The sequence below is a fragment of the Nerophis lumbriciformis genome, linkage group LG20 (genome assembly GCF_033978685.3).
Source record: "Nerophis lumbriciformis linkage group LG20, RoL_Nlum_v2.1, whole genome shotgun sequence".
In the NCBI taxonomy this organism is placed as follows: Eukaryota; Metazoa; Chordata; class Actinopteri; order Syngnathiformes; family Syngnathidae; genus Nerophis; species Nerophis lumbriciformis.
Window position 1 is genome coordinate 9237095 of NC_084567.2, and position 60948 is coordinate 9298042.

The 60948-nt window shown below is 40.4% G+C and overlaps 2 protein-coding genes across 3 annotated transcripts in view; one reads left to right on the top strand and one right to left on the bottom strand.

Moving 5' to 3' along the window:
* The window catches only part of prlrb (prolactin receptor b), a 33732-nt gene extending 16305 nt beyond the window's left edge, over positions 1-17427 (top strand). Inside the window, exons 3-8 of the mRNA XM_061981139.2 lie at positions 2049-2218; positions 9729-9895; positions 15309-15450; positions 15528-15624; positions 15706-15775; positions 15862-17427. Coding sequence (XP_061837123.1) covers positions 2049-2218; positions 9729-9895; positions 15309-15450; positions 15528-15624; positions 15706-15775; positions 15862-16503 — 1288 coding nt within the window. The 3' untranslated portion in view covers positions 16504-17427. The remainder of the gene's footprint in view (positions 1-2048; positions 2219-9728; positions 9896-15308; positions 15451-15527; positions 15625-15705; positions 15776-15861) is intronic.
* Positions 17428-28580: 11153 nt separating this feature from the next.
* secisbp2 (SECIS binding protein 2) lies at positions 28581-59976 on the bottom strand. Of its 2 annotated transcripts, XM_061980392.1 has the most exons (19): positions 59789-59976; positions 57717-57835; positions 57501-57591; positions 57369-57426; positions 52056-52273; positions 51919-51976; positions 50676-50776; positions 47453-47599; positions 42940-43011; positions 41308-41376; positions 39925-40045; positions 39694-39860; positions 39481-39610; positions 39215-39392; positions 38910-39130; positions 34626-34780; positions 34375-34552; positions 29507-29638; positions 28581-29440 (listed from the first exon to the last, which is right to left on the bottom strand). In XM_061980392.1, the coding sequence occupies exons 1-18, from the start codon at positions 59795-59797 to the stop codon at positions 29523-29525; spliced, it is 2208 nt and encodes a 735-aa protein (XP_061836376.1). In that variant the 5' UTR covers positions 59798-59976; the 3' UTR covers positions 28581-29440; positions 29507-29522. The 2 variants fall into 2 exon arrangements, with proteins under 2 accessions (XP_061836376.1, XP_061836375.1); XM_061980391.1 differs by having other exon boundaries at positions 28581-29638.
* Between the last annotated feature and the right edge of the window lie 972 nt (positions 59977-60948).

A 60948-nucleotide genomic window follows, 5' to 3' on the forward strand; every position in this document is an offset into this window, starting at 1 on the left:
TGATGAAAACCGTACTAATTACGGGAAAACCGGAGTAGTTGGCAGGTATGCATTACAAATCAGTTCCCAGTGGCTTATTATATTTTTCGAAGTTTTTTTCAAAATTTTACCCATCACGCAATATCCCTAAAAAAAGCTTCAAAGTGCCTGATTTTAACCATCGTTATATACACCCGTCCATTTTCCTGTGACGTCACATAGTGAAGCCAACACAAACAAACATGGCGGAAAGAACAGCAAGCTATAGCGACATTAGCTCGGATTCAGACTCGGATTTCAGCGGCTTAAGCGATTAAACAGATTACGCATGTATTGAAACGGATGGTTGTAGTGTGGAGGCAGGTAGCGAAAACGAAATTGAAGAAGAAACTGAAGCTATTGAGCCATATCGGTTTGAACCGTATGCAAGCGAAACCGACGAAAACGACACGACAGCCAGCGACACGGGAGAAAGCGAGGACGAATTCGGCGATCGCCTTCTAACCAACGATTGGTATGTGTTTGTTTGGCATTAAAGGAAACTAACAACTATGAACTAGGTTTACAGCATATGAAATACATTTGGCAACAACATGCACTTTGAGAGTGCAGACAGCCCAATTTTCATCAATTAATATATTCTGTAGACATACCCTCATCCGCTATCTTTTCCTGAAAGCTGATCTGTCCAGTTTTGGAGTTGATGTCAGCAGGCCAGGGAAGCTAGGGTCGATAGGGGGTTTAGCTCGCTCGTCTGCGGGAACAAACTGCCGCCATTGCTTGCCGTGCTAGCGAGGTCCTTTGTCCCTGAATTGCTCACACACTCCGGCAGATTCAATGGGGGTCTGGCGGCAGATTTCTTTGACTTTATCGTTGGAAATGCATCTGCTTTGAGTGTCGCAGGATATCCACACATTCTTGCCATCTCTGTCGTAGCATAGCTTTCGTCGGTAAAGTGTGCGGAACAAACGTCCAATTTCTTGCCACTTTCGCATCTTTGGGCCACTGGTGCAACTTGAATCCGTCCCTGTTCGTGTTGTTACACCCTCCGACAACACACCGACGAGGCATGATGTCTCCAAGGTACGGAAAACAGTCGAAAAAACGGAAAATAACAGAGCTAATTTGACTCGGTATTTGAGAAAATGGCGGATTGCTTCCCGATGCGACGTCACGTTGTGACGTCATTGCTCCGAGAGCGAATATTAGAAAGGCGTTTGATTCGCCAAAATTCACCCATTTAGAGTTCGGAAATCGGTTAAAAAAATATATGGTCTTTTTTCTGCAACATCAAGGTATATATTGACGCTTACATAGGTCTGGTGATAATGTTCCCCTTTAAGACAGAGCTCGCTCAAAGCTCGAGAATCTAGTCCTGATGCCGCCTGGACACACTTCCTGTTGAGGCATTTGGGCCATGCCTTGTCAGGGTACGATACGCTGGAGGGATTAAGTCTTGTAGCTGGCCTGGGAACACCTCCGTGTTTCTCCGGTGGAACTGGAAGAGGTGGCCACAGACTGGGAAATCTGGTTTTCTCTACCGAGACTGTTGCCCCTGCCACCCATACCCCATAAGTGACAAGACCACAAGACCCTGGTCAGTGCCCTTGTGGTTAGAGTGTCCGCCCTGAGACTGGAAGGTCGTGAGTTCAAACCCCGGCCGAGTCATCACCAAAGACTATAAAAATGGGACCCATTGCCTTAAACAAGTTGAAAAACTTATTGGGGTGTTACCATTTAGTGGTCAATTGTACGGAATATGTACTGCACTGTGCAATCTACTAATACAAGTTTCAATCAATCAATCAATCAATCAATGCCTTCCTGCTTGGCACTCAGCATCAAGGGTTGGAATTGGGGGTTAAATCACCAAATGATTGCCGAGCGCGGCCACCGCTGCTGCTCACTGCTCCTCTCAGCTCCCAGAGGGTGAACATGGGGATGGGTCAAATGCAGAGGATAATTTCACTACACTTAGTGTGTGTGTGACTATCGTTGGGACTTTAACTTCAACTTTAAGCAGAAAAAAATGGATGGATTTACCCACGGACTGTTTTTTGTCTGTTTAGATTGGAGGGAACGCACGAGTGTCCGGACTACCACTCGGCCGGGAGGAACTCCTGTTTCTTTGACAAGAACCATACGTCCATTTGGGTGGACTACTACCTGACCGTAGTGGCCTTCAACGCCCTCAGGAACGCCACGTCGGACGTTTTAAAGATAGACGTGATGGAAATTGGTGAGTTTAGCACCAGAACTATTGAGAATTGTATATTCTTTTGTTTATCAGTACAAACCATTGTGTGAGTTTCTGGCAGAAGCATAGTGCATAAATTCACCCGATTATCAAATGAGCTGGGATTTACGAGCGGACGCCACGCCCTTAAAGGGTGTCCGCCACATTATTTGAGAAGCATTGATATAGAGCGTGGGTCAGCAACCCGCGGCTCTTTAGCGCCGCTCTAGTGGCTCCCCGGACCTCTTTCAGAAATGTGTGAAAAGGGAAAAAGATGAAGGAAAACATTTATTTTTTGTTTCAATATATTCAATAAACCTTCCTAATTGTTAGAAATCCCACTGTTTACATTAAACATGCTTCACTATTTGGCAAGCGCCGTTTTGCCCTACTAATTTCAGCAATCCTTGAACTCATCGTAGTTTGTTTACATGTACACCTTTCTCCGACGCTGCCACAGAAAGACGTGTTTTATGCCACTCCTTCTTTGTCTCATTTTGTCCAACAAACGTTTTATACTGTGCGTGAATGCACAAAGGTGAGCTTTGTTGATGCTATTGATGTCATGTCTGTGTGATCATGTTTTGTTTTGGTTATGTTCGGTTTGGTTTTTGGACTCTTTGTGCACTCTTGTTTGTTTTGTTTCGATGACAACCCATTAGTTTTCACCTGTCCTCATGTCACGCACCTGATTCATTTGGACTCACACACCTGTCATTAATCACGTTCAAGACTATTTAAGCCGATAGTTGCCTGGAAGTCAGGCTGGCGACATTAACTCTGTTTGACTTCTGCTACCTCCTTGACACCTTTGCTTCCTGTTGATACCATAGTTCATGCTCCATGCTTTCCAAGTAAGTTATTGTTTATGACAACAGTTCAGTTTATGTGTTGACGTTCTTTTCTTTCATAGCCAAGTTTGTTCTCCGCCTTGTGCGCGCCTTTTGTTTGCACCCTTTTTTGTAGTTTATAGTGTTAAAATAAGTATGTACTCACCTTCACGCCTTGTCCACTCCAACTTACTTGCATCTCGGGAAAACAAACACCCCAAAGTCCTCGTCATGACAATTGATTTGCTGGAATGCGTATCAGGCATATTTGGTCAATCCATGACTGCAAGCTAATCGATGCTAACATGATATTGAGGCTAGTTGTATGTACATATTGCATCATTAGTGGCCTAGTGGTTAGAGTGTCCGCCCTGATATCGGTAGGTTGTGAGTTCAAACCCCGGCCGAGTCATACCAAAGACTACAAAAAATGGGACCCATTACCTCCCTGTTTGGCACTCAGCATCAAGGGTTGGAATTGGGGGTTAAATCACCAAAAATGATTCCTGAGTGCGGCCACTGCTGCAGCTCACTGCTCCCCTCACCTCTCAGGGGGTGATCAAGGGTGATGGGTCAAATGCAGAGAATAATTTCGCCACACCTAGTGTGTGTGTTACAATCATTGCTACTTGAACTTTAACTTCATGCCTCATTTGTAGGTATATTTGAGCTCATTTAATTTCCTTAAAGTCCTTTGTGTATTTAATTTATATTTGCATTTGCATTTCTGATAGTTGTTTGTGTGCCATGTTGTTCCAGACCACAGCAAACGTTACAGAGTTTGCAAAGATTGTAATAAATCCATTAGAAGAAGACAGCCTGCCGTTTCCTTAAACTTGGACACGCACATCTATGCCTTTGGCCATTCTGAGCCAGTCATTTCCAGAAGTTATCTCATCCTGTGAGAAGCCTCCATTTTACTAATGTTTCCGATGTTGCAAAAATGTGAAGAATAAATATTAAAATACAACATTTCTATCAACGAAGATTTGCGTCAGCCTTTGATAGTAGGCTAATATAGCTAATTAGCTATTTACGTCATGTGTTGCCATCATTATAACTAGGGATGTCCGATAATGGCTTTTTGCCGATATTCCGATATTGTCCAACTCTTTGATTACCGATACCGATATCAACCGATATATACAGTCGTGGAATTAACACATTATTATGCCTAATTTGGACAACCAGGTATGGTGAAGATAAGGTACTTTTTAAAAAGATTAATGAAATACGATAAATAAATTAAAAACATTTTCTTGAATAAAAAAGAAAGTAAAACAATATAAAAACAGTTACATAGAAACTAGTAATTAATGAAAATTAGTAAAATTAACTGTTAAAGGTTAGTACTATTAGTGGACCAGCAGCACGCACAATCATGTGTGCTTACGGCATACTTGCCAACCTTAAGACCTCCGATTTCGGGAGGTGGGGGGGGCGTGGCTAAGAGGGGAGGAGTATATTTACAGCTAGAATTCACCAAGTCAAGTATTTTATATATATATATATATATATATAAGAAATACTTGACTTTCAGTGAATTCTAGCTATATATATATATATATATATATATATATATATATATATATATATATATATATATATATATATATATATACTTCAATTTCAGTGTTCATTTATTTACACATATACACACACATAACACTCATCTACTCATTGTTGAGTTAAGGGTTGAATTGTCCATCCTTGTTCTATTCTCTGTCACTATTTTTCTAACCATGCTGAACACCCTTTCGCAGGTACCCAGAAAGGTTTCGAGTACCACCAAAAAAACTGAATCTCTGAAGACAGTATACAAATCTGTGTTAAAGGTGTACAAATACTGTTTGTATAATAAGCATGTTATTGTTTACAAATGAGGGTTAAGAGTTCAGTACTAAAAAAAAAAAAAAAAGAATGTGGCTTAAGTACCGTTTTTTAATTGAGCTGCTGCATTTTTTGGTTGGGTTGTTTATTTATTTTGAGTAACTTCTACATTTCTAAAAGGGGAGGAATGTAATAGAGTGATCTGTTTGTCTGTTGCCATCTCCTGGTGAATGTTGGCTATAGCGTACTGGGGTTACTTTTTGGTTGGCCAACGATTTACGTGGTGTTGCACACCTGACGTCAAGTGTGTGAGTCTGTTCTGAAGTCTACAGTAAAGAGACGTACTTCATCACCTCGCCTGGTTATTGCCTCCAACTCAATATATTACAACAACATTGCTGTTTACGGCAGACGAACTGCTTTACGGTAGAATAAAACATGACTGCTGTTGTTGTGTGTTGTTACCGCGCTGGGAGGACGTTAATGAAACTGCCTAACAATAAACCCAAATAAGAAACCAAGAACTCGCCCTCGATCATTCTACAGTTATAACGTGTTTGGGCAGGCACGCTGTTTATATTGTGGGAAAGCGGACGTGAATACAGGCTGTTGGTTGACACGTCACTCAGGTCCGCATGGAGCTGGAGGGGACGTGGCTTCCAGCTCCGCCTGAATTTCGGGAGATTTTCGGGAGAAAATTTGTCCCGGAAGGTTTTCGGGAGAGGCACTGAATTTTGGGAGTCTCCCGGAAAATCCGGGAGGGTTGGCAAGTATGGCTTACGGACTGTATCCCTTGCAGACTGTATTGATATATATTGATATATAATGTAGGAACCAGAATATTAATAACAGAAAGAAACAACCCTTTTGTGTGAATGAGTGTAAATGGGGGAGGGAGATTTTTTGGGTTGGTGCACTAATTGTAAGTGTATCTTGTGTTTTTTATGTTGATTTAATATAAAAAAATAAATAAAAAAATAAAAAATCGATACCGATAATTTCCAATATTACATTTTAACGCATTTATCGGCCGATATTATCGGACATCCCTAATTATAACACTTATATAAGGCTTTTATGTGTTTGCGGCTCCAGACAGATTTTTTTGGGGTATTTTTGGTCCAATATGGCTCTTTCAACATTTTGGGTTGCCGACCCCTGGTATAGAGAGTGATTTGATGGTGCCAGATCTCAGTGTCGCGATGTCAGCTGACGGTTCGCATGGTTCTAACGGCCACGGATCCGGGTAGCCAATGGAAAAGTACAGAAAGGCGCCAAGTCGCGCAGAATGAGGCGGAACTGGTTTGTTGAGGGCGTGAAACCCGCGCTCATTCTCGAGTGCGCCGTGTGGTGTGTGTGCGGACGTTCCTCCCCCTTGTCAAAGCAGACATAACTTGGACGAGCCAAACAAAGTTCATATTTGTTGATGGATGTTATGGGTGGCAGGTGGAAGCAGCAGGATGAAGAGTGCTCAAAATCGGCTTTCATTTTCAGTTAGTGTTAATCATAGTCTTGACAAAAATGTATTTTAGTCATCTAAATTGATTTAGTTTCAGTCTACTTTTAGTCGACTAAATTCCTCAATATTTCAGTCGACTAAAATATAGGTTATAAATGATAAAGCATTTTTGAAGTTGTGTTGAAACCACAATTGCAGCGCATCTCAAAAACTAAATTTACAACAAGACCTGTGCCATATTTTTGCTGAAAGGATTTAGTAGAGAACATCGATGATAAAGTTTGCAACTTTTGGTCGCTGATAAAAAAAGCCTTGCCTGTACCGGAAGTAGCAGACGAGTAGCGCGACGTCACAGGTTGTGGAGCTCCTCACATCTGCACATTGTTTACAATCATGGCCACCAGCACCGAGAGCGATTTGGACCGAGAAAGCGACGATTTCCCCATTAATTTGAGCGAGGATGAAAGATTTGTGGATGAGGAAAGTGAGAGTGAAGGACTAGAGGGCAGTGGGAGCGATTCAGATAGGGAAGATGCTGTGAGAGGCGGGTGGGACCTGATATTCAGCTGGGAATGACTAAAACAGTAAATAAACACAAGACATATATATACTCTATTAGCCACAACACAACCAGGCTTATATTTAATATGCCACAAATTAATCCCGCATAACAAACACCTCCCCCCTCCCGTCCATATAACCCGCCAATACAACTCAAACACCTGCACAACACACTCAATCCCACAGCCCAAAGTACCGTTCACCTCCCCAAAGATTATACAGTACATATATTTCCCCAAAGTCCCCAAAGTTACGTATGTGACATGCACATAGCGGCACGCATGTACGGGCAAACGATCAAATGTTTGGAAGCCGCAGCTGCATGCGTACTCACGGTACCGCGTCTGCACATCCAACTCAAAGTCCTCCTGGTAAGAGTCTCTGTTGTCCCAGTTCTCCACAGGCCAATGGTAAAGCTTGACTGTCATCTTCCGGGAATGTAAACAATGAAACACCGGCTGTGTTTGTGTTGCTGCAGTCGGCCGCAATACACCGCTTCCCACCTACAGCTTTCTTCTTTGCTGTCTCCATTGTTCATGGAACAAATTGCAAAAGATTCACCAACACAGATGTCCAGAATACTGTGGAATTTTGCGATGAAAACAGACGACTTAATAGCTGGCCACCATGCTGTCCCAAAATGTCCTCCACAATCCGTGACGTCACGCGCTGACGTCATCATACCGAGACGTTTTCAGCAGGATATTTCGCGCAAAATTTAAAATTGCACTTTAGTAAGCTAACCCGGCCGTATTGGCATGTGTTGCAATGTTAAGATTTCATCATTGATATAAACTATCAGACTGCGCGGTCGGTAGTAGTGGCTTTCAGTAGGCCTTTAAGCATTGTTTTCCAAATGTATGACTAAAATGGTCGTGGATTATTACGATGCATTTTAATACGTGGATTGCTTTCCCGAGACGCAAACGGACTTGACCGGACAAGGCTTGTAGGTAAAAACATGATTTAATCTTTCTATACAAAACAAACTACAAAAGGGTACAAACAAAAGGCGCTCACAGCGGAGGAACAAAACTTGACTAAGGAACAAAAACGTAAACACATAGCCTGAACTATGGTCAAAAACAAAAACACTTACGGTGACGAGAACTATGGCATGGACAGAGCAAAATCAAGAGATCCAACATGGGCAGAGCAAGAGATGAATAATGTCAATGTCGCCAGGACGACTAACTCAAAATGACAGGCTTAAATAGTCTCTTTGACTAAAAACAGGTGCGTGAGTCCAACACATGAGACAGGTGAAACTAATAAGTTGACATGGTGACCAAACAAGGGAGCGTAAACAGGAACTAAAAGAGTCTCAAACAACCAAAAACTAACAAAATAAAACATGACCACAGAACATGACAACTCAGAGCTTTGTATAGGGAGTATGGTCAACTCAGTTTCAAAGTTGGTAGCAAACATGGCGTCCTGTAGTCACATGAGCAATCATTTAGTGCAGGGGTGTCAAACTCATTTTAGCTCAGGGGCCGCATGGAGGAAAATCTGTGCATAAGCGGGCCGGACTATTAAAATCATGGCATTAAAACAAAAAAAAATACAGACAACTTCAGATTGTTTTCTTTGTCTTACTTTGGCCAAAAATAGAACAAACGCATTCTGAAAATATTACAATAAAAATATAGGAAACAAAATACCGGCAGTGATAAAGTTTAGATCCATGAAGGAAAGAAGAAAGTGAATGAATGTTTATAACTGAATACATTTACATATGCATAAAAATGTGTTTTCTTTTTTTTTAAAATGAATTAAGTAACATTTATGACAAACTTTTTCCAAAACACAATATAGAATGTGAGATATAACAGGATAATGCATACATTGACGAAAGTTTTAGACAACAATATTAACACTGCTCTAAATCACCAAAACTTAGAAATGGAAGTCTTCAGGTCAGTCACTTTACCCTCAGAAGGTTGATTGGAGTAAGTGAATGTTTGGCAAAATGCAGGAACAGAGGGCGGCAAAAACTCCAAAATGTTGATTTTCGCACTTCAATAGTTTTACCTACAATAAGCCATAATGCAAGTGTCAGGTTCAAACACTGATGACATCTATTAAATAAGACAAGAAGCAAAGAATCAAACAGAGACAGAATTCAATTTGGCTCAGTGAGGAAAAAAACGTGTACATCTGTGCCCTTGTAAAGTGTCATTACGCTCTGCCGAAAGATTGTACGTCTCCTCTTTTATTTGGACTTTCCCTGATTACATGGCAACAGCTGTTTCTAAGGGACGGGGGTCGTAAACAGCCATCGCCTTTGGTTACAGAACAGTTCAAAGAAAAGGTCGTAAAAGAGTTAAAAAAAAGAGGTGCCTGGAACTTGGGCAGATCCTGCTTTCTCTCCGCTTTGTAGTTCTCGGATCAAGACAATATATTTCTGTTGATTACAATACATTAAAGAAACAGAACACCTTCATGTTTCTTCCCATCCTACACAGTGGAGTTTTACAAGCCTTTTGTTTGGTAGGATTAAAGACAGCTTTTGTCTGCTCGCCGAGAACTCATTGAAACACAAAGTTTTGTGATAACTTAGATACAATTATTCTGACAGCAAGTCAGTGCTTCGGGTCTACAGTAAAACCTGTAAGGTCAAAACTATTTGTTTCAGGATGCTGCTCAGTATCAGGTTGTTTTGGATCGCCAAACATTTGACTGTCTTCTTCTGGACCTTGGTGCTCAAATTCTTGTACTACTCCTAGTGGCACTAGAGCTGAAGATGTTCTACTGTACATTCTTTGTACCACCGAAGTAAGGATTTAGGACTGTACTTTACCAAGTGCGTGTGTGTGTGTGTGTTTCACAGTCAAGCCCGACTCGCCTGAGAATGTGGCACTGGAGGTGGAAAACCGTGCGGAAAGTCTTAGTCTACACGTGAGCTGGGAGCATCCGCGGAATGTTGACACCAAATCAGGCTGGGTCACACTGGAATATCAGCTGAGAGCTAGACAACAACAACAAGGCAACTGGAAGGTGTGTTTAATGTAGTAACACGACAAAAGTGAGTACAACACTTCAGAAAGCATTTTATTACCTCTCCCTGGAGGTAATGTCGCCGTTGGTTTGTCAGTGAGATCGTTAGCAAAATAACTCCAAAAGTTACGGGTGGATTTTCATGAAAATATCAGGAAATAACAGGATAAGGAACAACCGATTAGAGTTTGGGCCTGATCTGGATCATTTCTACCACGTTACACTTCTGGGTGTGTGTGTATGGTTGTGGACCCTCAGAGAAAAAGATAGTAAAGACAGACAAGAGCGTTCACTCAGTTTCCTTCATTTTGCTAGTTAACTAAGATTTATGGGTGGATTTTCCTCTACCTTTCCGGAATTGTCAGAAATGGGTCAGGTGATCACATACTGGGGCTGATTTAGATCCTTTCTACTGCGTAGCTCTACGTTCATGTTTTGAGCTATAACTTCTGTGTGAGTGTTAAAGGGGAACATTATCACCAGACCTATGTAAGCGTCAATATATACCTTGATGTTGCAGAAAAAAGACCATATATTTTTTTAACCGATTTCCGAAATCTAAATGGGTGAATTTTGGCGAATTAAACGCCAACGTGACGTCACATCGGGAAGCAATCCGCCATTTTCTCAAACACGAGTCAAATCAGCTCTGTTATTTTCCGTTTTTTCGACGGTTTTCCGTACCTTGGAGACATCATGCCTCGTCGGTGTGTTGTCGGAGGGTGTAACAACACGAACAGGGACGGATTCAAGTTGCACCAGTGGCCCAAAGATGCGAAAGCGGCAAGAAATTGGACGTTTGTTCCGCACACTTTACCGACGAAAGCTATGCTACGACAGAGATGGCAAGAATGTGTGGATATCCTGCGACACTCAAAGCAGATGCATTTTTAACGATAAAGTCAAAGAAATCTGCCGCCAGACCCCCATTGAATCTGCTGGAGTGTGTGAGCAATTCAGGGACAAAGGACCTCGGTAGCACGGCAAGCAATGGTGGCAGTTTGTTCCCGCAGACAAGTGAGCTAAACCCCCTGGATATCTTGGCTCACACCATCCCTTATGCCACCGAAGATGATCAAGAGAAGAATATCGACCCTAGCTTCCCTGGCCTGCTGACATCAACTCCAAAACTGGACAGATCAGCTTTCAGGAAAAGAGCGCGGATGAGGGTATGTCTACAGAATATATTAATTGATGATAATTGGGCTGTCTGCACTCTCAAAGTGCATGTTGTTGCCAAATGTATTTCATATGCTGTAAACCTAGTTCATAGTTGTTAGTTTCCTTTAATGCCAAACAAACACATACCAATCGTTGGTTAGAAGGCGATCGCCGAATTCGTCCTCGCTTTCTCCCGTGTCGCTGGCTGTCGTGTCGTTTCCGTCGGTTTCGTTTGCATACGGTTCAAACCGATATGGCTCAATAGCTTCAGTTTCTTCTTCAATTTCGTTTTCGCTACCTGCCTCCACACTGCAACCATCCGTTTCAATACATGCGTAATCTGTTGATTCGCTTAAACCCCTGAAATCCGAGTTTGAATCCGAGCTAATGTCGCTATAGCTTGCTGTTCTATGCGCCATGTTTGTTTGTGTTGGCATCACTATGTGACGTCACAGGAAAATGGACGGGTGTATATAACGATGGTTAAAATCAGGTACTTTGAAGCTTTTTTTTAGGGATATTGCGTGATGGGTAAAATTTTGAAAAAAACTTCGAAAAATAAAATAAGCCACTGGGAACTGATTTTTAATGGTTTTAACCATTCTGAAATTGTGATAATGTTCCCCTTTAACAGAAATAAAGAAACTGGATGACTGACAAGAGGCGTCACTCTTGTTTTTCTTATTCTGCTATGGATAGCTCAAAGATTTACCATATACCTTTCAGGAAATGTGATGGGATAAAGAACAAGTGATTCCATTTTGGGGCTGATACAGATCACGGTCAGGACTTTTTTTTAAATCACTAGTAGACATGACATGGCGGAAGTCTGCGCCCTCTAAGTGCTTTTCTAGTTGAATCGTGTTGAAAGACAATATTACAGAAATCAAACTTGGAGTTGATTTAGAGCAGCGTTTAACCATAGGTTCATGTGGGCCGCAGCGATACTCAGTTGTAATACACGTTTCCACCACTTGTGGCAGTAAAGACTACATCAAACACACAGAAGAACTCTGGAGCTTAAAGGGGAACATTATCACAATTTCAGAAGGGTTAAAACCATTAAAAATCAGTTCCCAATGGCTTATTTTATTTTTCGAAGTTTTTTTTCAAAAATTTACTCATCACGCAATATCCCTAAAGAAAGCTTCAAAGTGCCTGATTTTAACCATCGTTATATACACCCGTCCATTTTCCTGTGACGTCACATAGTGAAGCCAACACAAACAAACATGGCGGAAAGAACAGCAAGCTATAGCGACATTAGCTCGGATTCAGACTCGGATTTCAGCGGCTTAAGCGATTCAACAGATTACGCATGTATTGAAACGGATGGTTGTAGTGTGGAGGCAGGTAGCGAAAACGAAATTGAAGAAGAAACTGAAGCTATTGAGCCATATCGGTTTGAACCGTATGCAAGCAAAACCGACGAAAACGACACGACAGCCAGCGACACGGGAGAAAGCGAGGACGAATTCGGCGATCGCCTTCTAACCAACGATTGGTATGTGTTTGTTTGGCATTAAAGGAAACTAACAACTATGAACTAGGTTTACAGCATATGAAATACATTTGGAAACAACATGCACTTTGAGAGTGCAGACAGCCCAATTTTCATCAATAAATATATTCTGTAGACATACCCTCATCCGCTCTTTTTTCCTGAAAGCTGATCTGTCCAGTCCAGTTGGAAATGCATCTGCTTTGAGTGTCGCAGGATATCCACACATTCTTGCCATCTCTGTCGTAGCATAGCTTTCGTCGGTAAAGTGTGCGGAACAAACGTCCAATTTCTTGCCGCTTTCGCATCTTTGGGCCACTGGTGCAACTTGAATCCGTCCCTGTTCGTGTTGTTACACCCTCCGACAACACACCGACGAGGCATGATGTCTCCAAGGTACGGAAAACAGTCGAAAAAACGGAAAATAACAGAGCTGATTTGACTCGGTGTTTGTAATGTGTTTGAGAAAATGGCGGATTGCTTCCGAGAGCGAATAATAGAAAGGCATTTAATTTGCCAAAATTCACCCATTTAGAGTTCGGAAATCGGTTAAAAAAATATAGTCTTTTTTCTGCAACATCAAGGTATATATTGACGCTTACATAGGTCTGGTGATAATGTTCCACTTTAAAGACATAAAGAAGTTTCTTAAGCGCAAAAATTATGACTTAAGTTGTAAGTTGCACTTAAATTCTATTGCGTTTATTTAAGAAACAAATATAATTTATTAAATAATCTAGATAAAAAAAATTTAGCACTGTAACTGTATGTAAAAAAAAATCTTCAGTTTTGATGATTTTGTAGTACATTTGATTAGTATTTATTTTTGTAATTATCCTGACCTAAGCCTTGATAATAATCCTTGTAATTAACACATGGTTTCAAATCATTTGACAAGGTTTATTCGGGTAAATTTGAAGTAGATTAGATATAATCATTAAGTACAATTAAAATCAAGAGTATGATTACTAATTCTGTGTTAATAGTTGAGTGGGCCCCGTGGTCAAAAAGCCTTAGAGCAGTAAAGATTTGCTATTCACTGAAAATGAGTTAACAGAGACATTGTATTAATAGCTACAGACACGACGAAGCAGCAAGATAATTGTCTTGCCCAAAGCCAAGCCAAGTCTGGGGCTGCATGAGTGCAGCTGGCTTTGAAGTAGGTGCGATTCACTAATGAGAAATGTGAATTCCGACATGTACTGTGACATTTGTGAAGTGGACCATGATCCCCTTCTTTCACCGAAGTTTCCGAACATGATAAGGAAGGCGCCTACACACACCTCCAAGATGGCAAGTGCTGAGGAAGACCTACAGTATTTTTCGGACTTTAAGTCGCAGTTTTTTTAATAGTTTGGCCGGGGGTGCGACTTATACTCAGGAGCGACTTATGTGTGAACCGTTAAATATCAAATAATATTATTTAGCTCATTCATGTAGGAGACTAGACCAGTGGTTCTCAAATGGGGGTACGCGTACCCCTGGGGGTACTTGAAGGTATGCCAAGGGGTACGTGAGATTTTTTTTTTAAATATTCTAAAAATAGCAACAATTCAAAAATCCTTTATAAATATATTTATTGAATAATACTTCAACAAAAAATGAATGTAAGTTCATAAACTGAACATCAATTCAAGTAGGCTATTCCATTCATTACTATAAACCCAGAGTTTCCCCCATGCCATGATGGTTTGACCCTCACTAAATTGTCTGTCAAAAAAACGGTGAAAAGAAATGCAACAATGCAATATTCAGTGTTGACAGCTAGCTTTTTTGTGGACATGTTCCATAAATATTGATGTAAAGATTTTTTTTTTGTGAAGAAATGCTTAGAATTAAGTTCATGAAACCAGATGGATCTCTATTACAATCCCCAAAGAGGGCACTTTAAGTTGATGATTACTTCTATTTGTAGAAATCTTTATTTATAATTAAATCACTTGTTTATTCTTCAACAAGTTTTTAGTTATTTTTATCTTTTTTTCCAAATAGTTCAAGAAAGACCACTATAAATGAGCAATATTTTGGACTGTTATACAATTTAATAAATCAGAAACTGATGATATAGTGCTGTATTTTACTTCTGTATCTCTTTTTTTCAACCAAAAATGCTTTGCTCTGATTAGGGGGTACTTGAATTAAAAAAGGGGGTACATCACTGAAAAAAGGTTGAGAACCATTGGACTAGACGTATAAGATTTCATGGGATTTAGCGATTAGGAGTGACAGATTGTTTGGTAAACGTATAGCATGTTCTATATGTTATAGTTATTTGAATGACTCTTACCATAATATGTTACGTTAACATACCAGGCACGTTCTCAGTTGGTTATTTATGCCTCATATAACGTACACTTATTCAGCCTGCTGTTCACTATTCTTTATTTATTTTAAATTGCCTTTCAAATGTCTATTCTTGGTGTTGGCTTTTATCAAATAAATTTCCCCCAAAAATGCGACATATATGTTTTTTTCCTTCTTTATTATGCATTTTTGGCCGGTGCCACTTATACTCCAGAGCGACTTATACTCCGAAAAATACGGTAAACTTAATTGTGCGCCTGTGGGACACCTTCAACGCAAGGTGTCCACCAGTGATGTCATCCTGGAGGAATGGACTGTGACTGTGTGTTGACTGATTTTCAGTGAATAGTAAATATATACTGCCAAATCCCAGATTACTTTTTATGGTATTGTCACTTAAGAAGCCTTATAATTATATCTCTTTAATCCCAACCTTGCTCGATTTAGGAGTACATGGCTGGCACACAAACCCGATTCACGCTCTACAGCGTCCACCCCGGCACGGTGTTTCTGGTCCAGGTGCGCTGTCGGCTGGATCACGGATCCTGGAGCAAGTGGAGTGACACCTCCTACGTGAAGATCCCCAACAGTGAGAAACCAGCTTTCCTTCGACAAGGATGGAATGAACACTAATAATTATCAAGGAATCCTTGCATTTTCCCCTAGATATCTATAATGAAAAACCCTTGTGGAGCCTAATTTTGGCTCTCTCTGCCTTTCCATTTCTTGCAACCCTGTGCATCGTAGTCACCAAGAGGAAAAGGTGCGTATGTTTTGAAGAACACACTTCAATCAATTCAAGATATCACTAATAGTTAATATGACAACTCATGCTTTTCCTCAGTGTGAAGCATTGTTTGCTTCCGCCTGTTCCCGGTCCAAAGATACAAGGGGTTGACGTCACACTTCTCAAGGTTGAATATTTCCAACACTACAACCCAAGAAGTAGAGAACAGTGACGTCATAGCGTGGTTTAATTAACACACAAATGTCCTTCCAGAGCGTGGGTTCTAAGGACATGGTCAGTGCGCTGATCATCAACCAGAGCATTCTTCCTCTGGCGGCCCGGAAGGACCACATGGACGACTACCTGATCGTGTCGGACAACGATGGCGGGCTTCTACCAGACAAAAAGAGGAGCTTGGTTATGCCCCCGAGCTTTCGTTTAGACTTCCACTACAAGGACCGAGTGGAGCGGGAGAAGTCGGATTTGTCCAACCTGAATACTCAGTCAGTCGCAAACCAGGAGGCGTCAAATCCTGTCGCAGCCAACAGTTGCTACGTGGACCTTGGGATGGACCTGGGGATGGCTGTGAAACCCAAGCCTGAGTCCAACTACAGCAGAGTGAAAGAGGTGAAGTCTGTCAACATGCTCCTCCTGGAGAAAGGATGCTACACGGATGTGCCGAGACCAGCCGAACTCCTTGAGAACTACAGCCAGGTGGAGGACGTGAACAATGACAATAGAGTTCTATTCCTCCACAGACGGAGCGGACAGTGGGACTCCTCGTGTGGGGAAGACGAGCGCCGCCAAAGAAAGCCACCGCCCAGAAACGCTCACACGGACGTGGGTTTTATAGATGGCGGCTATGTGGAGAAGGTCCCAACTCCACCACTTGGAAAAAACGCTCTAATGTACTGAATGGTACTTTTTTTTTTTTTTTTTTTTACACAAACACACAGGAAAAGTTCCTCAGTTCTTGAGCAACACGTTTCATGTTCAAAATGTTCCGATTATAAAATAAATATTTACCGTATTTTTCGGACTATAAGTCGCAGTTTTTTTCATAGTTTGGCCGGGGGTCAGGCATGTGATTTGACCACAATGACAAAGACTGAAAAAAATTTCCGGGGGTCTGGGGAAGAAGGCCCCCAGCCAGGTCCAGGCTCCTGGTTTTTCACCAATTTAACATGCTAAAATTAACAAAAAGAGCACCATTTGAAGAAAATATTTTAGTGTTTAAAGACATGAAAACATCATTAATAGAACATACATAACCCAATTATCCTAATGAATCACTGTATATGGTTCAGTCCCAACAGTATTTAGTCCATACTTGATTTTCCAGGAGACTCCCGAAATTCAGCGCCTCTCCCGAAAACCTCCCGGGACAAATGTTCTCCCGAAAATCTCCCGAAATTCAGGCGGACTCAGGTCCTCCACAATATAAAAAAGCGTACCTGCCCAATGACGTTATAACTGTAGAATGATGGAGGGCGAGTTCTTGGTTTCTTATGTGGGTTTATTGTTAGGCAGTTTCATTAACGTCCTCCCAGCGCGGCAACAACACACAACAACAGCAGTCACTTTTTTGTATACCGTAAAGCAGTTCATCTGCCGTAAACAGCAATGTTGTGACACTCTTAAACAGGACAATACTGCCATCTAGTGCATTTGATGAAAGCACTTTTGTGCGTGCCACACAGCAATGCATCAGAGAGGGTGTTCAGCATGGTTCGAAAAATAGTGACAGAGAATAGAACAAGGATGGACAATTCAACCCTTAACTCAACAATGAGTAGATGAGTGTTATGTGTGTGTATATGTGTAAATAAATGAACACTGAAATTCAAGTATTTATTTTATATATATATATATATATAAGAAATACTTGACTTGGTGAATTCTAGCTGTAAATATACCCCTCCCCTTTTAGCCACGCCCCCATCCCACCCCGACCACGCCCACCCCCCCCTCCCGAAATCGGAGGTCTCAAGGTTGGCAAGTATGATTTAGTCACTAATATTTACATCTTGTGTTCATTTCACATCCACAGGTGTCACATTGATCAGTGTTATTATCACTAATAACAATTCACAGTTTTAATGTAGATGCCTAATTGCCTACAAGTTTAGTTATAAATATAACAAAATACCAAATGTAAACATTTCATTCTTTTCGCCAAAATAGGATATAAATTTATGAAAATAATTAAACATGTTTAGTATTGTTTACTCATATTTAAAAATAGGAAATAATAATAATGTGAGGACACTGACATATTGCATGAAACTAGTGTGAAAATATTTACCTTCAAGATTGTTACACCACTGACAATATTGTTTCAAGAGACTACATAAGAACTTAATATTACAAAATAGTATATGCAAATTTATTTCAAATAAATTGTTAACTGGAATCAATAATGCGACTCTTTGAATTTCTGTAATTTCATAATATATTTTCACGTGGCTTTTTATTTTTTTAGAAAAACCCATTTATATTTCGCAAAGCAATAATTGGTTAATATTTAAAACAAACATGCGTATTTCGCAAGCAAATATTTTTTTAGCTTACCTCATTATTAACAACCCTGTCTGCAACTGAAGTGGGTTGTTTGGGTGGATCTTTCCTCTCCATGTCTACGGCAGTTGTCGATGTAAACAAAGGATGAAGTCCGTAAGGTTTGCTCACTTTCGGTTGACATCCAAAAGTACCAGCTAGTGAAAAGTTCGTTTTCCTTTCTTCAAGTTGTTTCATATGTTTTTGGCGTTTCGCATGTACTTCCAAAGCCTTGAAACCTCGTGATCCATAGTCAATATTATCATGACACCACGTGCACAAAACCTTTCCGGGACGATCGATTTTCCGAATAAAATCACCGAACAAAGTCGGAACTTCCTTCTTCCCAACAGTATCAGTGATTTCCCTTTCCATCCAGTCCCGTCGAAACTTATTTTTGACATGATTATCAATTTCTTTTACTGGTAAAGCGTCCTTTCTCTCGAGAACCGACATCGTTTACATATGGAAAATGGCGGTAATAACCATTATGAATGATGACGTTATTAACGTCATCATTCATAACAGATGTCCTGATTGGTCACAAGGAACATATCGACCAATCAACTACGGCGTAATATAAACTACGTCTCGAATCTTGATTTAGGGTCGGAAAAAAAAAACGGAAAAACGGGAGATAATTTTTTTTTTTTTTCCCGAGATTAAAAAAGACGGAATTCCGACTTTAGACGGAAAAATCACATGCCTGGGGGGTGCGACTTATGTGTGAAAATTATTAACACATTACCGTAAAATATTAAATAATATTATTTAGCTCATTCACGTAAGAGACTAGACGTATAAGATTTCATGGGATTTAGCGATTAGGAGTGACAGATTGTTTGGTAAACGTATAGCATGTTCTATATGTTATAGTTATTTGAATGACTCTTACCATAATATGTTACGTTAACATACCAGTTGGTTATTTATGCCTCATATAACGTACACTTATTCAGCCTGTTGTTCACTATTCTTTATTTATTTTAAATTGCCTTTCAAATATTCTTGGTGTTGGCTTTTATCAAATACATTTTCCCCAAAAATGCGACTTATACTCCAGTGCGACTTATATATGTTTTTTTCCTTCTTTATTATGCATTTTCGGCCGGTGCGACTTATACTCCGGAGCGACTTATAGTCCGAAAAATACGGTAGTTAATTTCAATCAATGGGCAAAATAACCCTATGCCAGGGGTCGGCAACCCAAAATGTTGAAAGAGCCTTATTGGACCAAAAATACAAAAACAAATCTGTCTGGAGCCGCAAAAAATTAAAAGCCATATTACATACAGATAGTGTGTCATGAGATATAAATTGAATTAATATGACTTAAAGGAAACTAAATGAGCTCAAATATACCTACAAATGAGGCATAATTATGCAATATGTACATATAGCTAGCCTAAATAGCATGTTAGCATCGATTAGCTCGCAGTCATGCACTGACCAAATATGTCTGATTAGCACTCCACACAAGTCAATAACATCAACAAAACTCACCTTTGTGGATTCATGCACAACGTTAAAAGTTTGGTGGACAAAATGAGACAGAAAAAGAAGTGGCATAAAACACGTCCTAGAAAGTCGCAGAAAGATATACATGTAAACAAACTAAGGTGAGTTCAAGGACTGCCAAAATTAGTAGGACAAAACGGCGCTCGTCAAATACTCGAATCAGTGAAGCATGTTTAATATAAACAGTGTGCTTCATAACAATTAGGGAGGTTTGTGTCATGTTTGTCCTCCTACAGAAACCATATTAAAACAAAAAAAATATTTTTTCCCCCTCAACTTTTTCCATTTTTCATACATTTTTGAAAAAGTTCCAGAGAGCCACTAGGGCGGCGCTAAAGAGCCGCATGCGGCTCTAGAGCCGCGGGTTGCCGACCCCTGCCCTATGCTAACCTCAAACTTTCCCTGATACAGGTGGTCCTCGTTCCATGAAGTTTCGCGGTTACGAACGTAATCCCATAAATTATTAGAGGGGAACTGCACCTTTTTTTTTTTTAGAATTGTTCACAATCAATATGAAATAAAGAAACACATATGTCTTTTTTTGGGGGGGAGGGGCGGTTTGAAAGATGATAAGAAAAATGCTTTCAAGATGCGAGCCACTGTTGTAGCCTTCAAAGCCCTCCAACGTTTTATATACACCCTGCAAGAATATATAATGTAGTAGCAGACACGTTCATAACAATATGTAATATCTAGAGATGTCCGATAATGGCTTTTTCGCTGATATCTGATATTCCGATATTGTCCAACTCTTAATTACCGATTCCGATATCAACAGATACATAGTCGTGGAATGAACACATTATTATGCCTAATTTTGTTGTGATGCCCCCGCTGGATGCATTAAACAATGTAACAAGGTTTTCCAAAATAAATCAACTCAAGTTATGGAAAAAAAATGCCAACATGGCACTGCCATATTTATTATTGAAGTCACAATGTGCATTATTTTTTTTAACATGCCTCAAAACAGCAGCTTGGAATTTGGGACATGCTCTCCCTGAGAGAGCATGAGGAGGTTGAGGAGAGGAGGGGCGTATATTGTAGCATCCTGGAAGAGTTAGTGCTGCAAGGGATTCTGGGTATTTGTTCTGTTGTGTTTATGTTGTGTTTATGTTGTGTTACGGTGCGGATGTTCTCCCGAAATGTGTTTGTCATTCTTGTTTGGTGTGGGTTCACAGTGTGGCGCATATTTGTAACAGTGTTAAGGTTGTTTATACGGCCACCCTCAGTGTGACCTGTATGGCTGTTGACCAAGTATGGACGGCATTCACTTGTGTGTGTGAAAAGCCGTAGATATTATGATTGGGCCGGCACGCAAAGGCAGTGCCTTTAAGGTTTATTGGCGCTCTGTACTTCTCCCTACGTCCGTGTACCACTCCGTATGTCATGTCTGTGTGATCATGTTTTGTTTTAGTCATGTTCGGTTTTGTTTTTGGACTTTTTGTGCACTTTTGTTTTGTTACCATAGCAACCATTAGTTTTCACCTGTCACGTCACGCACCTGTTTCACGTTTTGAGTCACGCACCTGCTTTCACTAATCATGTCTATAGTATTTAAGTTCATTGTTTTCAGTTTGTCGTTCTGACGACATCCCGCATTTATGCTTCTGCACACTCTCCACACACCCTTAAGACCCTTGCTGCTCTTTTTTCATGCCGGTTCCATGCCAAGTAAGTTTTTGTTCATTAAGCCACAGTTAGTGATTTTTGTTGTTCATAGTTTCTGCCTTTGTGCAAGTATTTGTTTTCATAGCCAAGTCGTTTCTCCGCCACTGTGTGCGCTTTTCGTTTGTAATTTTTTTGTAGTTATAGTGTTTAAATAAATCATGTATTCACCTTCACGCCACATCTGGTCCAAATCACTTGCACCTCGGGAGAACAAACCAAGCCACAGTCCAAGTCCTGACAAGTCATAAATTTTACTTTATGAAACCGATACCGATAATTTCCGATATTACATTTTAAAGCATTTATCGGCCGATAATATCGGCAGTCCGATATTATCGGACATCTCTAGTAATATGTTCAATAATTACCGTATTATGGTCATTTTAATTAATAGCGGGACTATAAAATATTCAGCCTCCAGACTGAGGCCAAGGGAAAAAAAACTCATAGCCATAGCACACATAAACATGTTACATAGAATCAACAAAACTTGCAACAGAGGGGATGGAGTGGGAGCTACGGAGGCCGACTGCTAAATATACGATGAACTGCTGCTTATAGAAGCGAGTCCAAAGAAGAGGGTGAAAGGACGGAAGCCGAGAGAGTGAGGTCGGTGCGATTTGGTCACGCTGAAAATGTGGAACTTTTGAGCCAAGCTATGCCGAATTATTGCTGTGCCCAAATCAACTGGAAACGTCCCCGGTCAGCATGACCAAATGGACAACTGTCCATTGAGTAAGTCACAAAACTATTGTTCATAATACATGCAGCCCATCAACGTACAACTACAGTACATACACAGTCCAGCTCGCTGTGTACAAACAAAACAGGAAACGTGGGCTAATACTTTACACATACTGTAATATGATAGTTCATGGTTTCCAGTCAGTACAGGTTATTTTGTCTTATCGCATTGTGTTGTGCATTACAAACTCAAATGCGTTTCGTGTTGACGTAGCTTTTACGGCTAATACCGTAGCACGCCGATGTGTTACTACGCTAGAAAAAGAGTTCCTCCGTGTTCACTCTTACAAAAACAATGTTGTTACAGCTTGGTTATCATACAGGTTACGGAACGTAAATGAGGTATTGTTGGCGGGTTTTTTAATGCATTTTTAAAGTGATTTAGAAATAAAAAATATTGCTCCCATAAGCAGCATCGCGTGGACATCGTGGGCGGTACCTCTGGATTGGCAGACCGGGGTGGTGGTTCCTCTCTTTAAGAAGGGGAACCGGAGGGTGTGTTCTAACTCGTGGGATCACACTCCTCAGCCTTCCCGGTAAGGTCTATTCGGGTGTACTGGAGAGGAGGCTACGTCGGATAGTCGAACCTCGGATTCAGGAGGAACAGTGTGGTTTTCGTCCTGGTCGTGGAACTGTGGACCAGCTCTATACTCTCGGCAGGGTCCTTGAGGGTGCATGGGAGTTTGCCCAACCAGTCTACATGTGTTTTGTGGACTTGGAGAAGGCATTCGACCGTGTCCCTCGGGAAGTCCTGTGGAGAGTGCTCAGAGAGTATGGGGTATCGGACTGTCTGATTGTGGCAGTCCGCTCCCTGTATGATCAGTGCCAGAGCTTGGTTCGCATTGCCGGCAGTAAGTCAGACACGTTTCCAGTGAGGGTTGGACTCCGCCAAGGCTGCCCTTTGTCACCGATTCTGTTCATAACTTTTATGGACAGAATTTCTAGGCGCAGTCAAGGCGTTGAGGGGATCTGGTTTGGTGGCTGCAGGATTAGGTCTCTGCTTTTTGCAGATGATGTGGTCCTGATGGCTTCATCTGGCCAGGATCTTCAGCTCTCACTGGATCGGTTCGCAGCTGAGTGTGAAGCGACTGGGATGAGAATCAGCACCTCCAAGTCCGAGTCCATGGTTCTCGCCCGGAAAAGGGTGGAGTGCCATCTCCGGGTTGGGGAGGAGATCTTGCCCCAAGTGGAGGAGTTCAAGTACCTCGGAGTCTTGTTCACGAGTGAGGGAAGAGTGGATCGTGAGATCGACAGGCGGATCGGTGCGGCGTCTTCTGTAATGCGGACACTGTATCGATCCGTTGTGGTGAAGAAGGAGCTGAGCCGGAAGGCAAAGCTCTCAATTTACCGGTCGATCTACGTTCCCATCCTCACCTATGGTCATGAGCTTTGAGTTATGACCGAAAGGACAAGATCACGGGTACAAGCGGCCCAAATGAGTTTCCTCCGCCGGGTGGCGGGGCTCTCCCTTAGAGATAGGGTGAGAAGCTCTGCCATCAGGGGGGAGCTCAAAGTAAAGCCGCTGCTGCTCCACATCGAGAGGAGCCAGATGAGGTGGTTCGGGCATCTGGTCAGGATGCCACCCGAGCGGCTCCCTAGGGAGGTGTTTAGGGCACGTCCGACCGGTAGGAGGCCGCGGGGAAGACCCAGGACACGTTGGGAAGACTATGTCTCCCGGCTGGCCTGGGAACGCCTCGGGGTCCCACAGGAAGAGCTGGACGAAGTGGCTGGGGAGAGGGAAGTCTGGGCTTCCCTGCTTAGGCTGCTGCCCCCGCGACCCGACCTCGGATAAGCGGAAGAAGATGGATGGATGGAGATGGATGCTCCCATAAGCTGCAATACCAGCCACCTAAAACGAGCCGATTTTTTAAAATGCTAGAAAGCAAAAAAAACAAAAAACTTTTTTCTTGTCTCTCATAAGTATTGTGAACGATAGGCAAAATTCCTAAAAAAGTGCAGTTCCCCTTTAAGGGTTATTTAAAGAAAAATAACTAGTTACATGCGCACGGCCGAAGAGTACGTACGCGGCGTAATATGTAGGCCCCCTACACCTAGGAACATAGCTTATTTTCTTTTTATTTAGTTTTTAGTTGGGCTGACAAACAAATAAACTATCTAATTGCAATTAATCGTATTGTCCATGGCAGTGTTTATCAACATTTTTTGAGCCAAGGCACATTTTTTGCGTTGAAAAAATCTGAAGGCACACCACCAGCAGAAATCATTAAAAAACAAAACTCAGTTGACAGTAAAAAGTCGTTGTCGCAGTTGTTGGATATGACTTTGAACCATAACCAAGCATGCATCACTATAGCTCTTGTCTCAAAGTAGGTGTACTGTCACCACCTGTCACATCACCCCCTGACTTATTTTGAGTTGTTTTCTGTTTTCCTGTGTAGTGTTTTAGTTCTTGTCTTGCGCTCCTATTTTGGTGTCTTTTTCTCTTTTTTTGGTATTTTCCTGTAGCAGTTTCATGTCTTCCTTTGAGCGATATTTCCCGCATCTACTTTGTTTTAGCAATCCAAAATATTTTAGTTGTTTTTATCCTTCTTTGTGGGGACATTGTTGTCATGTCATGTTTGGATGTACATTGTGGACGCCATCTTTGCTCCACAGTAAGTCTTTGCTGTCGTCCAGCATTCTGTTTTTGTTTACTTTGTAGACATTTGAGTCTTAGTTTTGTTCGGCATAGCCTACCCTAAGCTTCAATGCCTTTTCTTAGCAGCACTCACCTTTTGTTTATTTTTGGTTTAAGCCTTAGTTACCTTTTTACCTGCACCCTGCCTCCCGCTGTTTCCGACATCTACAAAGCAATTAGCTACCGGCTGCCACCTACTGATATGGAAGAGTATTACACGGTTACTCTACCGAGCTCTAGACGGCACCGACCACTCAACAACACATAATTTGCAGACTATAATTACTGGTTTGCAAAAAATATTTTTAACCCAAATAGGTGAAATTACATAATCTCCCACGGCGCACCGGACTGTATCTCACGGTACACTAGTGTGCCGCGGCACAGTGGTTGAAAAACACTGGTCCATAGTTACCTCATAACTAATCACGCAATAGAAGTTGTTTATCTTTCTTAAGTGTACCTTTTTAAAATAGACACCCAACATGGGACAATTCGATTTATGTAAATATTTGTTTAATTTAAAAAAAAGTTTATTTTAACAGTTCAACACAAAATGGACACAAACATGTTCACACAGACGCAATACATTTTTCATCGTGCTCTCTCTTTCCCCCATTATGAAATAGATGTCAATTTCAAATGTATTAACTTTAGCCCACTGATTCTCACCCTGTCAATTGTTTCTCTGCCAGTCTGGGCTCTGGCGTATGCGTCATTTGCGTGCTTGTGTTTGGGGGCGTGCCAAATTGACTGGGACGCAATAACCAGTAAACATTGTGTAAAAAAATATTGGACACTATTTTTTTCCTGTCAAACTAGAAAAAAAAACTAATACATTTAATCGGAAAATAAGAAAGTAAAGAAAGAAAATACAAGGTTTTTCATTTTTTTATAATATAAGGTAATTTTTTAGGTGTACAATTTGATGAATAACTTGCTTCGAAATCATAAGTTAAGCAGATATTTAAGTTTTTTTTGGGATTTTGACCAAAAAAGTTGGATAATATAATATTTGTTGCAATATTGGACACTATTTTTTTCCCTGTCATACTAGAAAAAAAACCCAAATACCTTTAGTAAGAAAATAAGAAAGTAAAGAAGGAAAATATAAGTGATTACATTTTTTTGTATTATAAGGCATTTTTTAGGTGTACAATTTGATGGATAACTTGCTTCGAAATCATAGGTTAAGCAGATATTTAAGTATTTCTTTGGATTTCGACCAAAAAAGTTAGATAATATAATATGTGTTGCAATAGTGGATACTATTTTTTTCCCCTGTCAAACTACAAAAAAAACTAATACATTTAATCGAAAAATAAGAAAGTAAAGAAGGAAAATACAAGGTTTGAATTTTTTATTTTTTTTTAATAATATATAATATGTGTTTTACCACCACTCCAGTATAGACCAATGTTTCTTAACAATGTTGTGCCGCGAGCACCCCCAAAATATGTGTTTTATCAGCTGTGGTTTGTATAGGCCGCAGCGGTACTCAGCTGTAATACACTTTTCCACCACTTGTGGCAGTAATGACAATATCAAACAAACAGAGGAAGTCTGGAGCTAAAGTCAATGAGAAGTTTCTTAAGAGCAAAAATTATGACTAAAGTGGTGAAGCTGTATTTTCATTTGCACTTTAATTTTAGAGACAGTTTAGTTAACCTCTTAAAGCCCAAGCTGTTTGTTTATGTGCTTTTTTTATTTCTCTTTGCCATTTGGACTTATTGGACCCTAATTAGAATAAAAACTAAGAATCATCTTTTTATATGATGTACTTAGTCCATAAGTACACAAACGTGTACTTCATGTTTAGTGACATGCTAATTCTTATTTTTTCCAAATTCCATTGTATGTTATACTGCCATCTGGTGGTGTCAGAAGAGTATAAGTGTCCACATAAGCGGCCATAAGACCCCAATTCAGTAATGTACACAATTTTGGAAGTAAGAGCTAAAAGGTGCTGTCCACGCATGTGGTCACTAAGCCATTAGAGGTTTTAAGAAATGCATTCATAATTCATTTATTTTAGCAAAACATAGGTCTATGTTTCTTACTTATTTTTCTAATAAACCTGACCTAAACCTAAGCTTTATGTATGAAAAAATAGATATAATATAGACATAATTATTGAATACAAAGAAAATCAAGAGTAATATTTCTAATTCAGAAGTAATATTTGAGTGGGCCCTTGTCCCCTCTGTTGTGGAAAAGTTGGGCCCCGAGGTCAACAAGTTTAAAAAAAAACCTGATATAGACTGAGGACACAAATACAAATAGACTGAGTAGACATAGAAAGGGTAAAAGAAACTAGATTTTTGGGAGTATTAATAGATGATCAAATGAACTGGAAATCTCATATACAAAACATACAACATAAGGTGGCAAAAAACATTTCAATAATGAATAAAGCAAAATATGTCCTGGGCCAAAAATGACTACATATTCTCTACTGCTCGCTAGTGTTACCATATCTGAGTTATTGTGCAGAAATATGGGGAAATAACTACAAATGTGCGCTACATTCGCTAACCGTGTTACAAAAAAGATTAGTTAGAATAATACATAATGTTGGATATAGAGAACACACAAACCCTTTATTTATTAAGTCAAAAATATTAAAGTTCGGTGATTTGGTAAAATTGCAAACAACTAAAATGATGTACAAAGCAAACTATAACCTGCTACCAAAGAATGTACAACAATTCTTCTCAACTAAGAGGAGAAATATAACCTTAGAGGAAAAAATTATTTAAAACATTTATATGCACGTACAACACTTAGAACTTTTAGCATATCAGTATGTGGAATTAAATTATGGAATGGATTAAGTAAAGAAGTTAAAAATTGTACTGATATGATCCAGTTTAAGAGGTTGTTCAAAATAATAGTGCTTACAGAGTACAAAGAAGAATAATTATAATACTTTCAACCTTATTGAAAATAAGATATTCTTCATCTCAGTATGTTAATAATGACTGAATTAATTAATTAATTACATATTACAAAACTGTTGTATACTAATTCATAGATGTTATTTTATTATATAAAAAGGTCAGTAAATGATTCTATATATTTGTAAACGCTTTGAAGTGGGAAAGGGGTAGGATTAAATAAGCTTTGCTTTTTCCTACTCCTTTTCAGGCATGATGTCAAATGAAATGATATGAAATTGTGTGATGTATTATGATGTAAGTGTGTTCATGTTCGAAATAAACTAAAGAAAGAAAAAAAGACGCACGTTAAAAGGTAAACTTTCGTTAACTCGTTATCATCGCGTTAACTTTGACAGCCCCAGGTTTGAGTTAACTTTATTTCTCCAAAGTGTGAGGCAGACCTCTCTGGTGGCATAGTGCAAAAGGAAGTGAAAAGAAATATGGAATTAGACATCGTAAAACTCCAGTGAGAAGTGGAAAAATCAACAGTTTAAACCAAGCGACTAGGGAACATGTGAAGGGAACTTTTACAATAAAATGAAGAGTGATAACTCAGTGGCGTAGTAGTCTCATTATTGCAGGAGGAGCGGAACTCGTTTGATGGAGACGAACCTGCAAAAGTACATGCAAAATTCCCAGGGACTTTTAAGGGGCGGTGGAAACCACACAGATTTGAGGTAAATACATTCCTGGAATGCAAAGTGCCTGGAAATGACAACCATACTGGCAATTAACAAGAAGGAAGATGTTTCTGCACTGGTGTTCGACTTTGTTTCCAATAAAACGAAGTCACGTGACACATTTTCAATTTTCGTGAATGTGTTTGACAGATGGCTCAAACTGAATATCAAGTCAATTCTACTTTCACAAATATAATTATATATTTTGGATTGTATTTATTCACCAATAGGTTGGTTCTTGTGGTGTAGGATGTGTGTGGAACCTTAATAGTTAATATTTGTCAGACACAAAGAAATGACCAATTTTCTCTTCTTATTTTTTTTAGTCTTTGCAATTTGTGCAGATTAAATGAAAAACGTAAACACAGGCGGTAAACTAGACTTTAAATAAACACGACACCAGACTGTTTCTTTTTCAGTCCCTACTTAGTTCATTCGACAAAAGAGTTAGACATTCTAAACTGCGCTCATCACAAACACGCTGAGAAAATAAACATATTTTGATCTTTACCACACAAATACATTATAACATTTTAAATGTTTGCAATGAGATATTTCAAAACAATTTCATAAAAACAATTCTTTCATAACTTTTCTTGAAAAACAAACAAAAAAATCACCTGTATTCCAAACTCTCAATGAAATATGTAATCACTGATGCAATCTATATTTAATGATTTTACCTTTTTTAACACCTGATTGTATTTAAGCTACTATGATTTCCCAATGATCATAAATACAATACATTTTATTAAAACTAAACTACTATAGATCCAGTCTGATGGTACTTTCACAGCTTACTTCTTGTTGTCGAATCATTAAAACATCCATCACAATTTCTTAAAGCTCAAACAGAAATATTCGATTTTGTCTTCTGGAGTCAACCAAAAGCAAACAAGGAAATTCATATTAATGGGATTACTGTGAGTGACTGGTTTGGTTCTATGAAGTTAAAGTGAAAGTCTCTTCTAAAGATAGATCTTCTTCATCGAGCTGATTAGCAGTGAAAGATGTAGTTGAAAATGTGCTGCAAAAATGTAGCAATGAGACCTCCGGGGGTCAAATGTCAAAAGTTGGACATCCTTAAAATCCAAAAGTGGTCATCCCTGAAAGTTTGCATATCGTTTGATCTACAGTAAATGTTTGATAACATTTAACCTGAGGGACCTCACCGCACATTCGCCGCTGTCAGCTCTTCTCGTCTTCATCAGTGTGCTCGGTACACTCGGCGAAGCGAGCCCACGTGTGGAAGTTCAACGACTCAAAGTTGCAATCCTTCTCCAACAGTTTCCTCCACAATTGTCCTGCAAAAAACATACATGCTTTAACGCTGTAATTATAGCCGGGGCATTTTCATTTTTGACCTAAACTAGCTTAACTACCTAAACTAGCCTTCTATTGCACAGCACAGCAGCGACAGAACCAATGTTGAATATAGAGATTAGGGATGTCCCGATCCGATATTTGGATCGGATCGGCCGCCAATATTTGCAAAAAAATGCGTATCGGCAAGGCATGGGAAAATGCCGATCCAGATTAAAAAAAACTCCGGTCTGTGTTTTCCAACGCACCGATTTAAATAATACATTCCACTTTTCTGCTGCTCCCTAATTTCCGTTCCGCATTTTCCAGCACACCTTCAACACATCCACAGGTCTGTGGATTCTCACGCAGTTGCTTTTAGCTGCTGGCATTACACGACAGGCTCTTCTCACTCTTTCCTGTGTCTCCCTCTCACAGACAGCGAGCGCACCTTCTTACACACGTCACATACTGTCACGTCATACGTCACATACGTATACGCCCTCTTCCAGCAGAGAGCGAGGTAGCAGCATGGCTAACGTTAGCTGTGATGCTAGCGCAGCTGCTAAGGTGCGCGTCTGCTCAAGCGTCCTCTGCGCACAGCAAATCTATGCCACGCACAAAATCAAATAAAAAAATAAGCGCATGACAATTTTCGACACACGGACACGACAGAGAAAACAGTTTTCGTCATCATTGTTCAAATATTGTAACGTCTGTCGAGGCAAACATTTCCACATCAACACCGTATGAAAAAAATAGTGATTTTTTTTTAGTTGTGATTTCCCTCTCTGCATGAAAGTTTAAAAGTAGCATATATTAATGCAGTATGAAGAAGAATGTTTTAATGTAGACACATAGAATCATCATACTGCTGTGATTATATGCATCAAGTGTTCATTCAAGGCTAAGGCAAAATATCGAGATATATATCGTGTATCGCAATATGGCCTTAAAATATCGCAATATTAAAAAAAGGCCATATCGCCCAGCCCTAGTTCAATGATGCCATTTCTGTTTGTCATGTATAATTTTGTCTATTTTGTGTTTATCCTTGAATAAACAGGTCAGTTTCTTGTTACCAACCATTGTGTATTATTCAAACTCACCTAATTCAGCTGGCTAGTTGTTATCAAGAGTACTAAAACCCTTTTCAACATGATTCTGACAACTAAGTATGCTAAATAACTTTAAACTTTAATACATACTCGGATAGGCCAGTATCGGTCGGTATCGGTATCGGTCAGTATCGGATCGGAAGTGCAAAAACAATATCGGTATCGGATCGGAAGTGCAAAAACCTGGATCGGGACATCCCTAATAGAGATGTCCCGATCCAATTTGGTATTGGTCCGATATCAGCAAAAAAACAAGTATTGGATATCGGCTAGCATCAAAACCTCCGATACAAGCAGTCCAGCAGCGTGTTTACTTGTGCAAAGCTTTACAGCCAGTTAACATCTAAATGTCCTCAAAAAAGTGAAGTGAATTCATTTACAAAAGGTGAACATGGCAGGCTGTTTTTTTAATTTGTTCATCAGATACCACCTCACCCACAGCGGCCAGGATGCAGTCCTTTATCATGTCTGCATCAGTGAATGTTTTTTGTCTTTTTTGCAAGAATCTACAGCTATAGAAGGTATAGTTTCCCTCTGCGGTGAAGAGCAAGACCGAGACAAGATAGTCCGGTTTCGCTCGTAGTTGACTTGCAAAGTTTCTCATTTCTTTTTGCGTGTATCCGAACTAGGACTGGGCGATATGGCCTTTTTTTAATATCTCGATATTTTTAGGCCATGTCACGATACACGATATATATCTCGATATTTTGCCTTAGCCTTGAATGAACACTTGATACATATAATCACACCAGTATGATGATTCTATGTGTATGTGTACTGCATTAATATATGCTCATTTTAAACTTTCATGTAGAGAGGGAAATCACAACTAAGTCAATTGACCAAAAGTGTATTTATTAAACAGTTATTAAGCAGTGGCACAAACATCCATGTCATTTCCAAACAGAAAGTGCAAGATTGTCAGAGACATTTTAAAACAAGCTATTAGTGCACTTTTGTGCATGATGTCACTAAGATGACATATCAAAACAACACTAAATTAAAGTGCACTTTTGTGCATGATGTCACACAAGATATTTCATCAAATGTCAAATAAAAATGAGCTGCATAATAGGAAATTAAATAGTGATGTCCTTCGCTATGTGGTAGGTTCCTGCGGACGTTATCTCCTTCTGTTTTAGACTCTTTTTTTTTTCCATACGGTGTTGATGTGGAAATGGTTGCCTAGGCATTTTGTTGGTGTGGCACCGAACGGAGATGTTGACATGCGGAGTAAGCACTCTTCATTCTCTAGCGGGTGACTTTTCAAATGATACTACAAATTAGCAGTAATGCTACTTTTTGTAGCAACGCTTTTGCCCCACACTTGACAAATTACGGTTGTCTGTTCGACATATTCCCACTTGAAGCCAAACCACCGCCAGACGATGGACCCCGTGCTGTTTTTCTTGGGAATGAATTCTTCCTTCATTTGTTACCAGATTCGCACCCTCTTTCTCTTGTATTACCACTCGCACCACAGCTAACGTTACCCATGCCGCTACCTCTCTGCTCCGCGAGGGCGTAAACGTATGTGACGTATGTAAGAAGGTGCGCTTGTTTTATGTCTCTGTGAGAAGGACAGATAAAGAGTGAGAAGAGCCTGTAGTGTAATGCCCGCAGCTAAAAGCAACTGCGTGAGAACGTATACTCGAATTAGGGCTGGGCGATATATCGATATACGCGATATATCGCGGGTTTGTCTCTGTGCGATATAGAAAATGACTATATCGTGATATTCGAGTATACGTTCTCACGCAGTAGCTTTTAGCTGCTGGCATTACACTACAGGCTCTTCCCACTCTGTCTTGTCGCTCCTTCTCACAGACAGACAGCAAGCGCAACTTCTACATACGTCACATACTGTCACGTCATACGTCACATACGTATACGCCCTCGCGGAGCAGAGAGGTAGCGGCATGGGTAGCGTTAGCTGTGGTGCGAGTGGTAATACGAGAGAAAGAAGGTGTGAATCTGGTAACAAATGAAGGAAGAATTAATTCCCAAGAAAAACAGCACAGGGTCCATCGTCTATCGGTGGTTTGGCTTCAAGTGGGAATATGTCGAACAGACAACCGTAATTTGTCAAGTGTGGGGCAAAAGCGTTTCTACAAAAAGTAGCATTACTGCTAATATGTAGCATAATTTGAAAAGTCACCTGCTAGAGAATGAAGAGTGCTTACTCCGCATGTCAACATCTCCATTCGGTGCCACACGCCCACACCATCCCAAAATGCCGAGGCAAACATTTCCAGATCAACACCGTATGAAAAAAAGAGTCGACAACAAAAGGAGATAATGTCCGCAGGAACCTACAACACAGCGAAGGACGAACACTATTTGATTTCCTATTATGCAGCTAATTTTTATTTGACACTTATTGAAATATCTTGTGTGACATCTTTTTTTTTTTTAACTATTGTAGTGGCGTTCTGTACAAAAAGTGCACTTTAATTTAGTGTTGTTTTGATATGTCATCTTAGTGACATCATGCACAAAAGTGTACTAGTAGCTTGTTTTAAAATGTCTGACAATCTTGCACTTTCTGTTTTGAAATGACATGAATGTATGTGCCACTGCTTAATAACTGTTTAATAAATACACTTTTGGTAAATTGACTTAGTTGTGATTTCCCTCTCTGCCTGAAAGTTTAAAATGAGCATATATTAATGCAGTATGAACAATAATGTTTCAATGTAGACACATAGAATCATCATACTGGTGTGATTATATGTATTAAGTGTTCATTCAAGGCTAAGGCAAAATATCGAGATATATATCGTGATATGGCCTAAAAATATCAAGATATTAAAAAAAGGCCATATCACCCAGCCCTAACTCGAATATCACGATTGTGCGATATAGAAAATGACTGAGACAAACCCGCGATATATCGATATATCGCACAGCCCTACTCCGCAGGTTATATTATTTGGAGACTGCGTTTACCTCATGAGAAAGTAGACATCGGTTTCCCCGCTGTATTCTCAATAAATCCATATTTTGCTGTCCATTTGCTGTTGAAAGTCTGATTTTCAAGATCTAATTTTCTTTTTTCAGTGTTGATAGTGCCATGTTTGGTTAGAATGGAGCTTTTCCTACTCACCTCACTGCTGCTTCATTGTGACAATTATGTCTCGCTGTTGGCCCCTGCGGGGCGGTGGGAGTACTGCATACATGAGCAACCCTTGTTTGAAATAGTTTCATCAATCCCATTTGGGTGATGTTCGGCAGGCCAAATGAAAAGCTTTGGCGGGCCGGATGTGGCCCGCGGGCTGGCAGTTGCATAGCCCTGCCCTAGTGTAATAGCAGCAAGGCCAGCATTATTAGCGCTGATGAGTTTATTGCAGCCACAGTTAATTAGGGAAACCAACATTTTCAAATGCATGCAGAAGTAGGTAAAGATGCTGGTTTCTGACCACGCATGGTACTTAAAATGCAGATACTGCCACCTTGTGAAGTTAATGAATAATAACTACACCAGGAGGTTGCCTACAGCCACAGCTGTGAATGCAACTGTTTTTTTACAAGCAGTAATTATACTCTGTTGTTACTGCATTACAACACACACCGAGACACAATAAGAGACTGCAGTTAATCGGAAATTCCTCAGAACTTACTGTATCCCGGCTCCTCTGATTCCGGCTCCGACTGCTCCGCCTCACTGAGCTTGGTTGTGCTCTGGTCCTCAAGGTCGGAGTCCTGATCGCCATGACCATGCTGCTCCACACTCGACAGCATTACCTCGTATGCCCGCCTGGCTTCGGACGACAACTCTATCATCTTGTGGTAATAATCCTGTCGGACAGAAGCCATCACCATCAAACAAACCGTAGTAGGACTTTCCTGCTACTTTGAGCGTTACACCAACCTGTGCGCCGTCATAGTTGAAGACGCCCACCAGACTGACGGGCACCATCTTGTTGACGCAGCGCCCTAATGCTTTGCGGGAGAGGGCAAAGATGAAGGGCACCTCTTGGTCCCGACAAGTGTCGATGATGTTGTGAAGAGCCTCATCCAGACCTCCTGGAATGGTCAATCATGCATGGAAAAGAAGAGACAGGTATTAATTTAACAATATGTTTATCATTGTGGTTGTAGTTGAAGTGCACCGTATCGGATCACACTTTGGGACACCCTGATATACATGTTAAGGGTCGCCCTCTGCTGGCAAACTGGAAGAAGACATCCAGAAAGACTAGCGCAGGTGTCAAAACTTTCATTGAAGGGCGATGTCGCAGGTATAGCTGCCCTATTAGGGCCACTTGTAACAATGAATATGTATGAATTTTAATGTATAATTCCCTCATGAATTGATTAACATGGACCCCTACTTAAACAAGTTGAAAAACTTATTCGGGTGTTACCATTTAGTGGTCAATTGTACGGAATATGTACCATATTTTTCGGACTATAAGTCGCAGTTTTTTTCATAGTTTGGCCGGGCTCCAGTGCAACTTATATATGTTTTTTTCCTTCTTTATTATGCATTTTCGGCAGGTGCGACTTATACTCCGGTGCGACTTATACTCCGAAAAATACGTTACTGTACTGTGCAATCTACTAATAAAAGTTTCAATCAATCAACCAAAAATGGCATTAATGGTATATTAATTGCCTATGTACTGGATTTTATTTTTTTAACGTTTAAACTGATGGATAATTTGTTTTGAAATTAGCAGATATTTAAGTATCTATTTTAACAAAAACATTTTGGAAAATATGTTAAAACAATGTTTTTTCATGATCAGATAATATTACAGTTAAAAATACTAAACTAAACCAGAATCTCTGGTTCACTCTCCCATTCACTCATCAGCATTCGCTTTTGCGAAAAATCCAATCGTAAAAACCTCATTTAGGATTTGTGTTCAGTTTAAGCGCTATTTTGGCTTGCAGATTATTTCTAGTCTTGCACCCATCACTGCTAACCATAGTGCCTTTTTAAGATTAAGTCTGAGGATAAACGACATTAAAGATTTATACGTTGACAACACTTTTGCCTTTTTCCAGCAACTTTGTGATACATTTTCACTCTCTGAGCTTTTTTTTTTAGGTATGTACAGATCCACAGTTTTGTTCGTAGTACTTTCCTTAGGTTTCCAAATTTGCCGACTGACACAGTTTCAGGTGTTTCTGACACTGTTTCCAACGTTAAAAGGATCAATTACACGTATTTATAACCACATTTTTATTTAACGTCCTGAGTCTCTAAATCCAGTTATGTCACTTTAGGAGGAGGATTTAGGAGCGACCCTATCTGAAGATAGCTGGACGTAGATTTTAAAGTAGATTTCATAGGTCTTCTATTTTCAGCCTCATCCAATGCAAGCTAATACATCATACTTATTATACAGAGGGTCGACCAGCTAAGATGTATGACGGAATATCTGAATCCTGTGATCTGTGTTAACAGTCTGCAGCTGCCCATCCCTGAATAGCTATTGGACGGACATTTTTAAGACTTTGTCTGTGGTCACTGGCAAAAGGATTGACCTGAATCTTCGAAGTGGACTACCGTATTTTTGGGAGTATAAATCGCTCCGGAGTATAAGTCGCACCGGCCGAAAATGCATAATAAAGAAGGAAAAAAACATATATAGGTCGCACTAGAGTATAAGTCGCATTTTTGGGGGAAATTTATTTGATAAAACCCAACACCAAGAATATTTGAAAGACAATTTAAAATAAATAAAGAATAGTGAACAACAGGCTGAATAAGTGTACGTTATATGAGGCATGAATAACCAACTGAGAACGTGCCTGGTATGTTAACGTAACATATTATGGTAAGAGTCATTCAAATAACTATAATATAGAACATGCTATACGTTTACCAAACAATCTGTCACTCCTAATCGCTAAATCCCATAAAATCTTATACGTCTAGTCTCTTCCGTGAATGAGCTAAATAATATTATTTGATATTTTACGGTAATGTGTTAATAATTTCACACATAAGTCGCTCCTGAGTATAAGTTGCAGCCCCGGCCAAACTATGAAAAAAACTGCGACTTGTAGTCCGAAAAATACGGTATTTGTGGTAGCACATCATTTATCTACCCTTAGCAAATATAAAAGGAATTTTGTAGCATAAACTACTTTGTTGGCTAAAAGACTCCTTCCTTATGGTATTAGAAGGCAACATCGCCTCCTTGCCACACCTGCTGGATTGAAGATGTTCTTTTTTTTTTTCTCAAACTGGAAAAAACAGGCTGACAGTGAATGGTTGTTCTGCAAAGTTTCAAGAACTTTGGGGCGCTTTTCTGAAATATGTAGGAGAGACTGATCTCCAAATTAACCCCGATTAAAACAATTTAAATGTGGGTTGTTAATGAGCTTTTTGTATGCTTGTTGGTTGTTGTATCGCTCTTGGGCCATTCAGGAATGCAGATGTCTGTGCTTTTATGTTGATATCTATCTGTGTTTTTTTCTTAATGTACCTGTATTTATTATTATCATTATCATGATGGGTTTTTTTGTGGGTTTTTTCTACTTTTTGCGGGTGGGGCAAGAGTAGCATCTGATGTGTTTGACTGTTCCTATCAATTATGTGGCTAAAAACCCAATGAACAAATGTTTAAAGGCCTACTGAAATGCGATTTTCTTATTTAAACGGGGATAGCAGGTCCATTCTATGTGTCGTACTTGATCATTTCGCGATATTGCCATATTTTTGCTGAAAGGATTTAGTAGAGAACATCGACGATAAAGTTCGCAACTTTTGGTCGCTGATAAAAAAAGCCTTGCCTGTACCGGAAGTAGCAGACGAGTAGCGTGACGTCACAGGTTGTGGAGCTCCTCACATCCGCACATTGTTTACAATCATGGCCACCAGCAGCGAGAGCGATTCGGACCGAGAAAGCGACAATTTCCCCATTAATTTGAGCGAGGATGAAAGATTCGTGGATGAGGAAAGTGAGAGTGAAGGACTAGAGGGCAGTGAGAGCGATTCAGATAGGGAAGATGCTGTGAGAGGCGGGTGGGACCTGATATTCAGCTGGGAATGACTAAAACAGTAAATAAACACAAGACATATATATACTCTATTAGCCACAACACAACCAGGCTTATATTTAATATGCCACAAATTAATCCCGCATAACAAACACCTCCCCCCTCCCGTCCATATAACCCGCCAATACAACTCAAACACCTGCACAACACACTCAATCCCACAGCCCAAAGTACCGTTCACCTCCCCAAAGTTCATACAGCACATATATTTCCCCAAAGTCCCCAAAGTTACGTACGTGACATGCACATAGCGGCACGCACGTATGGGCAAGCGATCAAATGTTTGGAAGCCGCAGCTGCATGCGTACTCACGGTACCGTGTCTGCGTACCCAACTCAAAGTCCTCCTGGTAAGAGTCTCTGTTGTCCCAGTTCTCCACAGGCCAATGGTAAAGCTTGACTGTCATCTTCCGGGAATGTAAACAATGAAACGCCGGCTGTGTTATCCGGCACACCAGTCAAGGGGTGCATTCTACGGCGGGGGTGCGTTGTCCAGCACAACACCTGCCGCAATACACCGCTTCCCACCTACAGCTTTCTTCTTTGCTGTCTCCATTGTTCATTGAACAAGATAAAGATTCACCAACACAGATGTCCAGAATACTGTGGAATTTTGCGATGAAAACAGACGACTTAATAGCTGGCCACCATGCTGTCCCAAAATGTCCTCTATAACCCGTGACGTCACGCGCAGACGTCATCATACAGAGACGTTTTCAGCAGGATATTTCGCGCAAAATTTAAAATTGCACTTTAGTAAGCTAACCCGGCCGTATTGGCATGTGTTGCAATGTTAAGATTTCATCATTGATATATAAACTATCAGACTGCGTGGTCGGTAGTAGTGGGTTTCAGTAGGCCTTTAAATAAATGTCATGCAATTACATACAGTAGATGCAATTATTCTGTCAAAATTGAAAGAACAAGTAAGTTTAGCAAGAAAGATGAAGTACTTTAACGCACAGTATTTTCAGGCTTTTGCAGGCCATATAAAATAATGAGGCGGGTCAGATCTGCCCCCTGGGCCTTGAGTTTGACTAATGGGTGCAACTAAAACATCTAAAAAAGACCAAACACCTACAAGATCATGTAGGACTAAGAAACTGAGAACAAGAAAGCACAGAGAAGGACAGCAGTACCTTTAGCCTGGACGCGCTCACAGTTGGGGGAGATGATGACACACTTGACTTTCCTAAGCTTGAGGTGCTTCTGCACCTCTCGGAGGCCCATGACTAGGCGCCTCTTCATGCGGGCCTTCATGGGGTCCTTCTGGTAGAGGCGGTCCTGGAAGCGAACCAGCTCCCTCAGCAGCGACGTCACGCACTGGTCAACGTCTTTGCTCAGCATCTGGCTGCAGTACCTGATGCAAACCGTCTCAGTCAAAACATAAGGAAAAAACACAAAGATGTAACACCGGAGATTTAATGACAAGATCTGGACTCACTCTCTGAACTTCCTGCTGTGGATTTTGGGTCGATCAGGCGTTGGGAGGGGAGTGCTCTCAATGCTCTGCTCCTCGTAAGCCTCCACTTGGTTTGTCTCTGCAGCCTCCTCGCTCTCGGTTTCATTTGTGCTTACTTGGAGCTCATCATTACCTTCCAAAACAGAAGCCAAGTCCTCCTCTAATAAAAAAAAAAACATTTTGAAGATTATGCGGAATTTTGACTGGAAAGGCCATCCTTAGATCAGATTTCTTACACTCGCTCTAACCTTTCAGACTTGTGTCACACTGTTCCTCCTCTGCAATGTCCTGCATGACCGTGGTCTCATTTTCAGGCAGTAGACCGCTCTCCTCCAGTAAACGTCTCTGCTTCCTCTCCTCTCTTTCTTTGAGGATGACCTGAAGATGAAGACGCAGAAATGAGCAACAATATAGATTTAAAAAATATATATATCTTGAGATATTCCCAGATCTGGAAGAACCTTTTTAAGAGCAGTAGGTTTCTTGGCTCTGGGCACCTCCCTCTGCTTGCCTTTCTTCACTAAGGGGCTGGTGGAGTCCAGTGGGTTGTGGGCTATTTTGTCCTGCTCCCAGGGTGCCTTCTTGGGGGGCGCTGCTTGCTTGTGGCTGACAGAAAGTCCTCCACCCACTAGAGGGGAGCATTTACACTCACTGTGAGAGCCTGCACTTGTGAACTGGATTGTGGCTCGCACCTGAGATGACGTTCTGCTTGGCCTTTGGAGATTTTTGCTTGTTTTGCAGGACGGACAGCATGTTGCCGATGTCCAGCTGCACCGGAGCTTTGCTCTTCTTCCCAGAGGTCTTCTCAGCTCTCTGGATATCAAAGGGTAAAAAAAGATGTCCAGTAGCCCCCGAAAGTGAGTTCATTCCTCACATTTTAACTACAGTGTATTTTCTCAAAGGACAACTTGTTTGCACTTTCGAGTACCGTATTTTTCAGACTATAAGTCGCAGTTTTTTTTCATAGTTTGGCCGGGCTCCAGTGCGACTTATATGGTTTTTTTCCTTCTTTATTATGCATTTTCGGCAGGTGCGACTTATACTCCGGTGCGACTTATACTCCGAAAAATACGGTAATCAGTATACAGCTTGCATAGCAGGATAGAGCTACTCGACACTGGAAATGAATCAACACAGACATTGTCTAAATAGCGGGCAACACAAGAGAGAAGCAATATAATGGGAGCGTCACAGTCTAAGCCAGTGGTTCTCAACCTTTTTTCAGTGATGTACCCCCTGTGAACATTTTTTTAATTCAAATCAAATCAGAGCAAAGCATTTTTGGTTGAAAAAAAAGAGATAAAGAAGTAAAATACAGCACTATGTCATCAGTTTCTGATTTAGTAAATTGTATAACAGTGCAAAATATTGCTCATTTGTAGTGGTCTTTCTTGAACTATTTGGAAAAAAATATATAAAAATAACTAAAAACTTGTTGAAAAATAAACAAGTGATTCAATTATAAATAAAGATTTCTACACATAGAAGTAATCATCAACTTAAAGTGCCCTCTTTGGGGATTGTAATAGAGATCCATCTGGATTCATGAACTTAATTCTAAACATTTCTTCACAAAAAAATAAATCTTTAACATCAATATTTATGGCACATGTCCACAAAAAATGTAGCTGCCAACACTGAATACTGCATTGTTGCATTGTAATGAATGGAATAGCCTACTTGATTTGATGTTCAGTTTATGAACTTACATTCATATTTTGTTGAAGTATTATTCAATAAATATATTTATAAAGGATTTTTGAATTGTTGCTATTTTTAGAATATTTTAAAAAAATCTCACGTACCCCTTGGCATACCTTCAAGTACCCCCAGGGGTACGCGTACCCCCATTTGAGAACCACTGGTCTAAGCTACATGAGTGCTGCCAGCACTGGAGGGTGCTGTGCTTCATTGAAAGGATACAATAGTTTCAATTTTAACAGTATCCCTCGTTAAACCCTAGCCAAGTTTTCTAACGAAAGGATATAAACAGACTTCCAAAAGTAGAAGATGGTTGCTGTTTGGGTTTTCTACCATCTTTATACAATTTCGGAGAAGGTACAGTAAACCCAAACCTGTCCTTTCTTTGCTGCCTCTGTGGCCTGTGTTTTGGCAAAAGGGGATGTTTCGTTGTGCTGGTCCTCCTTAAATAAAACAAAAAAAGCACAGTCAGAGTACATTATTTCCCAAATTTATGACATTATAATTTGGTAGAGGTGCAAAATTTTTTCACTGAAGACCACATAATGAAAAATTAAATAATGCGAGGGGCAACTTTAATACATTTTGTACATTAAACATGCAAAAAACAATGTAAATACATCAGTATATACTAAACTAATTGGAAAAAAAGGTGAAAAATCAAATAATTGTCTAACTAGGGATGGGTACAGAGTTCGGTGCCAAATCCGGTACCTAGGTTACGGTACCTAGGTTGCGCGAGACGTCACATTTGCACTTGGCGATCACTCCAGCAGCACTGAGGACGGACTCAGCCAAACTACCTCAAGTTAAGTAAGGCTCCACTTTTCCAAAAATGTGCTAGCTCGACGCTAATATACAGTACATTGGCTTTGCTATTGACATGCTCCTAATTAGCATTAGCGATTTTACATGGTGATTGTAACACCCACAAATGTGTTACAGAAAACTACTACTAAGATGCCTGTTACAATTAAACAGCTGGTGCGTAATAAAATACAACACTTACAGTGTTAACACTTTTTACGGCGCAACAAAAGACTATATTTAGCAAAGAATGAATTGACTAGACAACACACCATAAACTAAACACTACTGCCATCTAAGTCCTTGGACTTACAACTGTAATTGCAACTTATTGTCGTATTTGAAAATGAGACTCAGTAAAAGTTTTAAAAAAGCAGGATATAACAACCAAACAGCAGTAATCCTAATCAGCTCATTTCTAAATGTTCCAATAAAATATATTTTATTACCAAAAACTATACATTTTTATCAACACACAAACAAAAGTCCCAAAGATTGGTAGCATTGCGTATTCTCCAAGTTACCAGGAATTGGTACCGTATTGGTTCAAATATGAACAGTAGCCATCCCTATATCTAACATACCTCAATAATAATGAATTAATGAAAGTTATTTAACATGTCGAGGGCCAATAAAAAACTAGCTTTCCAACATACGTTAATAATATTGAATTAAAATAAAAGTTGCAGAACATGTCGAGGGCCAATAAAAAAATTGTTTTCAAACATACCTCAATAATAATGAATTAATACAATTTATAGGACATGTTGAGGGCCAGTAAAAACTAGCTTTCTAACATATCTTAATAATAATGAATAAATTAAAAGTTGTAGAACATGTCGAGGTCAAATAAAAAAATTGTTTTCTAACATACCTCAATAATAATTAATTAATACAATTTGTAGAACATGTCGAGGGCCAATACAAAAATAGCTTTCTAACATACCTCAATAATAATTAATTAATACATTTTGTAGAACATGTTGAGGGCCAGTAAGAACTAGATTTCTAACATACCTCAATAATAATGAATAAATAAAAAGTTGTAGAACATGTTGAGGGCCAATAAAAAAAACTAGCTTTCTAACATATCTTAATAATAATGTATTAATAAAAAGTTGTAGAACATGTTGAGGGCCAGTAAAAAAACTAGCTGTGGGCCGCTCTTTGAACACCCCTGGTTTAGTATATCACCTTACAGTGTTTTTGATGGATGCCACTTTATCAGTCCAAGTCCGACCTGGACACAAACCTGGAAACTCCTCTTCATCCTGGAAAAGAGGAAAAAACAAGTCAAAATTTTGGCACCCAGAGGTTTATATTATAAATTTTAAATTTGGGGTGCAACGGTACACGGTACTATATTGAACCGTTTGATCCACCCTTTACTGGACAATTAGCCCTTTTTTTTGGTTTTGCAGATGTGACTTGAATGGTATTTATATAGCGCTTTTTCTCTCTAGGGACTCGAAGCGCTTTACATTGTGAAACCATTATCTACAGTTTTAGGCTACATTTAAACCAGTGTGGGTGGCACTCGGAGCAGTAGAAACTAGGATGGCAGAAGCTGAAACTCGAACCTGGAACCCTCGAGTTGCTGGCACGACCCCATTTACCATCTAAACCACACCGCAGTACATGTTGCACTCTGTGTATGTGCGTGTACAGTAGGGAACGGATTCATATGGCCCCATACCTTTACCATGAATTGATTAACGTGGACCCCGACTTAAACAAGTTGAAAAACGTATTCGGGTGCTACCATTTAGTGGTCAATTGTACGGAATATGTACTGTACTGTGCAATCTACAAATAAAAGTTTCAATCAATCAATCAATCAATAAAACCTGGGTGGATCACGCATGAACGGAAGGTGGGGAGGGTTAATCATTTTGCAATGCAGTCTGCTGAAAATGATGAAAAGCGCCTCTCTAGATAGCAATTGACTCTGTGGTAAAAAATTGGAATTTCCACAAAACACATTTTAAAAATATTCAACACTCTACCGCTGTCTAAAGTGGATAGTACACGTGTCATGTGTCAGGTAAACCACAACTAATGGGGCCATATGAATCCCCTTCCTACTGTATATACATTAAAGTGAAAGACAGGAAGACCGGCTAGCTTGAATCCGAGCAATCAGATTTGATAAAACCTCATCGAGCTGGATGCAATCTTACTTGGAGGGGAGGAAACAGGTGGTTGAGTTGAACGGCACCGTGTCCCCCCCCCTCTCAGTAAGCTGTGGAGTCCCCCAAGGCAGTATATTAGGGCCTTTACTGTTCCTAGTATACATAAACAACATGTCATCAGCATGCGACTGTGAATTGTTTTTGTTTGCGGATGACTCGGCCCTGCTGGTATTCGGCAAGGACAAGTCACAGGTGGAGAAAATCCTCAGTGCTGAACTCTGTAGAATTTGCACCTGGCTCGCTGACAATAAGCTATCCATACACTTGGGTAAAACAGAATCCATCCTGTTTGGGTCCCACATCAACCTTAAGAAAGTCAGTGACGTCACTATAAAAGTGGGTGACATTGTTATCACCAGGAAAGATGAGGTCACCTACCGAGGTTCCATTCTAGAGGCTAATCTTTCCTGTGATAAAATGGCAAGCAAGGTAATCAAAAAGGTCAACCAACGAACGAGATTTCTCTACAGAATCTCCTCTCTGGTCAACAAAAGCACCATGAAGATTCTGGCGGGAACTCTCGTTCAACCCTTTTTCGATTACGCATGCACCTCCTGGTACCCTAGCACCTCCAAAACCCTCAAATCTAGACCCCAAACATCTCAGAACAAGCTAGTCAGATTACTTCTAGACCTCCACCCCAGATCACACCTCACTCCTACCCACTTCTCCAAAGTGGGCTGGCTCAGGGTGGAGGACAGAGTAAAACAACTTGCACTGAGCCTAGTCTATAAAATCCGCTACACCTCCCTGATACCGAAGTACATGTCAAACTACTTCCTTAACGTAAATGACCGCCATAACCACAACACCAGGGGGAGCTCCACTAACCATGTTAAACCCAGATTCCGATCTAACAAAGGTCTTAACTCATTCTCTTTCTATGCCACATCAATGTGGAATGCACTCCCAACAGGTGTAAAAGAAAGGGCATCTCTATCCTCCTTCAAACTCGCACTAAAAGAACACCTCCAGGCAACTTAAAAGAACACCTCCAGGCAACTTCAACCCTAAACTAACACCCTCCCATCCTCATCGGATTGTAAATAATCAAATGTAAACAATCAAATGTAGTCACTTTTTCTTATAATTTCAGATCTCTCTCTCTGTGTCCCATACTTGCTGTACATATGTACCAAGTCAGACCTACACTGTTCTAGGGATGTCCCGATCCGATATTTGGATCGGATCGCCTGCCGATATTTGCCAAAAATTGCGTATCGGCAAGGCATGGGAAAATGCCGATCCAGATCCAGTTTAAAAAAAAACTCCGGTCCGTGTTTTCCAACGCACCGATTTAAATAATACATTCCACTTTTCTGCTGCTCCGTAATTTCCGTTCCGCATTTTCCAGCACACCTTCAACACATCCACAGGTCTGTGGATTCTCACGCAGTTGCTTTTAGCTGCTGGCATTATGCGACAGGCTCTTCTCACTCTTTCCTGTGTCTCCCTCTCACAGACAGCAAGTGCACCTTCTTACACACGTCACATACTGTCACGTCATACGTCACATACGTATACGTCCTCCCCGAGCAGAGAGGTAGCAGCATGGCTAACGTTAGCTGTGATGCTAGAGCAGCCGTGCGAGCAACGCTCCCTCTAAGGTGCTCGCCTGTGTAATTGCGCACTGTTTAAGCGTCCTCTGCGCATAGCAAATCTATGCCACGCACAAAATCAAATAAAAAAATAAGCGCATAACAATTTTCGACACACGGACACGACAGAGAAAATAGTTTTCGTCACCATTGTTCAAATATTGTAACGTCTGTCGAGACGCTTATCTCCATTCGTAGCCACACGCCCACACCATCAAAATGCCGAGGCAAAAATGTCCACATCAACACCGTATGAAAAAAATAGTGATTTTTTTAGTTGTGATTTCCTTCTCTGCATGAAAGTTTAAAAGTAGCATATATTAATGCAGTATGAAGAAGAATGTTTTAATGTAGACATGCAAACCTTGAAAGAAAATTTTGAAAATAAAGACTACATTTCCTGCAAATGGGTGCATTTCTACCCTATATTTTAACTTTAGATTTATTCTCATATCAAACTCTTTTGGCTGTCTTTTTGACACTTACATCCGGCGCCCCCATCCACACCCCGGATTATAAATAATGTAAATAATTCAATGTGATTATCTTGTGTGATGACTGTATTATGATGATAGTATATATCTGATAGTATATATCTGTATCATGAATCAATTTAAGTGGACCCCGACTTAAACAAGTTGAAAAACTTATTCGGGTGTTACCATTTAGTGGTCAATTGTATGGAATATGTACTGTACTGTACAATCTACTAATAAAAGTCTCAATCAATCAATCAAAACACATAGAATCATCATACTGCTGTGATTATATGCATCAAGTGTTCATTCAAGGCTAAGGCAAAATATCGAGATATATATCGTGTATCGCAATATGGCCTTAAAATATCGCAATATTAAACAAAGGCTATATCGCCCAGCAATGCCATTTCTGTTTGCCATGTATAATTTTGTCTATTTTGTGTTTATCCTTGAATAAACAGGTCAGTTTCTTGTTACCAACCATTGTGTATTATTCAAACTCCCCTAATTCAGCTGGCTAGTTGTTATCAAGAGTACTAAAACCCTTTTCAACATGATTCTGACAACTAAGTAGGCTAAATAACTTTAAACTTTAATACATGCTCGGATAGGCCAGTATCGGTATCGGTCAGTATCGGTATCGGATCGGAAGTGCAAAAACAATATCGGTATCGGATCGGAAGTGCAAAAACCTGGATCGGGACATCCCTAATCTGTATCATGAATCAATTTAAGCGGACCCCGACTTAAACAAGTTGAAAAACGTATTGGGGTGTTACCATTTAGTGGTCAATTGTACGGAATATGTACTTCACTGTGCAATCTACTAATAAAAGTTTCAATCAATCAATCAATAGTGAAACGACAAAAGAATAAATGCTTCGTACACTTCAGCAAAGAGGAGGAAATGAGCAAATATATTGATAAGTCAAGAGAGTGAATAGTATCCACACAGTGCGACAACGTTGTAAGACATAGATATGAATAAAGTAGATGACACACACCTCTTTGAGCTCCACGCTTAAAAGACAGAAGATGTAGGGGGAAAGCGTCTACTAGGCATTCATAGTATAAGAAGGCACGAAGACAAAACAAGCATTTCTGCTCGACATGTAGACACTCTGCTTAGCAGGCTGCTACAGTGCTCACTTCTCTTTTACATCTCGTTATTATGGATTGTAATGGAATCGTGCGGCGCCCAAAGATGCCCACCACTAATTCTACATCGATGTACTTCTTTTTTTGAGGTTGAAGGTATTTAGTGAAGAATTATCTGCCAGAAGTTGGCAGTTATTTATGATCGATTTGAAAAATCATTTAAGTTCAAAAGATAAGTTTAATGCCTTGGTATTTTGTTCCCTTCCTGTACCGAGGTACTTACGTACTGAAACATGAGGCTGTTGTACGGTTGCACCACAAGTCAGCATTTAGGGACGCATTTACCTCAAACCTGGGAGGCTCCTGGGGAACTGGTAAATCTTCCGGCTCAGCTTCGGTGCCTCCGTCTGTGTCTTTTGATTTCTTCTTCTTTTTCTTTCGCTTTTTCTTCCCTGACATTCCCTCCTCTTGCTGTGTGCACGTGTCCTCCGTCTGACGACATATCAAGCAGACCAGACTTAAACATATGTTCCCATAGAGCAGGGGTAGGGAACCTATGGCTCTCGAGCCAGATGTGGCTCTTTTGGTGACTGCACCTGGCTCTTAGATTAATTTTAGCTGACATTGCTTAACACAACAAGTAATGAATAATTCCACTGGTAATCAGTGTTAAAAATAACGTTCAAAATATAAAACATTCTCATGCATTTTAATCCATCCATCCGTTTTCTACCGCACCTGTTCAAGAAGTCGCATTATTGGTAAGAAGCATTTTATTCATTATTAGTTAGATTCAGAATAAAAATGTTATCAAAAAGAATAACAGACGTGTTGTACTCTAATGTTGGTTTTACTTAAAAATGCACGCATTTAGTTGTATTCAGTGTTAAAAAATATTATATGGCTCTCACGGAAATACATTTCAAAATATTTGGCTTCCATGTCTCTCTCAGTCTAAAAGGTTCCCGACCCCTGTCGTAGAGAAACAAAAAAGACTCATAATAATAAGAATAACTAGTCCTAAGTGTCCCAAAGCTTTTGTCCAGTTTTCGTCCCAAGTGTCCCAATACTTTTGTCCAGTGTAAGTGTCCTAATACTTTTGTCCAGTGGTAGTCCTAAGTGTCCCAATAATTTAGTCTACTTTTAGTGCGAAGTGTCCCAATACTTTTGTCCAGTTTTCGTCGTAAGTGTCCCAATACTTTTGTCCAGTTGTAGTGCTAAGTGTCCCAATACTTTTGTCCAGTGGTAATCCGAAGTGTCCCAATACTTTTGTCAAGTTGTAGTTCTAAGTGTCCCAATACTTTTGTCAAGTTTTGATCCTAAGTGTCCCAATACTTTTGTGCAGTTTTAGTTCCAAGTGTCCCAATATTTTTGTCCAGTTTTAGTCCTAAGTGTCCCCATGCTTTTGTCAAGTTGTAGTCCTAAGTGTCCCAATACTTTTGTCCAGTTTTGATCCTAAGTGTCCCAATACTTTTGTGCAGTTTTAGTTCCAAGTGTCCCAATATTTTTGTCCAGTTTGCGTCGTTAGTGTCCCAATACTTTTGTCCAGTTTTAGTCCTAAGTGTCCCAATACTTTTGTCAAGTTGTAGTCCTAAGTGTCCCCATACTTTTGGCCAGTGTAGGTGTCCCAATACTTTTGTCCAGTGGTAGTCCTAAGTGTCCCAATACTTTTGTCAAGTTGTAGTCCTAAGTGTCCCAATACTTTTGGCCAGTGTAGGTGTCCCAATACTTTTGTCCAGTGGTAGTCCTAAGTGTCCCAATACTTTTGTCCAGTTGTAGTCCTAAGTGTCCCAATACTTTTGTCCAGTGTAAGCGTCCCAATACTTTTGGCCAGTGTAAGTGTCCCAATACTTTTGTCAAGTGGTAGTCCTAAGTGTCCCAATACTTTTGTCTAGAATAATAATAATAAGTTCATGACAAACACCATTACTGCAACAGGCTGCACTTGCACAGCAAACGTGGCATCTGTAAAGCTGATGTTTACGGTGAAGACCAGAGAGGAAGTGTTGCTGTATGCAGCATTACAGGTGTGTCGAGTAGCCAAAATTGTAGTTAAGTAAGAGCAATGTTACTTTACAGTAATATGACTCAATTAAAAAGAAAAAGTAGTTATCCGAATAATAAATTAAGTATTCAGTGAACAAAATGCTAAAGTACTGGGCAACTGGCAACTAACTTCTGATTTATTTAGTAGCTATTTTTTACTAGTACTTGCACTACAACTGGCATAAGTGGGTGCCTGTGTGAGAAAGACTACTACAGCATGTACAGTACTACAAAATAAACACTTTTCATAGTTAATTATGATCATTATAACAGGGCTAATGTTAGCATATGCGTAGCTAAAACATAAAAAAACCATTTTCAACTTTCATGCAACGTGGGTTTTTTTCGAGTTGGAAGTGAAATTCTTGTAGGCAGAAATGTGAACAATTCCACTGGAAGGGAAATTATTGGAGGCAGAAATGTGAACATTTCCGCTGACACAGATGACAGTACGTGATATAAATGTTCTTTTTCCTATTTTGTAAGTAAATATTGAAGAGTTTTGCTTCCTCGTCTGACGTCAGGTCACTTTTTATAGTGTGTAGTTCGAGTGCGGTCATGTGACTGCCAGGCTCCGTTTGATTGGTGAAATGGAGTCAATCGTCACCAGTGCTTACGGTGAAACAGAGTCATGTGACTCAAGTCTGTCTCACGAGTCAAACTATTTATCTTTGCAGTAATCAATAGGTTGTCTACAGTACAGGCCAACATTTGGACACACCTAATTCAATGTGTGTTCTTTATCTTCATGACTATTTACATTGTAGATTGTCACTGAAGGCATCAAAACTATGAATGAACACATGTGGAGTTAAAGGTGAAAATAACTGAAAACATGTTTTATATTCTAGTTTCTTCAAAATAGTCACCCTTTGTTCTGATTACTTTTTCGCACACTCTTGGCATTCTCTCGATGAGCTTCAAGAGGTAGTCACCTGAAATGGTTTTCACTTCACAGGTGTGCTTGAAGCTCTTTGAGAGAATGCCAAGAGTGCGCAATGCAGTAATCAGAGCAAAGGGCGGCTATTTTGAAGAAACTAGAATATAAAACATGTTTTCAGTTATTTCACCTTTTTTGTTAAGTACATAACTGCACATGTGTTCGTTCATAGTTTTGATGCCTTCAGTGACAAACTACAATGTAAATAGTCATGAAAATAAAGAAAAAGCATTGAATGAGGAGAAGGTGTGTCCAAACTTTTGGCCTGTACTGCATATATAAATGTAGCTGAATTAAACTCAAAGTAACAGAGTAAAAGTACAGTTTATTCTTCACAAAAATACTCATGTAAAAGTAAAAAGCATGTTACATTAAAAATACTCTTGACAAATACAATTTAGCCAAGTAGTGTAGGAAATGCAGCGCGTGACTACACGCCTCTGTGCAGTCGAGATTAAAATATAACATAATAGCAACTAAATCTAAAGGCCTCCCCTCCTAATAAATGTCAAGTACTCTCTGTGGTTGAGTAAATAAACACCTTTGATCGCTAATTGAGGAAAGAGTATTAATTACACTAACCGGAACTTGGCTGCTGCTGACTGCCTTTTCTTCAAAGATTTTTTTCGGCGGCTGAGAGGCAACGTTAGCCCATGACGTCACTCCGGGTTGACCCGCTGGACCTATACACATAGACACACACACTTTTGGAAAATAAATTTGAAGGAGGGATGTCTAAACTTAACACGGAGGGCTACATACAGAAAAAATTCAAGGATGCAAATTTGTGCTAGGCTATCTGAACCAAACAACATCCTAGCTTCGTGGTATACAGTAGGTCAGTGTTTTTCAACCTTTTTTGAGCCAAGGCACATTTTTTGCGTTGAAAAAATCCGGAGGCACACCACCAGCAGAAATCATTAAAAAAGTCAGTTGGCAGTAAAAAGTTGTCGTCGCAATTGTTGGATATGACTTTAAACCATAACCAAGCATGCATCAATATAGCTCTTGTCTCAAAGTAGGTGTACTGTCACCACCTGTCACATCACCCTGTGACTTATTTGGAGTTTTTTGCCGTTTTCCTGTGTGTAGTGTTTTAGTTCTTTTCTTGCGCTCCTATTTTAGTGGCTTTTTCTCTTTTTTTGGTATTTTCCTGTAGCAGTTTCATGTCTTCCTTTGAGCGATATTTCCCACATCTACTTTGTTTTAGCAATCAAGAATATTTCAGTTGTTTTTATCTTTCTTTGTGGGGACATTGTTGATTGTCATGTCATGTTCGGATGTACGTTGTCTTTGCTCCACAGTAAGTCTTTGCTGTCGTCCAGCATTCTGTTTTTAATTTGTAGCCAATTCAGTTTTAGTTTAGTTCTGCATAGCCTTCCCTAAGCTTCAATGCCATAGGGGCACTCACCTTTTGTTTATTTTTGGTTTAAGCATTTAAGCACCCTTTTTACCTGCACGCTGCCTCCCACTGTTTTCGACATCTACAAAGCAATTAGCTACCTGCTGCCACCTACTGATATGAAAGAGTATTACACGGTTACTCTGCCGAGCTCTAGACAGCACCGACACTCAACAACAACACATCATTTGCAGACTATAATTACTGGTTTGCAAAAAATATTTTTAACCCAAACAGGTGAAATTAGATTAGACTGTAGGCACAGTGGTTGAAAAACACTGCAGAAGGTGACAATGCAAATTAGTGTAAAATCTTCACATATTTTTCATTTATAATACTACATTTTTAGTAAAAAAACAAGATGCGGGTCCGAAAACAGCCGCACTTTGGACACCCGTGCCTTTAATGCTTGATTTAACCCACTTGAGGAGCTGACATGGATGTGATCATCAGGCTGAGTCGGGGATTCTTTCCTGATGGTCTGTTGAGTAGAAATCCATTCATTCAAGGGTGCACGTTCTTGGAGGTAGCATGTGAGCATTCACAGAAAACCTGCTTACCATCCCTGGTGATGCGGACTTTGGGGGAAGCTGGCATCTCTCGCCTGGAAGATTTGGCCCCCAGTGGTCTTTGCGAGCCAGCGGCGTGCCGGCGCTGCTTAGCGGTACGGCGGCTAGCTCCGGGAAGTCGGCTATCTTCACCTCGAAACGGGCCAAACCGGCCTGAGTGGGTTTTGGGCTCCTCGCCGAGGGCGGAGAAGGTCTTGAGTCTCTGAAACCTGCAGACGAATAGTGAAGACAAGCCGGAGGAGGAATCAAATCATCTTCCACTACATTGTAGACAAAACTATACTATCCAACATGTGCTGACAGTAAAAAAATAACTGAAGTGAACTTGAATTGTTCGCACTTTAAAACGTTTTTTTTTATTTTTTTATTGGATTTATTTAGGTTATTTTTTAGGGTCTTCTAATTTATTTTTAATTTATTCTATTCTATAATTATGTTGGTATTAGTGGTTATTTTGCACTTTAAATATAACATTTTGTTTTTATTGGATTTGTTGAGGTAATACTCTTATGTTGAAGGTTAAAATGTATGTAACCAATTGGTTAATAATAAATGGGTCAGTTTTTCCTATACCTACTCGTGCTGACTATTGTTTTCTGTTTTAACACTACAACATCAGTAACAGTAACATCACTTTATCAAGCCTTTTCTAACATTCCACACAACAAAATAAGGAATAAATATATGTATGATTCGTGCCTATATCGTATCGTATTGATATCGGTATCGGCCAATACTCAAGGCTACAATATCGGTATCGTATCGGAAGTGAAAAAGTTGTATCGGGACATCCCTACTAGTATAGTATCGCGGTACTAATGAATCAAAAACCGTACTATACTCTTGTTGAAAAGTACCGGTTCCCTGGCATGACGTGACATTGCTGGTTTTACGAGCAGAGGAGCATGTTCGGCAGCGCACAATCACAGAGTACTTACAAGCAGACACAGTGTGTAGACAGAAAAGGGAGAATGGACGCATTTTGGCTTAAAAACTAAAGATAAAGGTGAAGTTGTAACACTGAAACGCCCTCAGGAAGAGGCGCTTTAAAACATGGCTAGCTAGTTAGCGGCTAATGTCTATCCGCAATCAGCAGTGTTTTAGTTACTTCTAAATCACTAATCCTTAAATAAAGTGGGTTTTTTTTGCAAGTATCATACCTGCATGACGAGGAATAGCTAAACATGCTTCACTACACACCGTAGCTAACCGGCGTCACAATGTAAACAAATGCCATTGGTAGATCTACACCTGACATCCACTGTAATGATACCAAGTACAAGAGCGTATCTAGTCGATCAATATTTTTCATTGTCACAAAATCGTTTTTCTTTTTTTTTTCATAAACTCAGGAAATACGTTCCTGGACACGTGAGAACTTAAATTATGACCGATGTATGATCCTGTAACTACTTGGTATCGGATCGATACCTAAATTTGCGGTATCATGCAAAACTAATGTAAAGTATCCAAACATCAGAAGAATAAGTGATTATTACATTTTAACAGAAGTGTAGATAGAACATGTTGAAACGGAAAATAAGCAGATAATAACAGTAAATGAACAAGTAGATTAATAATTCATTTTTACAGCTTGTCCTAAAATAAATAGAATGATAAATGAGACAACGTCAGCAGACTAATTAGTTTGTTTGCTTACTTACTACTAAAAGACAAGTTGTCTAGTATGTTCACTATTTTATTTAAAGACAAAATTGTTCTTCGATTGCAATAAGAAACAGGTTTAACCTCTTAAGGCCCAAGCTGTTTGTTTACATGCTTTTTTTATTTCTCTTTGCTATTTGGGCTTATTGGACTCTAATTAGAATAAAAACTAAGACTCATCTTTTGATATGATGTACTTAGTCCATAAGTAACAAACGTGTACTTCATGTTGAGTGACATGCTAACTCTTATTTTTACACTTTTTTCTTTTTTCCCCCCAAATTCCATTGTATGTTATACTCTTCTGACACCACTAGATGGCAGTATAAGTGTCCACCTAAGGGCCTTAAGACCCCAATTCAATAGTGTACACAATTTTGGAAATAAGAGCTAAAAGGTGCTGTCCACGCATGTGGCCACTAAGGCCTTTTAATGTACCGTAAGATTTTTTGTTAAAGGGGAACATTATCACCAGACCTATGTAAGCGTCAATATACAGGTAAAAGCCAGTAAATTAGAATATTTTGAAAAACTTGATTTATTTCAGTAATTGCATTCGAAAGGTGTAACTTGTACATTATATTTATTCATTGCACACAGACTGATGCATTCAAATGTTTATTTCATTTAATTTTGATGATTTGAAGTGGCAACAAATGAAAATCCAAAATTCCGTGTGTCACAAAATTAGAATATTGTGTAAGGCTAATACAAAAAAGGGATTTTTAGAAATGTTGGCCAACTGAAAAGTATGAAAATGAAAAATATGAGCATGTACAATACTCAATACTTGGTTGGAGCTCCTTTTGCCTCAATTACTGCGTTAATGCGGCGTGGCATGGAGTCGATGAGTTTCTGGCACTGCTCAGGTGTTATGAGAGCCCAGGTTGCTCTGATAGTGGCCTTCAACTCTTCTGTGTTTTTGGGTCTGGCATTCTGCGTCTTCCTTTTCACAATACCCCACAGATTTTCTATGGGGCTAAGGTCAGGGGAGTTGGCGGGCCAATTTAGAACAGAAATACCATGGTCCGTAAACCAGGCACGGGTAGATTTTGCGCTGTGTGCAGGCGCCAAGTCCTGTTGGAACTTGAAATCTCCATCTCCATAGAGCAGGTCAGCAGCAGGAAGCATGAAGTGCTCTAAAACTTGCTGGTAGACGGCTGCGTTGACCCTGGATCTCAGGAAACAGAGTGGACCGACACCAGCTGGACTGCTGCTGAGTGGTCCAAAGTCATGTTTTCTGACGAAAGCAAATTTTGCATTTCCTTTGGAAATCGAGGTCCCACAGTCTGGAGGAAGACAGGAGAGGCACAGGATCCACGTTGCCTGAAGTCTAGTGTAAAGTTTCCACCATCAGTGATGGTTTGGGGTGCCATGTCATCTGCTGGTGTCGGTCCACTCTGTTTCCTGAGATCCAGGGTCAACGCAGCCGTCTACCAGCAAGTTTTAGAGCACTTCATGCTTCCTGCTGCTGACCTGCTCTATGGAGATGGAGATTTCAAGTTCCAACAGGACTTGGCGCCTGCACACAGCGCAAAATCTACCCGTGCCTGGTTTACGGACCATGGTATTTCTGTTCTAAATTGGCCCGCCAACTCCCCTGACCTTAGCCCCATAGAAAATCTGTGGGGTATTGTGAAAAGGAAGATGCAGAATGCCAGACCCAAAAACGCAGAAGAGTTGAAGGCCACTATCAGAGCAACCTGGGCTCTCATAACACCTGAGCAGTGCCAGAAACTCATCGACTCCATGCCACGCCGCATTAACGCAGTAATTGAGGCAAAAGGAGCTCCATCCAAGTATTGAGTATTGTACATGCTCATATTTTTCATTTTCATACTTTTCAGTTGGCCAACATTTCTAAAAATCCCTTTTTTGTATTAGCCTTACACAATATTCTAATTTTGTGACACACGGAATTTTGGATTTTCATTTGTTGCCACTTCAAATCATCAAAATTAAATGAAATAAACATTTGAATGCATCAGTCTGTGTGCAATGAATAAATATAATGTACAAGTTACACCTTTTGAATGCAATTACTGAAATAAATCAAGTTTTTCAAAATATTCTAATTTACTGGCTTTTACCTGTATACCTTGATGTTGCAGAAAAAAGACCATATATTTTTTTAACCGATTTCCGAACTCTAAATGGGTGAATTTTGGCGAATTAAACGTCTTTCTAATATTCGCTCTCGGAGCGATGACGTCACAACGTTGCGTCACATCGGTAAGCAATCCGCCATTTTCTCAAACACCGAGTCAAATCAGCTCTGTTATTTTCCGTTTTTTCGACTAGTTTCCGTACCTTGGAGACATCATGCCTCGTCGGTGTGTTGTCAGAGGGTGTAACAACACGAACAGGGACGGATTCAAGTTGCACCAGTGGCCCAAAGATGCGAAAGTGGCAAGAAATTGGACGTTTGTTCCGCACACTTTACCGACGAAAGCTATGCTACGACAGAGATGGCAAGAATGTGTGGATATCCTGCGGCACTCAAAGCAGATGCATTTCCAACGATAAAGTCAAAGAAATCTGCCGCCAGACCCCCATTGAATCTGCCGGAGTGTGTGAGCAATTCAGGGACAAAGGCCCTCGGTAGCACGGCAAGCAATGGCGGCAGTTTGTTCCCGCAGACGAGCGAGCTAAACCCCCTATGGACCCTAGCTTCCCTGGCCTGCTGACATCAACTCCAAAACTGGACAGATCAGCTTTCAGGAAAAGAGAGCGGATGAGGGTATGTCTACAGAATATATTAATTGATGAAAATTGGGCTGTCTGCACTCTCAAAGTGCATGTTGTTGCCAAATGTATTTCATATGCTGTAAACCTAGTTCATAGTTGTTAGTTTCCTTTAATGCCAAACAAACACATACCAATCGTTGGTTAGAAGGCGATCGCCGAATTCGTCCTCGCTTTCTCCCGTGTCGCTGGCTGTCGTGTCGTTTTCGTCGGTTTCGCTTGCATACGGTTCAAACCGATATGGCTCAATAGCTTCAGTTTCTTCTTCAATTTCGTTTTCGCTACCTGCCTCCACACTACAACCATCCGTTTCAATACATATTAAGCCGCTGAAATCCGAGTCTGAATCCGAGCTAATGTCGCTATAGCTTGCTGTTCTTTCCGCCATGTTTGTTTGTGTTGGCTTCACTATGTGACGTCACAGGAAAATGGACGGGTGGTTAAAATCAGGCACTTTGAAGCTTTTTTTAGGGATATTGCGTGATAGGTAACATTTTGAAAAAAAACTTCAAAAAATATAATAAGCCACTGGGAACTGATTTTTAATGGTTTTAACAATTCTGAAATTGTGATAATGTTCCCCTTTAAAATAACGCCAATAATGCTATTTTTTGTGGTCCCCTTTATTTAGAAAAGTATAGAAAACTATCGAAATGCATTTTGGTACCGGTACCAAAATATTGGTATCGAATCAACCCCTGTTCTGATACCATGATCGCGACACCTCCACTTAGCGCTAATGATGGTAGTTCACACCATTTCTCAGTCTCAAATCCACGTCGTCCAAAACGGTCGACCTCGACCCGAGCGGCAACAAGACAGAAAACGGAGGATCGGAATCTGAGGAGTTGGTCGACATAAACGGCTTCTAGGGTACAATCTGGTGGATTGTACCTCTTCTCGGTGCGTTCGCTGAGTTTTGCACACGAGGGTCACTGCTCCTGGTCGACGCCTGCAGAGGTTTACATGACTTGATTTGACAGTTCCGACAACAGGCCACATTTAGATTAAACAAGCCAGGCTAACCTTTGACTGCGGTCTATCTCTCCACGACTGATCACCTCCTTTTCCTGCCATCGCTCCTTTAATGTTTGATGAACTCAGACCAGACTGGTTGCTTGTTTTTTTCACCAAAATGAACACACACACACACACAAACACACACAGAGATTATTTGTGTACTGTGACAAGATCAGACACAATGCATGTTGGTTGCCATGTTAAACACAAATATGTACCGACCTTCTTGGCTTGTGCTGGTTTGCAAAGCTAACATGACGAGGTGAGCCGGCGTGTTGCTTTGCTGACTCGATTCTCCTCTTTGGTTCCAACGTCGGCTCAGCAGGTGTCACTTTGCTCTCCTGGAAAAGACACCGGACCCAAGTTTCATGACGTAACAAACCTAAAGCGCAAATGTGTGGAACTCGGTACCCGAGGAGGTTAAAACTGGTCACAACTTACACGGCCTTCACAAAAACATTGAAAATGTGGCATATCAACTAGAGATGTCCGATAGTATCGGACTGCCGATAGTATCGGACTGCCGATATTATCGGCCGATAAATGCTTTAAAATGTAATATCGGAAATCATCGGTATTGGTTTCAAAAAGTCGAATTTATGACTTTTTGAAACGCCGCTGTACGGAGTGGTACACGGACGTAGGGAGAAGTACAGAGCGCCAATAAACCTTAAAGGCACTGCCTTTGCATGCCGGCCCAATCACATAATATCTACGGCTTTTCACACACACAAGTGAATGCAAGGCATACTTGGTCAACAGCCATACAGGTCACACTGAGGGTGGCCGTATAAACAACTTTAACACTGTTACAAATATGCGCCACACTGTGACACTGTGGACCCACACAAAACAAGAATGACAAACACATTTCGGGAGAACATCCGCACCGTAACACAACATAAACAGAACAAATACCCAGAACCCCTTGCTGCACTAACTCATCCGGGACGCTACAATATACACCCCCCGCTTCTACCCCCCCCCCCCCCAACCTCCTCATGCTCTTTCGGGGAGAGCATGTCCCAAATTCCAAGCTACTGTTTTGAGGCATGTTAAAAAAAATAATGCACTTTGTGACTTCAATAATAAATATGGCAGTGCCATGTCGGGAGGCGTTCGGGTGGCATCCTGACCAGATGCCCGAACCACCTCATCTGGCTCCTCTCAATGTGGAGGAGCAGCGGCTTTACTTTGAGCTCCTCACGGATGACAGAGCTTCTCACCCTATCTCTAAGGGAGAGCCCCGCCACCCGGCGGAGGAAACTCATTTGGGCCGCTTGTACCCGTGATCTTGTCCTTTCGGTCATAACCCAAAGCTCATGACCATAGGTGAGGATGGGAACGTAGATCGACCGGTAAATTGAGAGCTTTGCCTTCCGGCTCAGCTCCTTCTTCACCACAACGGATCGATACAGCGTGCGCATTACTGAAGACGCCGCACCGATCCGCCTGTCGATCTCACGATCCACTCTTCCCTCACTCGTGAACAAGACTCCTAGGTACTTGAACTCCTCCACTTGGGGCAGGATCTCCTCCCCAACTCGGAGATGGCACTCCACCCTTTTCCGGGCGAGAATAATGGACTGGGACTTGGAGGTGCTGATTCCCATCCCAGTCGCTTCACACTCGGCTGCGAACCGATCCAGTGAGAGCTGAAGATCCTGGTCAGATAAAGGCATCAGGACCAAATCATCTGCAAAAAGCAGAGACCTAATCCTAATCAAGATACCTTCAACGCCCTGAAATTCTGTCCATAAAAGTTATGAACAGAATCGGTGACAAAGGGCAGCCTGTAAAGTTCAAATTTGAAAGACAATAAAAAGAAGTCTAAGTTTTTGACATCATGGCCAGGACTACAGATGAAAACTAGCCTTCTGGCCAATTCTGGATTTTTTTAACCATGTGTAGACATGTGTTTTATAAAATTGTATTGTCCCTTTTGAAATAAACCAATCTAATGTAATCTAATCTAATCTAATCGCCACTTTAGGCATGTGTTACAGTTACGACAGTGCATTTATTAGGCAATCAGCCATTTATCAGCACAGGCGTCATTCAAAACAACTTTACTCAACAACTGTTGGTCAACACAACTATTACTTGTACAAACTTTACCAATAAGTCTATAATCCTAAAACGGGTGTTTCTCAGTCGTATCTAACAGTTTTACGATCGTTTTTCACGGTTAATAGCTCAGCTTTTCGAAGTTCGAAACGTCCACCGTGTGCCGTCACAGCTAGCTAGCTGCTAGCTAGCGTGCTAACCGTCGTAACAATCTTCTCCTCCACTACCTTCTCCATCTTGAAGCCTCCCTTTGCGCCGTCACGTCTCCATGCGATCACGCGAAGCTCCTCGGGTTGTCATTCTCCCACTTGTTGAATTTGCTCGGAACTATGAAGACAACGCTGACAGCTGCCATGTAAGAGGAACTAGCAGCCTGGCGTGGAGACTATGTTGATATGTTATTAGGCGGACAGCGACATCCAGCGGCGGCGCCAGGAACTGCAACTTTTTAGATTCAATTGGAGCTCAAAATAGCCAATTCAAAATGAATTGGCCATTTTTCAAACTTCCACCAATTCCACATTTTTCAACCGATTCAAACCATTCCACCTTAAACACATTCCACCATTCTGGAAATTCAAACTATCATTTTTGTAAGTTAAAAAAAATTCCAGGATTTTCCAGAATTCCTGTTTTTCCAAAGCCCTGTTTCCACCCTTTTTTCTGGCGACTACCCCTTCCACATTTTTCACCCGATTCGACTGTTCAGTCTATTAAGAAATTGCGGGCTTTCTCTTGACAAATTCCCAAAAATTCCCAGATTTCCCAGAATTCCAGATTTCCAGGACATTTCTTCCCATTCAAAATGAATTGGCCATTTTTCAAACTTCCACCAATTCCACATTTTTCAACCAATTCAAACCATTGCACCTTGAACACATTCCACCATTCTGGAAATTCAAACTATCATTTTTGTTAGTTAAAAAAAAATTCCAGGATTTTCCAGAATTTCAGTTTTTCCAAAGCCCTGTTCCTACCCGTTTTTCTGGCGACTACCCCTTCCACATTTTTCACCCGATTCGACTGTTCAGTCTATTCGGAAATTGCGGGCTTTCTCTTGACAAATTCCCAAAAATTCCCAGATTTCCCAGAATTCCAGGTTTTTAGGGACATGTTTCCCATTCAAAATTAATTGGCCATTTTTCAAACTTCCACCAATTCCACATTTTTCAATCGATTCGAACCATTCCACCTGGAAATTCAAGCTATCATTTTTCCAAGTTCAAAAAAATTCCAGGATTTTCCAGAATTCCTGCTTTTCCCAAGCCCTCTTTCCACCCTACTTACTCCTTCCACACCTTTCAATGTATTTCAACCGTTCCACCGTCAAAACATTCCTCTTAATCAGGACAAAAAAAACAAAGTTGTTTTTCGAACTCGGAAAAAT

Excerpts from the sequence above, each read along its gene's own strand:
- secisbp2 (XM_061980392.1), bottom strand. Across the intron at positions 47,600-50,675 it reads TCAGCAGCAGCCAAGTTCCG|ACGGAGGACACGTGCACACA; the intron begins GTTAGTGTAATT and ends ATATGTCGTCAG. Across the intron at positions 39,611-39,693 it reads AACCTACTGCTCTTAAAAAG|GTCATCCTCAAAGAAAGAGA; the intron begins GTTCTTCCAGAT and ends CTTCATCTTCAG.